At 51.1% G+C, this 69,094-nt stretch overlaps 2 protein-coding genes across 5 annotated transcripts in view; both read right to left on the bottom strand.

The window, feature by feature from the left end:
* Positions 1–9,309: 9,309 nt before the first annotated feature.
* Positions 9,310–40,345, bottom strand: ETV5 (ETS variant 5). 4 transcript variants are annotated; one of them, XM_019533117.1, is made up of 13 exons: positions 40,282–40,345; positions 38,517–38,660; positions 38,277–38,364; positions 38,090–38,137; positions 37,946–37,996; positions 27,676–27,805; positions 26,514–26,810; positions 21,134–21,393; positions 19,039–19,101; positions 17,297–17,365; positions 16,958–17,127; positions 12,860–12,961; positions 9,310–11,535 (listed from the first exon to the last, which is right to left on the bottom strand). In XM_019533117.1, exons 2-13 carry the CDS (start codon positions 38,559–38,561, stop codon positions 11,314–11,316), a joined length of 1,545 nt encoding a protein of 514 aa, XP_019388662.1. In that variant the 5' UTR covers positions 38,562–38,660; positions 40,282–40,345; the 3' UTR covers positions 9,310–11,313. The 4 variants fall into 4 exon arrangements, with proteins under 4 accessions (XP_019388662.1, XP_019388665.1, XP_019388663.1 ...); XM_019533120.1 differs by having other exon boundaries at positions 40,286–40,307; XM_019533118.1 differs by having other exon boundaries at positions 40,203–40,290.
* A 16,055-nt stretch (positions 40,346–56,400) lies between these two features.
* LOC109308679 (diacylglycerol kinase beta-like) overlaps positions 56,401–69,094 on the bottom strand; it is a 125,676-nt gene continuing 112,982 nt past the window's right edge. The window contains exons 23-25 of the mRNA XM_019533116.1: positions 62,337–62,457; positions 60,462–60,522; positions 56,401–58,664 (exon numbers count right to left, since the gene is read on the bottom strand). Of these exons, the coding sequence (XP_019388661.1) occupies positions 58,566–58,664; positions 60,462–60,522; positions 62,337–62,457 (281 nt within the window). The 3' untranslated portion in view covers positions 56,401–58,565. The remainder of the gene's footprint in view (positions 58,665–60,461; positions 60,523–62,336; positions 62,458–69,094) is intronic.

Below are 69,094 nucleotides of genomic sequence, written 5' to 3'. Positions count from 1 at the left end.
TTTCTAGCCTATCTACATGCCCCATTGGCCATACAGTACAGTGTCACAGGCCGCAAGTTCGACATACTCAGCCTTGGTCATTCATAGTCCTGAGTCTTTTCTAGCCCTAAGAAGGTGCTTCTGGCTCATTACTGCTCCCCCTACATTGCAGTCCTTCTCAGTCAAGCTCTGACTCTAGTCCCATCATAGTGCAGCTGCTTCCAGCTTTGTAGCCCCTAGGTCTTTTCTTTTACACCCGGTCATCTTTTCCCAGACCCAGAGAGCTACATCAGCTCCATACTGCAGTCTCTTATTCCAGAGTCTCTATCATCTCTCCCTTAGCTCCTTTCCCCGAGAGCTCTTAACTTGTGCAACAAGCTCAGTATCTGCATCAGCTGGCCCACTCCTCCCAGCAAGCCTGTAGTTAGCTTTCTACTAGCTCCTGGCCATAGCTCCTGTAAGCCTGCAGACAGCTACAGCCTGGTGCAAGCCTCTACCAAACAGCCTGCTACACTTCCCCCCCCAGCATGCTGTACACCCCATCCTCAGCAAACATGAGCTGCAGCACAACAGAAGTAATAAGCAAATTGCTTCCACAAAGTATTTCCCCACTATCAAGCAATACCCTATCATAAGCCATAATTCCCAGGGCTAGGCTTATTCTTACCTTTGTGTATTCTTGGACACAGCTTCTCACAGTCAGCTTCCCTAGAGGAAGCTCCTCTCTTTGCAACCTACCTGCAAGGTCTGACTGCTTGTTCTAGGTCAGGGCCTGGGCTTATATGCCTCAAAGCCCCACCTCTCTCTGTCATGTGACTCCCTCCAGCCACACACAGGGGTTTTTACCCTCTTAATTAAGGGCCAGCCTGCACTCCTGGCCTCATACAGTAGGCTTAGTATGCTGCCTTCTCAAAGTAGCAGGAGCTCCCTGGTACACTCCCCTCTCCTCCCCTTCCATTATGCCAGAGTAACAGGGTTTGGGTTCCCTGTTACAGGCATCTTAAAATCATAGCATCATAGAAAATGAAGGCTGGAAGGGACCTCAGGAGGTCACATCTAGTCCTACCCTGTTCAAAGCAGGACCAGCCCCAACTGGATCATCCCATCGTAATGCATGAATGCGCCCATTGTTTCTTCTTCTGTATTTGCTGTTGCTGTTCGCTGTTCATACCCAAATGATCAGCCCCTGTTGTAAGATCATGTTAGAACATGGCATTTCCCTGCCTGCCGCTAGCAAGACCTTGCAGGTGGAGCCAAGGCAAAGCTGTGTTCTCAGCGAGCTGCCTTCACCATCAAGATGTGGTAGGAATCTTGGCTGACTAAAGAAGAAAGGAGAAAGCTTGCTGCCTGTTTCTCTAGCACTAGCCCAGCGCTGCTGTTCAATGGCACAGCCTTGCAATGAGTGTCTGATATACAAGGGGTCACCACCACGAACCCATAGTGCAGCCCCTTTCCTGATAGGCCCATAGCCCATCTATTTAAGAACCAGGCAAGGCTCATGCTTTTCTTTTAAACCCACCTGGAATGACATAGTAGTGTGTCCCCCTCCCCTTTTCAAGAAAGCACTCTCTTAGAAGTGGGAGACTTGCTGCCAGCTCCTTTCTCAGTCTGAGGGGTTTCAAACCCACACTTTTTCATCAGCTTCTAAGGGTGCGTGTATGGGAGGACATCCCTCACTTCTCCTAGTACAGAGGTACCAGCATGTAGGCAAGAATGCCAGATTCGTGGGGATTCAATGAATCTCTAGAGGGCAGCCAGTGAGGGCAAGTGAATGGAACATGACCGGATGAATCCAGAGATAAATGGCTCCGCTGCCAATTGGGAAGTGAACAAAATGCAGGAGCAAAACTTGTTCCATCCATGCCACTGCCACATCCCTGGTGAAGGGAACTGGGACTGGTGGACCAAACCAGTAGCAACCTCTCAAATGTTTTCCTGTCTCCCATGCTTTAGGCAGTTGGGAGTTCTCTTTTGTACCTTTCCATCCCAGGCATTTATTGATCTTTCCCCATATTAGTGCTTCCACACTGTGCTCCATCAGTTTTCCCCAAATATTATAGATTATATATCTTAGCATCAGCTACTAATTAACACTGATGCCTGCTAGTTCCTGTAAAGATGTTGTAATTAAAATTCTCTGGGTCTTAGCCCTTTTACTCCCTTAATGATTGGTGTTGATTATCTTTACCATTTTTATCCATGGAGTTGCATGGTACCTTATCAATACACCTACTCTGTACATGCTTGAGGTTTATTATGCCGCTTTAACTACTTGTTTACCACTGTACAGCAGGCCTAGGGAAGGAAGCTTAATAAGTGGTCATTTGCATTTGCCGACTAGGCCTGGATTTAGGTCTCAATCCTAAGGCCTATTAATGTCAAGCCTTTAATACCCAAGCCTTATGCCTTACTCTGTCCCTACATGCAGTATGTCTAACCCGTACAGCAAGAGGTAGCCAGGGAATTTGAGAATCCCCAGGCAAGGTACTGTGGAGTTTAATGCCAAAGCTATGCAGCAGCTGAGGAGGAGGTTTGTGGATCTCACGTATGGATATAGGCAAGTAAATTTTGTCCAGCTCCATGTTAGACAACGGAGTCCTTTTTACCAACTACACCTGTAATCCCATCAAAGCATGAGATCAGGTGAGTTTGACAAGACCTAGTTACTATATAACCATACTGATTGGCATTCATTATCTTCACATTGTTTACCCATGGCATTGCATACCACCTTTTGCATTACCTTGCCCAGAATCAGCATTGGACCAACAGGGCTGTGGTTAGCGGTCCTGTTTGCCTTTCCTAACTGTTGCACAACGTCACGGCTTTCGGCATTCTGGAATTTCCCTGCGATTCTGAACTGAATAAAAAATTGACGTCATTAATGTAAGAGATCTCCTCAGCCAACTCAGTAAGACTCTTGAATGCAAATTAGCTAAGCCTGCCAATTTAAAAATGTTTATCCTTGGAGTATGTTGTTTTGCATCCTCTTATGACAGGAGTAGGGCAGCCTGCTTCTTTTTAAATGAAGAACAGAAATATTTATTGAGCACTTCTGCCTTTCTGCAACATTAACTCCTTTACCATTTCTAGCAAATGGGCTTATGCTAGTTAGTACTTCTTTTGTTCCTCATAAACCTAAGCTTTTCCTTTTGCCCCGCCAGCCCCTGATGTCTTTAGCTTTCCTTATAATTTTTTCTCTCTCTCATAACTTCTCCCGTATATCACTTTCTATCAAATGGTCCTTTTTTTCCGCATTTGTGCCTTTAGTATTTTTTCCACATCATCTCAGCAATGGGCAGAACCATTTCCCATGTGCTAGGCTTCTTCGAGACATAAACTGAGGTGTAAAGATAGGAATTTTTTTTATTCGTAATAGTAATTACACATAAAGGAATAGTGGTAGGAATTCAGAGATACTGTGGCTCTTGGAAAGTATCCGAGTTTCCCCTATACATTAATTTGCTTTTGGAACACCACAAAGCAGCATGAAGCTCAGTTCTAACTTGGGAAGGTTTTCTAGGCCTGAGATAAGGGCTTTCTCTGGCTGTGGACCTCATAAAGTGTTAAGTATGAAGCTCTTTGGGGTTTGGAAGGATGTGGCTCAGACCAGGCTCAGACCAAATAAAAAAAAGCAAGGGCAGATTTTTGGTTCCCAGGAGATCCATATCTTCAAGCAAAGCCACAGGAGTGAGTCTAGGGATAGTCCATAGCAGTGGGCTTGCAGAAACGTGGCCTTGACTGTTAGCTTTCTCATCTGATCCCTCCACACCCTGGCTTCCCCGTCCCAGCTAAACCTTCTCTCAGGATCCTCCACAACGAGGGGCCTTTTGTATAACTAGTGTCGAGTTCTGGTGCTGGCAATAGAGCGCAACAGATTTAATTATTTGAGCCCTTCCCCTAATTTGCTGCTTTTACATTTGGGTGGATGGCAGAGGCACGTGAGGAATCCACAATTATAGAAAAACAATTACTTTTGCCCCTGACTTCCAGGGGCAAGGCGTAGCACCCAAACAAAGTCATTTGCAAGCCCATGGCATTCAATAGCTACATTTTAGGACTGTTTTACAGCTCCTTGGTTCCCAAATCCAGCAGTTTTGGAGCATGCTAGCAGAGTTGCTGTCTCATTGCAATTGTGGGGATGTTCTCAGCTTTCAATAAAACCTTCTCCTCTCAAAAGGAAAAGAAATGAGAAATGAGGCACACCCAAGATATACCTGCAGGCCCTCAGGTGACAAAGCAATTAGGTGCCAGTCCTAAATCTGCTGCCAACTCACTCTGTGCATTTAAGGAAGCTACCAGTCAGCACCACGCTCCCCACAATCAAAGAGGCTCCGAGGTGAGAAGTATCAACCAGTATTAATATTTCATAAGGCAACCAAGTCCTCTAAAGCTCACCCTGCTCTCAGGAGAGGCCTGTTCAAAGGAGACTGTGTCTGCACCGTCAGGGAATATATCCTGGTAGCTTTATCCTGTTGTACCTTTGATCTGCTGCTGTTGAAGCAGATTAAGACACACCATGGCTCCGTAACTAGCAAGTAAGCCTTGGGCTTCAAGAAACTTAGCAGAAACTGGGTAAGAAAACAGGAAAGCAATTAAATCTAACCTTTTGCATTTGTTCCCTAGCCTACAGGGTCAGATGACAAGAAGCCTTGCGATTGCTCCCCCATTCCTTGGCACTGGTCCTGCTTAATGTTTTCTGAAAGCCAAGCATTGCAGGCACATTTGAAAGAAGAAGGCTGCTATAAGGCCTGAAAGATCCAGAATTAACCGGGTGCTAAGAAGCTCTTGGTAGACTGGCCCAGCTGAAAGATCTGCCTGAGGCAGCGCAGACCCTACTGCAGGGATGGGAGTGGGAGAAGAATGAAAGGCCATGCCCCTGGCTACCGAGTCAGCCCCTGGGGCCACAGTCATTCATGGCAGTGAGTGCCCTGGTGGCTTCTAGGATGCTGTGAAGGGGAGCATCTCACCTTCCCCATCTTGGGTCTCACACCAAGGTCACTTGAGGCTGATCACAGAATCCAGTCCTAAATCCACCTCTCATAGTGAAGTCCCTTGTTATACCCTACCAGCCCTCCAGCCTCGCCACCCAGAGTTGGCCTCCTCATCTCTTTCAGCCCACTGCTTTGAGAGGTGCTTCGCTCGAGATAGCTTGGAAGGGAGCTCCGTTGGCACTAAGCTGGTGCTCTGAGCTTACCAGCTACTCAGGGGTGGGCGAGTCCAGCTTCATCCATTCACTCCCACCCACCTGCTGTATCAAATGGATAATAAAACACCCAACTGAGACCAGGATAGAAGAGGCAGCAGCTACTGCAGTAATTACGAAACACCTTCAAAGGAGAAATTCTTCCTCAGCAGCAAGTAAGTGGAGCCCGTTGCAACAACGGCAGTCCCATATTTCAGACTGCCGAAGAGAAGTGCCCTGTCCGGACAGCCGAATCATGGACTGCATGGGCATTCGGGGGCCTCTGACAATTGCCCTCGCCGTTCTGAAAAAACCAATCTGCTGCCTGCTGCCCAGGGTAAGATAGGAGCTGAACTTGAACAAACGGCAGCATCCATTGCCATGGAAACCAAGCTCAACAATAGCAGGAGATGCGTTTCACTTAAAACAGCAGCAACACCCCTGTGGAAGCCTTGGATCCCAGAGAGATTTCTTTTTATTTCTGCAGATGCGAAGGCCATGAAGCAAAGCAAAACAGAACGGCTGAAGAGGAGAGGCAGGAAGCATGGTCACCGGGGCACCACAGCATCTCCAGCACCAGAGTCTGCCCAGTTTGAACCACCATGTTCCTTTTCCCACCAGACCTGCAGCACTCATGGGAGGGAGGTGCTCAGCAAGGGCATCTCGCCTGGCTGAGATCTGTAGCATTATCCTCTACAGCAGCATGTTACACAGAACACCCTGCAAACCAGCCATGGGTGTGAGATGAGATGGGTTCTTCCCACCCAGGCTCAGCTCATGCTCCTCCTTGCCGCACTGCATTCATTTTGGCTTTGTTGACATGTCTGGTCCATGTTTGGATCCACACAGAGGTAGCTCCAACCCCAGCAAGCCTGAGAGGGGATTTAATAGCAGCCTTCATTCAACTCACTGAAGGGTGGTTCCAAAGAGCATGGAGCTGGACCTCTCTCAGTGGTGGCAGAAGACAGAACAAGGAGCAATGGGCTCAAGGTGCAGCAAGGGAAGTTGAGGTTAGATATTAGGAAGAACTCTCTCAATAACGCTGGAACAGGTTACCCATGAAAGTTGTGGAGTCTCCATCCTTAGAGGTTTTTAAGACCTGGGTAGACCGTGCCTTGGCTTGAACAAGCTAGTTGGGGCTTGTCCTCCTCCGAGCAGGGGGTTGGACTAGATGACCTCCAGAGGTCCCTTCCAACCCTCACTTTTTAAGCTTCTCTGATTTGTGCTATATTTCCATGCTAAAGGCTGCCTAGAGATGACCACAAGAAGAGAACTAGTGATGTGCAACTGTCAGTGCAGGCCCAAGCTGCTGGGAGATGCCCGCACATGTTGCTACAGTCTGTAGCCTTCCAGAAAGCTTTCAGCTAGACACACAGGCATTCACGCTCCCAGCCACAGGGAGTTCCTCTCGTCAAATGTAGCTAGCCCAGATCCTTGCTCTGGGGGGAGTTGTGACACTGCATGGAGGGCAGGGAGGTGCCAAAGAGAACTTGGAGATGCCAAACTAGGTATCCTGCTCTGGGGCTAAGGAAAGATGAACAAAGGTGAGAAGCAAGTTCTTTTGTTAGCTCTGGCAAACTCAAGCACATCAATACAAACCTTGGACCCAGTTGGATGTTATTAGACACCTTGAGGGACTGAAGGGCTAACTCATAACGTGCTGCACACAGGATTTCAATCCATTCTGACACGTTGAGGAACTTGCCTTTGCCCTTGAGCCCTAGCTCTCAAGTCCATGGGCTGCGTAAGGCAGAGCTGCTAGTAAAGGGAATGACTAATGGCCTACGAGGCATCCAAAAATGGTAACCTCCTCTCCTTTGCCTGTGGCCTGGGCTTTGACGACAGACAAAAAACACCAGGTCTCATGTAGACTCAAAGTCAGTGATCACTTAAGAGAAGAGGTTGGGATGAGGGCCTAGTGCTCATCTGCATAGGGAAGGTCAGCCGAGTGCTTGCTCATCCTCAGCAAAAGCAGATGAGAACTTTAGCGGATGTTTGTACGGATACCACTACTTTATGTAAAGCTTGTTTAAGCCCCCATAGCTCCTACACAGCGCATACATGGACCATCAAGTGCTGCCCTCCAGAGCAGTCTGCCTTCAAGGCATTCAAATCACATCTAGTCCAGCCTCTTGAAAAATGTATGCATCAACTCTGACACACAACCACAAGCGTCACACCCTAACCTGCCACAGGTAAAGCAAGGGGACAGTAGCAGTTAGTGTCCCGTTGCTTCATGGATTGTTAAAATATACTTGGGAGGTTCAAGGATTTCCATGTTTGGAGGAAAAAAAAGGGGTGAGGGGAATGACAGGGAAGGTGAAGGTGGCTCTTATCAGGCCCTGGAGCACTGGATACTACTGGGAAGGTGGATTTAGCAGTCCTGCTGAGCCTTGAAACTTTGATTTTCAAAATCATCTTGGGCTTGCTGGTAAGGGGGGAAAAAACAACAAAACAAACCCAAAACAGTGCAGTGAAGTACCACCTCCCTCTGAACTTAATCTGAAGGCCCTTGGCATTTACCCTGTGGGCTAAAAGGCTGATGAGTGGGGGGGATCCTCACCTCTGCACAGGTCACTTGGCTACACTCTCCATCAGCCACAATTCAGGATTTCTGCCTCTCTGCAAGAGCTTTTGGAAAATGAAGACCACCATGAGCACAGTGAGCTATGACATGCTCTATGGCTACAAATGAACTGTGGCCAACATCTCTCAGAACAGAGGGCCTTTAAATCACAGAATGCCAGCATCTGTAATAACCTGTTCCCACCTGAGCCGGTTTGCACAGGGCTAATTCCTGCCTCAGGTAGGGGGTTGGATTAGATGACCTCTGGAAGTCCCTTCCAGCCTGACCTCTCTATGACTAACCCACAACTTCGAAGCACTTCCCACACATACTCCCAATATAACCCACTGGCCTCATACCCTGACTCATCTCACCTGTTGTTGCTACTTGGGGCAGTAAGTTGTAATTTCCCACTGTCGGAGGTTTAGCTCTTCCCCTGGGGTTGCAGCATGAGATGCAACCTGCAGATTTCACCTGAAACAAGTGTAAAAGTATGTTGCAACAGGGTTGTAGCCAGGTCAGGAACCTTTTCAAAGACAGCAAAATAGCCTGGCTGCTTTTGAGCTGCGACCAGGAGTGGGGCCTGCTCTGCAGTGAAGCCAAGGAACTAAAAATCAAGAACAGTTACAGGACAGGAGTGTGGCTTCATACCCACTTCTGCACACTTGTCAGCTCTTCTCCTTTCAACCCAACAGGAACTGATGTACGAGGGCTGTGTGTGCAATTGGGAGGGATGGCAAAGGGCTTGTGTGTGTTTGGTGCAGGTGGTTTGTAAGGTGTCAGTTCATTCTCTCTCTCCAATCAAGATGCAGAGATCACCTTGCATTTTTCCCCAAAAGAAGGAAGCTAATTGCTAATCCTGAAGGAGGCGCTCGAGGATATGTGGTACCTGGATCAAGGTCAGACCTTTCTGCACCTGTTGATCAATAAGCTTTCAGTAGTAGGATGGCATGAATGGAACCCCAACGGCTGTCCTAATTCAGAGACAACCCTCCTCACTTCCAGCTGGTGGCATCTCTCCCAGGCATCTCAGTGCATTACAATATCCAAAGGAGAAAGAACTTGCCACAAAGCTATGCTAGCTAATGCAGCAAAGCACCCATAATGCACTCCAGCAAAAAGGATTTTAACCCTTTCTTGATTTAAAAGTATGCAACAAAGCAAAGCAGTTCAGTCCCTTCAGGTGTACATTCACACCTGGCCATTTGCTTTCAGGGCAGATCTGCCTCCATTGCCACAAGACCACATCATGCAAACACAGAAATGGAAAAGCACTGTGGGAATTAGCAGGTAAACCACCCCGGGTACTTGGGAGTTTCCACATGAGGTAGTTCTGCTTTCCTTGCTTCTGACCACCACGTATGTGGTTGCACCCTCCTTAACTGAAGGCTTTTCATAGGCTTTATCCACAAGCGCTGCTAAAATACTTTCCCCCATGATAGAGGCATGTTTGGACAGATGATGTCAAGCTCAAACAGGGCAAGGAAGAGGGTAGAAAGAGACCCTGCCCCCACCAGATTCTTTTTTGCCTGAAGCCACGGTATACCTGTCTGAAACAAGAGGCATCTTGAGGCGCAAGCAAACGGAAAGCAAAAACCCTTTATTGTACACAGTACAGAATGTAACGCAGCATTGCAGGAGACACACAGCCCTGCTCAAATAAAGGTTACTTCCAACCAATCCTCAGATTAACCCTTTCTGCACTGTAGACTTTCCACACCAAAAAAAAAAAAAAGGAAATAAAAAGAAAGCTAAAATCCATCTGCTAGATGCAGGAGTCCGGTGGGAAGTGCAACAGTGACACTGCCACCATCTTTCATGACTGTACAAGCCCATTTTATACATCATGGGGAGAGTAACTTAGTCTACAAAGAGTTAATCTTCATATGCTCAAAAAAATAAAAATAAAAAGAATAAATCAGCCAAAACCCAAACAAGGTTAACTAAGAAGTGGAGGGGAGGGATCCTATACAGCATTTACAACAAAAACTTGTAGCCAGTTGGGAAAAAAATGCATATATGTTTAGTATATATGAGTGGTACAGGCATGTGGGGAAGCTGGAATTGAAAGGGCATAATTTTTTGTTTTTATGTGGATGAAAGCAAGGTTAGTTTATGGCGAGACACTCCTCAACTCCCTCCCCCTGGCATCTTTACAGCTTAACTCTGTAAAAAAAAAACTCAACCTCCCCACCCCCTCCCCAAACAAACAAAAAAAACCCAACAACCCTCAAGACACTGGATCAGACTGAACATATGAAAAGTGGCACTGAAATTAAAAAGTCTGTTTCGGGATGCCCATGGCTCAAGCGGTCTCCAATCCTTTCAATCCTATGCAAGGTTAAAACATGAACAGAGGGACAGGTTGTTCAGTAGTAAGAGGACAGTCATGCCCAGGGTTATCCACTGCCGTGGCTAGGGGAGTTGGCCAAGAGGATTATCCATGTGTTATATACATATAATTCCCAAAGCGCATCTGTGAATGCAGGGAACTGTACATGCAGAACCCCGGCCGGGGTCCCTGCTGCCACCATGGGATAAGCACACTCCAACTGGACAACATGTGGGTGTAACTTCCACTTGGGAGCCAGGAACAGAAAAGCACAGAGCATTTACCTGCAGATGTACCTGGCTAGGAAGTCCCTCCATGACCCAGTGGTGGCATCTCAAAACATCAAGTGCTACCCCAGGCCAAGAAAGCAGCAGGTCTGCAAAAAAAGTTAGCTTTACCTTCAGATACAAAAAAACCTACAAAAAATTGGTTAGAAACTTTTCCCTAAAACGTGATCTCCATGATCCCCTTCCTGCGAAATTAAAGCAACAGCCTTGAACAGGGAAGAGGAGCAACCAAAACACCTGGGAGGACAGCAAGGGGGAGCAGGAAGCCGTTATTTCAGAGAACCAGAGCAGGAGCTAGAAGAGCTGTCCACAGTGGAGGGAGGGGGGCTGTCTGGGCTTAGAGGAAACAAAAGGCTTCCTCTGGTCACTGGTGTGTCCCGCATTCCAAATCCAAAGTGCTGACCCTACCCAGGTATACCAAGCACCACACTTCAAGGCTAAATCACTCAGACTAGCTTTGTCATCCCCCACCCCCCACTCCTATCACCCCCCTCCCCTCCCCTTCAAAAAAAATCCATTGTCTGTGCAAATCAAAGCCCTTTCCAACATACAAGGCAGCTACAAGTATTGTGATTGATGCAAAGCAGATTGTCATGACAATTCGCTACACAGTCACACTGTCTATCCAAGTTCCACGGGCACCATCATGAACAATGGCCACACAGTCACGTGTCTGTCCGTAAGCAACGTGGCCTGGACCAGAGACTCCATTTTAGCTCCCTCCCCCAAAATCTCTTGGTGGCTGCAGTGAGTGGAGCCTTCAGACACTGGCAGTCCTAATACACCAGTCCTCGGACTACAAGGTTCGTCTTCGGCGGCGACACTCATCGCACGTTTTAGGCTCCTTGGATGATGCTCACAAACACCAGTTTTACGAACAGTGAAAAATTCTTTACAAAACCATTGCCCTTATCTGCCTGACTTTGAATCTCTAGTATTAGCATTCAGCTGCCCGGCCAGCCAGTCAGTAAGCAAACCCCTCTGCGTAGGGGAGGTTGGTGCAATGATCCATCTCCAGGAGGTAAGCAGGGCTATCCTCAAAATGTGTCAGAGGCAAAGTGTCATCCTCGTTGACATGGACATCGGGCTCAGCCTTCAAGAAGGGGCGTTGATTGTCCGGGTAGGCCATAGAAAAGAGGGCATCTGGGTCACAGACAAATTTATACACATACCGCTCTCCAGCCACCTGGAAATGGAGACAAAGGTTTGCATGAGGGGGCAGCTATAGAGGGAGAAATAGCATATGCACCACGTAGCATGAACAGGACCAAGTCTCCTTTGGTAAGAGATACTCCTGGTGCTATGGAAGGAAGGATGCAGAGAACACGATCCAAAGGGATGGAAGGGTCCCCTCACCAGACTGCCCATTGGACAGGCATGAAAGAGGCAGACGGGAAAGATTTGGCAGGGATTTTTTCCAAGAGGAACCTAGGGAATTTGCACGTTTATCTTCCATTTAAATCTGAAGGGGAGGTGGGCCTAAGCCCCTTCATATGCTTTCAAAATCTCAGCTGCCACACATGACTCAGGGAGCGTAGGCGTATGCTACAATGAAGCGTCTCAGTGCTTCCCCTCCAAATCATCACCTCAAACCATCGCTGCCTTAAGAACAAGGCACTTTAACGAGCGCCCACTCCATACCAAATTGAGCACAACGATGGGTTTGTTCACTCGGTCCCCGAATACACAGCTACACTCATGTTTGCAGAGCTCCTTGGTTTAAAGGAAAATGCTTCTCTCCCCATGGAGAAAAGCAGTGCAGTGTTTCCAAGGGCTTTTTGTTGATGCTATTGTTAAAAAAAAAGTGGTCTCTTGAGGATTAATCATCTGGATAAACACACTCTTAAGTTCAGAAGTGTTTCATTGTACAATTTACTAGAGCAGTCTCCATGGATACTTGCAGCTGAGACAAGCAGGAATAAAAAGTTAGGGTTGATCTCCACAATATCATGCCCCTTTCAGATGTCTGCTAGACTAGCAAATAGAAACTACGCAACACCAAGAGGACCGTGCTTATACCAGAGCAGCTTCAGGCCCCACCTTCAGGGTCAAAGCAACCACACTGAATCCTGTACAAAAAGTTGTGCTCCTAACCACACTGAGCTCTGCATCAAACTTGTATGGGCAGTGGGTCTTGATCACCTAGGATCTCCATCTCAACACTGCTGCGCCTACGGCCTGTGTGAGAAGGTAAAATGGAAGCCATGCCTCCTTCTGGCAACAACCCCTCTGGGGATTCAATGCTCCTAAGGCAGCAGCAACTTCCTACTGCCTCCTGGCTGAATCACTCCCCTCTTCCAGGTTTCTCTTCTCATTACCTAGGAGCCAACACTTGCTCCTGCACAGTTTTACTGCCAGTTGCAAGTAAAGAGGCCTTCCCTGAATTTGAACCAAAACATGGTCTGCGAGTGCTGGGAGCACCCCATCTCCCCACCCACAAGAAGGCTCCACTTCAACCCCAAGCATCAGGCCTTCTCTGGATAGGAAGCAACGAGCCACTTGCCACTTGCCTTCTGCATGATCCCCTTTTCGTAGTAGTAGCGCAGGGAACGGCTGAGCTTGTCATAGTTCATGGCAGGTCGGTTCTTCTGGATTCCCCAGCGGCGAGCGACCTGGAAGGAGAGGAGATGGCAGTGAAGACCCAGCAGTAGCTCCAAAGGCTGTGCAGAAGTCAGACAGTACTGAGAGGGTGACGTCCCAAAGACCTGGGAGGTCAGCGCCCCTCGACAGGCACCAACCCAGGCACCAGAAACAGGCTGCTAGCCCACCTAAATGCTGCCTGCTCTCACCTCTCCGGTGCTCTCCAAGGGCCATGGCTATGGGAAGCGAGACTAGGCCCACAAACAAACTGCCCTTACATTACAGCACGAGGAAACCACAGCGACCTTGTGACCAAGAGGCAAAAGGCTCAGGATGCTGTTAACCAGCCCCCTCTCGCCCCTGCCCGAGAAGTAGTTTTTATACTACCTACAAGTGGCTGACCATCAACAGCCATTAGCCCTGCAGTTTCTGCTGCGGTCAATTAAGAATCATCAGAGTGGTCAGCTCTGCAACCTTAGATGAGCGCCCCCTCCAACCCCCACCACTTGCAAGTTGCTCTTGAGCTGCAAGCACACCAGCTTATTTCTAACAGCTTCCCGCAGCAGCCGGAAAAGCTTGACTCAATTTCAGTTCCCGTCGGGAGCAAGAATCCAAAGACATAAGCCTGCTGCCAGCCAATCCACCGCTTCCCAGGGGACCTTTGGCACCAGCAATAAGCCATGCAGCGCCATTACCCACTCAGAGGGAGATTGATGGGATTGCTTAGCACTAAGTGCTCGAAGCCAAGCTCTGTCCACCAGAGGCATTATGACGGTGGAGAGATGTCAGAGGCCCAGGGCAGCCATCAGAGCCACACATGCAGTTTTAGAGCTGTCCAGGGAACACAGCAGACAGCGGGGCGGCTCAGTTCTCCCGGGGTGCTCCAGGTAGAAAGCCTGCTTTTACTTGCCAGTGTCAGCCACAGAATAAACCAGTGAGAAGTGTGCATCTAGCATGGTCCCTTCTGCCATATCCAAACCCCACCATGGGCACCCTGTAACCACGCAGAGGTTTAACAGGAAGATGGGTCCAGCCTTCTACCGGCTCCTCCCATCCTCACCTGCACAAGATGGGGAAACCATCTCTCGCTGCCCATGCGCCAGGCTAATCTAATGGACTACAGTAGCCTGTGGCAGGTCATGAATGGCGCGTGCCCCTGGCAGCCGGGGCTGCACTGGCGGTGGCGGGAGCGCAGCAGCGGTAAGCACGGAGCTCCCGCAGATGCCACTGGCACTGTCGGTAGCTGAAGGGGGGCGACATGAGCACCAACCAGGGGTCAGCGACCACCCACAAGTGCCGACAGCAGTAGGGTGGCGAGTGGCGACCACCTGCAGGCGCTGCTGACAGTGTCAGCATTGCCTTTTACTAGGGGGTACACCGCCACACTCGGGGCGTTCACATGCACCTGCGTGTACCCCTTATGCATCACCCCTGTGGCAGACTGACTTCTTCCATGACATCTTGACAGCAAAGATGCAGGCGCAAGTGACAGAAGAGGAAACTACAGCCACTGTCCCCTGCTTGCCCCGTCTAGCTACAGCCATGACAACACATGCTGCCCCAAGGAGCACGAAACCCCTCAGCCTGGTTCTGCAAGCGGGTCTGCAACAGGAGCGTGTTCTAGGGCACGCCACAATGCTCAGTCGCACGCTCTCCATTACCACTTATCCGTGCAAGGATGAGCCGGTGCATTACACATGGCAGCCCTGTAGCTATGGTTACACAATCAGTTCTGGGCACAGGGGCTTCACTGACACACAGGGGGCCACAGAAGAGCTACTTTGCCTCTGCTGTGTGATAGTACATACTGATGGGCCCTGGGCACATGCTTGCTGCTGGCCAGGTGCTCACTTTGGGGGACCAGCAGGGCTCAAGGGCCTGCTCCAAGCACCTAGAGAGCAGAGAGGCTTGCCTTCCCTATCACACCTCCGCATGCCCTGGGGAGGTGTCAGGAATCCAGGGTGAGGAGGCAGTCATCTCTCCTCCTCCCTCAGCAACTACATCCCAAGGACCAGCCCTCCTCCTTCAGCCCAGCTCGGCCACATGCATTCCTCCCCCCTCTCCGAATCCATTCCTCCCAAAAGGCAACAAATGCAGATTCACAGCGAAAGCATTTCCAGATGAAAGTGCAGCCTGTCATAATTCAGAGACTGCTAAACTGGAGGACTATCAAAAGACATTTGATTAGGGAGCTGGCCAAAAAAGCCGTTTGAAAAACCACAATTTCCATGCACGGCGTAATAGATATTATGGATAATTACCCACCATGCACCACTCCGCTCTGCAGCTGGTTTCAATTACTCCTCAAACGGCTTCTTCCTCTGCGTCACCCTACAAGCTCGCTGTGACACTCCTTACGAGTACTGCAGAGGGTCAGTTATGAAACCCAGTACCTCCATGGCAATCCTGGGACACAGCCCAAGCCACAGTGGAAACTAACAGAGGAGGCTCCTCATGGATGTGGGCTGACAGTGATGCATCTGACCAGCTTCTGCCTGTTAACAGAAGGCAGCTACGAGCCGCAGAGAAAGTCTGCATGCTAGAGACACGGAACCATGCTCCAAGTTATGCAGGGAAATTTCTGTGCTGCTTGGGAGATAGCAGCAAGGCCCAAAGGGCTCCCCAAGGACAGGCTGGGACTCTAAGCAGACGGCCGAGAGGCTGGTATTTGCGCTTCGTGCATGGCCCTGCTGAGAAGGATTGATGGGAGAAGGTTTGATGCACAGCTGTCACACAGGGCCCACAGCCGGGCTTCCCTGCAGTCACTGGGCCAGTGCTACAGCCCCAAGGCAGCTGTGGCAAAGCAACGAAGAGCCCTGGCTGCAAACCAGGATGAATACAACCAGGCTGCAGAGGAGCGGCTTCCACAAGAGACTGCTCTCTTACAAAGGCAAAGAGCATCTCCCAGCCTGGGGCACAGAGCTTGCATTGCAAGTGGGAAAACTGTAATTTGACACTGCCCAGGGGCTTTGTGGGGGGAAGGAGGAGCGGGCATCCTCCACACCACGCTGCCGAGAAGAGTAGAACCAGTGCGTGTGTGCGTCACTCAGGAAGGCAGAACGCAACTGCTCCAGCGAAGGCCGAGCACTGGCTTTTCACCTTTAAAACCACCTCATCTGGCAGACAGACTCTATTGACTTCAGGGCACAAAGGCTGGCAGGACACACCAGCGCCACCCTCTCACTGCCTCTGGCAGCTGTGGTGGTGCAACCTGTCCTGGCAACTGCTGAGATCCCTTCAGAAAACTACTGTAGCCCTGGCTTTTGGAGCGAGGCCTTCATGCCGCTCCTGTTATATACCACCACGTGGCAGCAGCACCGGCCCACGTCGGCTGGCACTCTTGGGCCCGCTCTTCACCTCTCACTCAACTCAGGGGTGACTCAAACCCACTAGGGACTGCTGAAAGGTCACCACGAACCATTTCACTGCTGGACGATGCTGCCCAAGGCCCAAACCCAACTCAATCTCACCCCACAGGCCTGCCAGGCTGCCTCAATGGCAGAAATGCAGCTTCCCATCCCCCCCCAGTCTGCCAGTGTGAAGCAGGCCTTGCTGCCAGCCTCACCCAATTCAACAGAGCCTCACAACTTCTCCAGCTGTGGTGATGTACGACACTACCTGGGCTGCTGCTGGGCCCTGGGCACTGCCATGCGACTGACTACACAGACATATAGTGAGGCAGCCACATACCGCTTCTGCACCTCACAGTGGTCCCACGCCCCTTGCCCTCCACAACCAGCCCAGCCAAACCCAGCATCTTCCACCGGGGAGATTTACTTCTGCTCAGTTACAGGTGAGCAGCCAGTCATACAGAAGAAGGCAAGATCCAGAGGGTTATTTCCAGTCAAGGGTTTACCCACCCAGACTCAACCCCAGACAAGGCCTTTGGCTGCTCCCCGCCTGTGGCACCCTGACCACTGAAGGGAGGCGAGGCTGCCTGGAAACCAAGGCCTTCATGATACAGCAAGAAACTAAGCAGCGCTTGCAAAAGCAGGCGGTGCTGGGGAGTCCTGCCATTAGGTCTGTACCTCTTCAGGCTCAATCAGCTTGAACTCCATGCCCCTGCCCGTCCAGGCGATGAAGTGGGCATTGGCTGGGTCATCTAGGAGTGTGACCAGGAACTGCCAGAGCTGCAGAGACCCTCGTCTCTGGTACGGAGGCCCCTCCCGATAGATGGTGGGCTCCTGCTTCACTTTCCCTGCACAGGTCAAGACAGTTTGTTAGGTCAAACGCCTCCGGTGCTGTACTCAGCCAGGCCCCCCTGGCTGTAGCCCTGGAGGAGCCATGCCAGGGTCTTCATCAACTCAACTGTGCAGGGCAGTTCCCTGACCCACCCCACTACATTCCCACCATTGCATTGCGCTTACCTTCCAGCCTGTCTGGCACCACACACGTGTCATCAAAGTACAGCCGGGCATCTTTGTCATAGGAAAACCCTAGAGGGAAAAGCAGGCCAGTTAGCTAAGTGCAGCATCCTATATGGTCCTCCCCAGGAGAGCCGCCCATGGGACATGGGAAAACTCAAGGAACATGGGCTGGACCCCATCTATGCTCAGGGGAAGCCCCATTTTATTCATCCTCTGAAGTTTAAGACCAAATGTGACCCCCATGCCAGTCTGGCCCAAGCCCCAAAACAGAAACTCCTAGGGGCCAACCCTTGTTCTGAAGGAAAAAATCCTTAAAGGAACTTCCCATCAAACCCAAGCCTTCTTGGGTGGCTTCAGAGAGCAAGCCTGGTCTTTTTAGACGAGAGGTTCATGTCAGCAAGCAAGCTGTAGCCCTCACTGCTGCTGGAGCCCAGTTCAGGTCTGTTCTCCCCTTCCCTTCCCTCCCCTCCAGCAGTTGCAGTAACCAAAGCCACTGCTGTGTTTGCATGGGGGCAAGTTACCGCACTTCAGACCATACAGCACATAGCTCCCTCCCTAAATCAGAGTGCCAAACAGGCAGCCCTCGGGGAGCGTGGTTGAGAGAAGCCGTGCGGTTTCTCTCCCCCCAGCTGGGATGGTCTGTTAGCTCCGGTGAGGCGGCAGTTGGATGGAGATATGCTATTAGCAGCTGCAGAGGCAGCATCACTGCCTAGCACCCCCAGCTCGGGGGCAGGAAGGAAGGTGTCCTGTGGGCTGAACTGCGTGTGCAGGAGGAGATGGGAGTCCTCGGTGAGAGGCAGATTGGATCTCTAATCAAAGCTGGCTCGCTTCTCCATCTGCATTCATGGGCATTCAGGGGACCGCACCCGGTGTGGCAAAGGACTGATAGCAGGCCTCAGCCAGGTGGCAGGGGGCTGCTAGGCTGGCACCGAGCACTCGTTACTCTGAGGTGCTGAGAGCCGCTTCAGCAGAGAGAACAGCACAGGGCAAAGAAGCTGCAACCTCCATGTAGGTTCAAACACTTCCTCCGAGCACCTGCCCTGGCCTTGCTGCTGCAGGGAGATGAACCTTGCTGCCGGGTGCTGGTTGGGTTTGGTAGCAGTGAAGTAGCACCTGCTTACACAGCAGCCCAGCCCCAGAAGGCTCCTCTTCCCTGGGATGCATTTCAGTGGCGCCTGAGGGAGTCAGGGGGTGCCCCTCCACTCATCAGCTGCCATGGCCAGCACGGCCACCAGCGCCATGTAGATGCCTTGCCTAGGGACTAGGGTCAGTGATGCTCAGCAGGACTCAGGCTGCCTCAGGCCTCCCGCCCACAAGCACCACTGCTGTCAAGAGCTGGCATGAAGCATGTCAGAAGCAAGCTGGCAGCCAGTGCAAAACCTCTCTGCTTTGAAGTGGCCATTCTGGGGATTCCTTGGGTAACCACCTGCCTGGGAAGGCAGGGAACTGGAGTCAGTGATCCCAGGTACCCTTCTGATTTCTCCTGTTAGTGATAGGGAGGAGAAACTCTGTACTGATCCTGCCAGGATCTTGGCAGCTGGAGTGGGCAAGAAGTGCCAGGCCACAGTCACCCTGACATTCACCCAGCCTGCCCCCCGACCCTCTCCCTTTTGAGAGTGCCAGCATCCTACTATCCCTTGATTGCATCTGGTCAACAGTTCCCATTTTTCTGTCCAAGCCAAGAGTGCACAGCCAGCCCTTGCCCCCTCCCTGATGCACATCATCCTGTGAGCACAACTCACCATCATGGCTGCCGGGGAAGTAGCCCCCTCCTCTCATATACGAGGACTGGCAGGTAGGCACTTCTGAAATGGAGATAGAGGCTGCGTTAGTGTCCTGCTGAATGCAACAGGCTTCGCACGGTTAGGCTAGAAAAGCAGAAGCAGCCTGGTGGGGAAGTGCAGGACTGCATGCTCGCATCCAGACCCACACAGACCTGCTTCGAGCAGGTCCCAAGCATCTGGATAGATGAGTTTCATCCCCTTCCCAGACTAAGGCCACCCCCTGTTCCCCAGCCTACATTGGTCTGCTGCCTGCTTCGCCAACAGGAAGCCAGGCAAGCCCCTGAACACAACAGCCCTGACATGGAGGAGTTAACGCAAAAGGCAGCTGTTGTTCCACGAACCACTTGCTGGCAGGATTGATCTTTAACTTGCATTTGCTTTTACTTGCCACTTCCCTGAAAGGGTTTCCTCTCTTGCCTTGAAAACTAACAGCTTAAAAAAACCCCCACCAGCACAGCAGGTTTTATCTCTGAACTTTTCCTTCCCTGCCCCCACATCAGAACTATTTACCACTTGGTTTTAGATGGGCAAGACCAGCTGAACCACAGAGAGGACTCCAGAGAGTGGTCCTGCATTTGTGGATGTTGATATGCTACTAAGGAAAGCACCGTATATTGTTCCTAGAAGTCTTTATAAGCCACCTCCTCTGCTCTCATCTGCCTGCTCCAGCTGCCTCTCTCCACCCCTCCCTCCCCCTTCATTCCCTTTGCAAGAACATCCCTTTGGTGACCACAGAGAGAAGCCGCAGCTACAATACAACAGGGCAGGCATTTTCCTAGTTTGGAAGAGACCCACAGTAAAGTGGCAGCCTGCAAAGGTCGATGGATATTCTCAACAGGGGAAAGGTCATTTGCAACAGCCTTCATTAAAAAAAAAAAAAAAAAAAAAAAATTAAGCCCCTTTTAAATCCACCCCCTAAATGGCTCAGGCCATATAAGGAGGGAGAGGAATGGAGATAACAAGGGTCCTTAAAAAAAATAAACCCTTACAGCTCCTCTTCCACCCCCCACCTGCTCCAACTGGTAGCTGATGACCATGTTCCATCCCGAGGTCACAGTATTTTTAGGCTTAATGCGATTAGAGGATTTGCCATCGTGCAACGGGTGGGGCCCTGCACCAACAACAGAAATCACACAACTGGGCAGCATGGTTGGCATTGGGGAGGCTCTCTCCCCTCCCCGAGGGAAGTGATGGGCTTGAACCCATCTAAGTCAGTGGCATGCCCCAATAACCGCCCTGCACGGCGCCTTGGACTAGGGAACTCGTGTCGCATTGCAGACAGCAGCTCCCAGCTATGTGGAGCCCTGAAGCTTAGCCGCAGCAACATCTGTCAAAGGCCAGGGGCTTATTTATTTATTAAGTGAAAACAAAGATAAATCTGTCCTTCTAGCTAGGTGAAAAGGTTGGTGGCAGCAAGTGGGAAGTAGCTCCCACTGTCCCCACAGGAAAGTGCCAAAGCTGCCCGGGCCATTGCTTTAACACGACACTGTCGAGAACGGCGGAGAGGAAGTTGCCAGGTAAACCTCAGGAGTGGCGGGTGGGCTAGCCGCAGTTATTTTTAACTTGCTGAGAGCGGCAGGGTCTATGCACCGACATCCCCCCCTTGGCAGCCCCCCAGGCTCAGTGGGTAGATGGAAGAGATAAAAGGCTGGCTCTGCTCTCATTCCGAGGCGTGCAGATCAGACAGGACTTGCAGAGCTGGGATGTGGCCCTCGCTCCCCTCCAGGTGTGCAGTACGGCATGCACACTACTCTCAGCTGCTGGTCTACTTGGCGTTGTGGCTATGCCAAAGGGCTAAGGCAGAGCTCTGCTCCAGCAGGGCTGTGGGCCCTGGCACGAGGGATTTGCTTCCCTCCTCACCTCCCTTTGGGGTCTGGCAGTTGAACTAGTACCACACAGGGACATGTAGCAGCATATGATGGGAGTCTTGCTTGAAGCAAGGTTACAGTCTGGGATGTGCTCCCACAGTGTGTGTGCAAATGCACTCTTAGGGCCTGTCCCAGACAGTCCCTCACATCAACCTCCCTACTGAGGGCCCAGCTCTCATACTGACCTGAGTCAATGCAGTAATCCCTGGGCTCCTGCTTAATGCCCATTGGAGACTGGAACCCATGCCTGGCGGGCCCAGGGATGCCCGGGACCCCGTGATCATAGAGGGGATCGTGGTACTCCTGTTTGAATCCCTGAGGAGGGTGTGGGGCAACAGGGACGATCGGCTCTGACATCTGCCTGTGGTAGACGGGGCGATTGTCTCCAGGAACCCCTGGCTGAGGGGGGAAAGGATGGCAGGGTTCAGACATCTGTCGCTGGAACCTAGGAAGGAAGGAAACACAAAGCCAGGGAAAAAAAGAGGTTACCCTGGTGGGCAAAAAACATAAGTCCCCAGCAGAGGCAGGCAGGCTAGGCTTCACCGGGGTCATGGAGCTTGTTACTTCCAATTAGAAGTTAACAACCCAGGCCTATTTTTTTCACTGGGAGATGCTATCCAAGGCATTCCTATGCAAGAGACTGCAAGCACCAACAGTGCCAGCTGCCACACACAATAACCAGAAACAGGGGACACGGCAATAAGTGTAGAGGGGAACTGAGGGCCATGCTCCCCTCCTAGCACCAGAGACAGAATCCTGTCAACAGCTTTAGGCAAGCCATGGCACCTCTGTAAAATGCAACAAGAAGTGGAGTAGACTGTCCAGGGATGTCTTGCTCCCAAAGCTAGGGAGCAGGACCTCAATGTGATGGGTCTGGGGCTGTGAAAAGGACAGTGAGCAGCTAAGTGTCCAGCACCACGTGCTGGGGATGAATCTCTGAGAAAGCCCTCATATCATCTCTTCCTTGTGAAAAACGGTGGAAGGTCCATCAGTTCTAAGGCTAGAAACTCACTCATCCCCAGCAGATGTGACCGTAGCTCTCCAAGCGGCCTCCCAAGGAAGAAACAAGTTGTTGACGAGAACTACGACTGCCACAAAGGACTTTTTTCTCTGATGGGATGAGAACGTGTGGGGGAAAGAACAATTAAGATGACAAGCTCTGTTTGAACTTGATAACAGACTGCAAGGACCCCACTGTCACCAGCTAATAAAGCAGTGACCAGCTGCCCAGTAGATCTGAAGGGACTGAAGTTAAATTCCCAAGTCAAATTGTTCTTATGTAGACCAAAAAGAGACCTCGTGACTGCCTACCTATACCCCCCACTTCCCTTAGGTCCAGCCAGTTCTGTTCCTCCGCTGCTAAGGGAGCCACCCCCAGGCTGCGTCCAGTAAGGGACACCCCGGGACCACTCCCCTACCCTTGTTTCCTGAAGCACTTACTATCGTTACTGGAGGGAGTGGGCAGGGGGAGAAAGGCTTTGGGCACAATGATCCGTTTCCCACTCTTCGCTCCTTCGTGGCGACTTGCATAACGTGAATTCAAGCACCAGAGAGGATCAACCAAGCCCTGTCCACAGTGAGGGAATCAGACTGGCACATACAGCTGTCTCTCCTTCCTCAAGTTCCAGGCCTCGCACAAAAATCACCTCTTGGTACCTCACCTGGTGCTCAAGCAGATGAGAGACAAGTCCTCATCTCCAGGAAAGTCAGGAAGCCCTTCCCATATTTCTGGCAGAGGGAAAAGTTCAAAACGAAGACACAGAGAAGAGAGGGGCCCTGCGGCAAGTTTGCTCCCACTAAGGACTGGGCACATGCATAAATGCTCAATCCACTTAGCAATCAACGGAAGACAAATGGCTGCTAATCTGCCTCTGAGGCTGGGATTGAGCCTTTAACATGCTAAGGTGGGAACAGGGCAAATTTTCCCAAAGGCCACATACCTTGGAGCTCACGCAGATGCTTAAGATGACAAGCACCAGACATGGCCCACTCAGGGCGACCCTCAGACAACTCAGTACTGAAGAACCAGCTCCCCTACCTCTTGAACTTCCCCCTTCTGGCCTCTCAATTCAAGAAAGTTGTTAAACCACGTACCTATGTGCAGCGCAAGTCCCATTTCTCACACTAGGGAATCACTCATGGGTGACTGGTGCCACCTTAGTCGGGGGGGGGGCATGTGCCTCCCCTGTGACTAGTCCCACTGACTGATGGGGGGGTCCCCCCGTGGTGGATCTCACTGCCTGGGGGGACCCCTGTAATCGAACCCATGACAGCTGATTGCTACAGCCACTTCCAGCAGTGGCTGCAGCTGAGGCCACTTCTGGGAGCGGCTGCAACAACTGGCCAGCGCTTGCAGGGGGGGCACCAGTGCTCCTGCCTGCCCTACTGCCCATTGCCTAAGCGGCAAGTGCAGCCAGTCAGGGGGTGCACCGCTCTCAGGGGGTGCACATGCACCCCCATGTGCCCCCTATGTGTCACCACTGGAATCACTGCCATCCACAGGGGAGGAGAGCGCAGCTTCCATGGCCCCATTTTTGACCTTACAGGGTCTAAGTGCTGTCAAGCTGGAGAGAAGTGGATGGGAGCCCTGCCTGGCGTTTCACCACGCACGCGCAGAGACCCCAGCGCTCTAGCAGATTAACACCTTGAAAGGCGATCTGTACAAATCCATTCCCTTTGCAAGTACCCCAAGGCCTGCACGGCATTGGCCTTGTAACTGGATCCTCTGCAGCTGACAGGCCTGGATTACTGCACTTCCGATGGATGTCCCTCTAACCTTCCAGACTGAAACTCTAGCCCCGCACTGGCACGGCCTCTGCAGGAAGTGGCACTTCCAGATGGGGCCGAGTCAATACCCCAAACATAGCTGTAAGGTCATTTGCAGCTCAGAGCCCCATGGTCTGCAAAGCAACTTCAGATGTCATTTGCTCAGGGGGTTTTTTTTGGAAAGAGCTGTGGCGGGGAGGAAGATGAGAGCAGAAATATGCAGGGAGGTAAGCTCGTCTTTTGAAGCCCAATGTTGATTTATGTTCCTATGGCTTCCACTGGTGCAGCTTAGCCAAACATTTCCCATCTCATCCTGCTTGATAAAATTTGTCCAACTTTTTTGTGCCCTGACCTTCATGTGACACAGAGCCCGCCCTCCTTCAGGCCCCTCTCTGAGGGACAGATCTGCATTCTGCAGGCAGGACCTTTAAAAAGAAGCCCCTTGTTTATAGAGACCAAACAAGTTAAACCCTACAGATACAGGCACAGCTCTGTTTCTAGAAAGCCTTTTTCTTTCCACTTCCCCACTCTTCCAGCAGAACCTGCCTCTACAGGGTTCTCAGCCTCAGACATCCACAGCAGCTCTTCCAAGACAATGAACTAACTCAAAGGAGAGCACAGACTTCCTGGTCCCTAACCTAGGCAAAGTAAGGCCCACAGCTTGCTCTAAAAGGCCCAGCTAAATATTGGATATGGACACAAGAACAGAGGGAAAGAAAGAGTTACTGAAACTATGCTGAGCTAAGATGCTGCTTCTGCATATTTTAGTCATACTGCTGGTCTGAACGGGCAGCCACATTCCACACAGCTCTCCCAGGGAAACTGGAGACAGGCAAATTTGATGCAATAAGATGGATCTGCAACTTGGCAAGAGTCAGATAGAATAAATTGCTAATTCTTCGGCAACAAACTGGAAATGCCAACTCAAGTGGGAAGCCACCATGACCTCAGGCAGCAGCGAGCTCGCCAAATGCCAATCATTTTCACCAACACACACTGAAGGGAAGGACAACAAGCACTTGTGAGGATGCTATGAGGAGGGATAGAGCACAATCTAGGCAAGCTGAAGTGGCATAGAAATGCATACAAACATGGACAATTAAGTAAGGACAAGTGTCCAGCAACTCCCACACGAAACAACAGCAAAACTCATGTATGTGCAAGCGGGAGCTAGGCAAGGGTATCACAGAAACAACCTTGGCTCTGTGTTGATAAGAGACTGAGGTGGGATGTGGAGGGGGCAGGAAATGAAAGGAATGTTCCTTTTTCTTTTTTCCCCCCGCAGGATGTACAAATAAGAAATAGTACTAAATCCTCTTAGCCAGTTCCCTCCACAGTGTGGAGGAGGTGGTTAGAACAGGGTGAGGATACCTACTTAGGTCTCAATGAGCTTCCAAGTGAGTTATTAGGCGAGCTGGGAAGAGAACCTGCACCTTCCACCTCCTGTTCCGGGGACAGATGCACTGGTGGGTACTCATGGTGGGACGTTTTCCTCACCAATGGCTTGTAGCCTGCAGTTAGAGTTTTAAGAATGTATCCTCACCCAGACAAGCGAACAAGACTCTTAGTGTTTTCAGACTCTCTACAGGACACATCCCACAAGATGCATTTCCCAAATTGGAGCTATGTTTAGATGGAGCAAGGCTGGGAGTGCACCTCAGCAATCTTGAGCAGAGTGCATTACAGGGGTATCTCTAAAACAGGCACTGCTAAGCCTACACTCCTGAGTTATCCAACTCTGTTGATAAATGGAAATAGAGCAGGCATACAACCAACTCCAACTGAGCCCTGCAGTGACACCATGCAGGGGTAGCAAAGACTCCCAGTACTTCTACAACACTTCACTTGGCCATAACTGGCAGCAAAGATGGAGGAAATAGGGGTGGCCAAGCTCCTGTTCTCCAATAGTTTTTCAAAGGTTGGGCACTGCCATAAGACCCTGACCAGCCTCCAAGGGCACGATAACTCCCTACAACTGTTTCACAAAGCGCTGGCCTGTAAAACAGATAAGAGGGAATCCATCTACTCGACTTCTGGGATGGAAGGCACATACACCACTGGTATGGCAGAATAGTAAAAAAGTTAGCAGTGGTTAAGGAAACTAACTGGGGAAGGGCAGGAAACCTGCTTTACACCATGCAGCATAGGACAGGTAGCAGCAAAGTTACACTGTGACAAGCAGAAAGGCACAATCCCTCCTGGAAAAGCAGAGGGAGTTGGGAAGGAACATGGACTGAGTCAGTGCTTAAACTCCCATAGTCTGCCATAAATCAGCACCAGTCTCTTTGAGCCCAGCTGAAAAAGCTGGACTCTCTTGGGGAGAGGCAGCAAGGCACAGGCAGCATGAGGTTTGTGTCAACCCCCTGCTGCTGTTTTGGGTTGGAAGCAATGGTAAGTTAGGGTGAATGTGGTAGCAGAGCACTGACTGGTTTGGAGAGATGCCTCCTAAGGAAACAGAAAGCAATAAAGATCTTTGCAAAAGGTGACAAATGTTGCAGCAAGCCCTTTTAAAAAAAATCCCAAGATCTGCAGTTTTCATCCATCTTCAGATTTCTAAAAGGAAGAGAAACAAACAAAAGCAGAAGTGATCTGCTTGTTTATAAGGATGGGGCATCACATGGCCCTGATCAGGCATGCTGACCCTCTGTTCGTCTGTCCCATACTCGCCAAAATGACACTCAGCTGTTAAATTCTGAGAAAAGGGATCAACCTGCTGGGTTTGGAGAAACTTCTGCTGGGTCTTAAGAGAAGAGAAAAGCACACGTTTGGTCTAGACAGAAGGCAAATGGTGCTTGTTACCTGTGCTCTGTTGGATACTGGTTTTCAGGCATCATCTTTGGCATTTGCATGGGCGGATGAGGTGGCCGGGGCACTGCAAACGTTTGCTGCCTTGGTTCCTGAAGAGAATGAAGGGCAGGTGCAGTTGATGCTGGGGGAGCCCCCCGCAGCGGGCCTGTTGGTGCGACATGGGCCGTGGTCTGCACAGACGGAGGTGGTGGAGGGGGCGGAAGCGACGAGTTCTGATGAGCGGGTGACACGGGTGTAGCAGGTGGGGTTACTGGCTTGAACCCGGCTTGGGGCTTTCTGTCATAGGCACTGCAAATGGAAGACAGAAAGGACCATGATGTAGCAAGGACCACAGGAGCAGTTTCCTGACACTGCTCACAGCGACCCAAGCCTGCTAGTATTTCCTGGCTGTCAGGAGGCAGCTGCACTAACACTGATGGGTTGTGAGCAGTCCCCAGGGAAATCTCTGTACCTCAGGTCCCCACGATGCAGCTCAGATTTCCCACTATCTTTCCCCTTCCAGTCACGTGTGAAAAAACCAAAAATCCCAGCTCGTCGTATTTAAACCTTCCCCTACATTGTGAACTCTTTGTTTGGGATTTTACAGCAAACAAGTTTTAGCGAGGATCTGTGTGATGGATTACACTCTGCAACATCACTACCAGCAGTTATCGTGCAACTGTGCAACCTCTAATCAGCTGCCAAGGACTGCATAGAAAGTGGGCCTTGGCACTCTGGAACCAAGCAGATTTCATGTCCAGGGCAGGCCATCCGAATGAGAAGGCGCACAGAGTGGCGCCTGGGATTGCTGCAGGTCTCTCACGAGCACATGAGAACCCTGTGTATGCAGCAGTAAATCCCAAGCATTTGGGTATTTAGGGCTCTAGTTCCCCCTTAAATCTGTCACTGGGTCTATAAATGGTCATGAAAACACAGATCAGGTTTAATGCTCTATGCAGCCTAGAGTTGTTTAAACTCCTGAGCTGCTGGAAATGGAATCAGCCAAAAAAACCCCTGACGCTTTAAATGGGTGCGCTGTTGTAATTCCCCTAACCAACTCAATTCAGGAGGGCTTTTCATTTGCACTCTGGTCTTCAGTGTACTGCAGCCCCATCCCCACACTGCTCCTGCTCTCAGGCTTCTGTGACTGCTGGGGTCCCCTGGTACCACCTACCAATAGTTGTAGAGGCACTTGTCTCCATAGTTTGCACAGAGGGCCTGCTCATGGCTGCAGGAGGACAACTCCGAGGACGGGCTGTGGAGTTCCCGCTTGATCTTTGCTGGAGGAGGGGCATGAAGTACCACTGAAATCAAAAGAGGAGGAGAAGAAAACAATTAAACAGGTACCACCATGTCTTGCTTTCCCTGTTTCATCTGCCATTACAGCTCCCGTGCACGGGCTTCGAGCTAATACGGAGCTATATGAGAAGGCAACAGACCAAGGCTTACAGCACTTTGTGGTACACAAGCTAGCATGCACAGCAGGGCAGACAGCAGGCTCACAGCCAGTTTTCGCTCCCTTTCAAGGCAAGTTTCGGCTGAAAAAAATCTAATGTTTTGGCCAGCAGCAGGCAGCAAATTGTATAGGATTGCCCCGTGTACCCTTCAGGAGGGTGGTTGACCGGCTATCACTAACTGCAGAGGACCCAGCTCTTGCTAGCTGCCAGTTTGGCACTGCTGAAACCCAACTGTCCCCAGGCGTCAGAGGGGCCAATCGGAGCCAGTTCAGGAAGAACTCTGGGAAAAGCAAAGCTATAGAAAGCAAGAGCTCTGCTCTGTCTGGGGAGGCCAGGTGACAAGATAAGACCCGATGGGCACAACTGTGGAGACGGGCACGTTTTGGATCTTGGATGTACACTGCAAGAGGCAGATCTTGGGAGGGTGAATGTAGATGGCAGGGCACTAATAAACACAGCCTGCCTCAAAGCTATTAAACTGTGATGGCACCAGCCAGTGAAGGACCATCCCCCCAGCAATGAACACGCACACACTTTGCCGCCTCCCACCCTCCAGTGGTTTTGGGCCCAGCTTTGCCAAGGATCCCCACACAAGCCAGTCTGCGGAGAGCTTTTCAGCCTAGACCTCTTCAGCCTTCAGGCAGCAAAGTCAACTGAATGCATCAAGTCTGAAGAGCACTTTCATATGGCCCCTAGCTGGTGTTAAATTGTGGAGAACATGCACTGTTCTCTGCAATCTCTCTTTGCTACCTAACAGGCAATACAGGACAATAGGCAAGTCATCCAAGAAACACCAAGAGCCCTCCACTTAATGTAAAAGGTAAAACTGAAGTCACTGGGAGGGGCGAAAGCAGCTGTCTGACAGAAGCCTGCACAAAGGTCTCTGGCAAGCATCTGTCAGGAAAGACAGGACTGTTTTTAAGCATCTGAAAGGCTGCTACAGAGAAGATGCAAGAACACTGATCTCTCTTGCTGCAGAAGACAGGACATGTAGCAATGGGCTTCAAATGAAGCAAGGCAGATTCAGTTCAAGTCTCTGAAACAAACAACCAACAAAGCCCTTTAACTGTAAAAACACAGAACAAGCTGCCCAGGGAAGCTGTGGAGTCTCCCTCACCAGAGGTGTTCATAAAGAGGTTGGATAGGCCTCTGCCCAGAGAGAAATGGTGCGTCCTGCATCTGAACGTGGGCTGGACTAGATCAGTGTTTCTCAACTTGCGGGTTGCAACCCAAAAGTGGGTTGCAAAAAATATCTGAAAGGGCTGCAAACAAACTTTAAAAATGGATTCTCCTTTCCAGGAGAAAAACATGGGAAACTGTGGCTTTCTCCTTGCAGGCTGGTGTATTTCCAGCCTGCTTGGGGACCCCCCTACCCCACACACCGAGGGGCTGGAGGCAGCGAGCCGGGGGCATGGGGCACTGGGTCGGGACTGGCCAATGATGTTTACAAATGGGTCCGGGTACAAAAAAGGTTGAGAACCGCTGCATTAAGTGACCCTCAAGGTCCCTCCCAACCCTGTGACCCTGTGTGAGATAGCAGGCCCATGAGCCCAGCTCTGGGAGCCACGGTTTGCTGTTCCTCCTCAAACACCAGGCAGGGGACTACAGTCCCCGGTGTCCCTTTTTCATAGGCTTATACGGCATTTTCCTCGGTCTGTACTCAGCCTGGAGGAAGTTTCTCTTCACTTTTTACTCTGCAGTCCACACAGGGCTGGGGCAACGTGCTCCCATGTACCTGTGCACACACACATGTCCGCTGAGAGAGTGGTGCGCTGGTGCCTCTCTCTCCTGGTACAGGCACCCAGTGCCTTGTATCTGAGCACGCTTACACGGCCGTTCCTGTGGGAACCTGTTAAACATGGCCCATGTCCTGGTCTCTGTTCCCTGGTGTAGCCAGAGCCCCTCATGGCAAACACTCCTCCTCTTCCTCCAGCCAGAGGCCAGCGACCCTTTGAACACCAGACTATGTAATTCTGGCTACAGCCCGACGGCGTCAAAGTCTGCTAACTATATATAATTTTTTAAACCAACTAATATACACTCAACCTAATTAATTTCTAAAAACAGACACTCTGGAAAGGGAAGGTACGTCAGCGCTCTCTACCTAAATAGTGGCTGCGTCGAGCAGCCAGGCTTAATCAGAGGTGGAGTATTATCTCCACGCGGAGTCTAAACACATCCCAGAAACACGGAGGAGAGAACAGTTCTGCGCTCAGCGTTCCCAGCTTGGCTGCTAATTAGCTGCTCAAGTTTGTCAGCAGCTAAAGCCTTGAGAGACGTGGCAATGTCTAACCCCTCGCACAGCTGGTCCCAAGGGCACTAGAAAACCCCAGGAGGCTTCAAAGCAAAATCACAACCCTTTCCCTCTCTCCCACCCTGCAAGCAAGGGGAGGCAGCTCTGCTCTGGGGATCGATTTTTTTTTTTTAAATAATACATTTCATGTTCCAGGTCAAATTAGCCAAATCGGCTCCAAATCATATTGAAGGAGCAGAACTTAATTGTTTCAGGAACCGTACCGATTCTAAACACTGTGCACGGCGCTACAACTAGCGAGCATCCTCTGTCCCAGCCTCTCACCCTGGGACTTCAGATACTCCCAAATCAGTTGGCAGACATCCTAAAGCAGGCCCAAACCCAGAGGTCTTGGGATTCGGATGCTCCCAGAAGCTACAGGCAAGCCCAGTTAAACACCTGCATGAGATGGGAGGATGCCCCAGCCCCTTTCAGGGACACACCAGTGGCCTTCTACTGCCCCCCTCCTCCCTCAGGTGACACAGACAGGCCTATTCGGACCCCAGCTGCATCCTCCGATGCTGGAAGAAACGAGTCCTATAGCAATGCAGAGGCATTTGGCAATCTCTTGCCCTCGGCAGCATCTGTGCTTCCAGGTCCACGCCTCGCTACCCTCCAGCATTTCTAGTGTTAACCCTGCCCCTCAGAGAGGCCATTCCCCAGACTGAGCGCAGCCAGCAGCAGGAAAGCAAAAGGAAACTTATTTTGGAGGGGCTCCAGCTGCCAATCACCGGCATGTTTCTCTCTAACAGTCTCCGTGTTGTTTGAGCCGGGCTGTTTTTCCGCCAGCAGCACAATGGGGCCTGGTTATTCATTGAAAAAGTCTGCGCGCGGCACCGCCCTCCATTCACAACCAATTTGGAATGCTCCATTCATTCAGAGGGGAAAAAAAATTAAATCCCTCCAGCTCAGCACTACCATTCAAGAAAAGGGAAACGACACTTCAGAGCATAACAGAGACCAGCTGCCCGCACCGCGCGGCCAGGGCCGTGCGTGGCGTCTGAATGCCTTGCATAAACAGTGCAGGAATGGCAGGCGCAGCTCGCGGGGACTTGGCCTTTGCACCAAGTTCATGCAAAACCCAAATGATTGCACAACGCTGCTTGCGGCCAGGACCGGAAACGCCCTTTGGCAAAAGGAGGAGTAGCAATGAAAAAAAAAAAAAAAAAAAAAAAAAATTAAACTTGCACTCCTTTGTTCAAAACAGGGCTGCTGGCTGCCAGGGGACAGGAGAGGCTCACAGCTAGGCCCAAGTCCTTGCTCTGCGGCCCAGGGAGAACCCACTGTCCTACGTGCTCCTTCTGCAGGGGGAGGGAGCCACACCTTGCTAGCTCCGCTTTACTCCTGGGCCAGATGGCAGCGCCCACAGAATCACAGACAATGAGGGTTAAAAGGGACCTCAGGGGGCCACATCTAGTCCAACCTCCTGCTCCAAGCAGGACCAGCTCCAACGAGATCATCCCAGCCAAGGCTTTGTAGCCTGGTTTTAAAAATCTCCAAGGATGCAAAGTCCACAACCTCTCTGGGTAACCTGTTCCAGTGCTTTACTACCCTGCTCGTGAGAAAGTTTTAGCTTATATCTAACTTCAGCTCGGCTTGCTGTAACTTGAGCCCATTGCTCCTTCTGTCATCTGGCACCACTGAGGACAGTCCAGCTCCATCCTTTTTGGAACCGCCCTGCAGGGCATGGAAGGCTGCTATTGAACCCCCTCTCAGTCTTCTTAGTCTTCCTCAGTGGTTCACCCCGAACCATTTTCATTGCCCCGAGCTGGGCTAGAAGGGGGAGGGAAGGGACCTGCTTAGCCAAGATTCATGTACCAGACTACTGAGAGCCCCTAACCTTCCCCAATGTGCTCATGGTCAGCTAAAAGGAGATCACAGAGCTGGGGGGCAGGAGAAGCAGTTAGTCCAACCACCTCTCATGAGAGAGGGCCACCAAGCAGGAGCCAAGCCCACATCTCTCCTGGAGCTTGCCAGGCCACGGCACTGCTTGTGCCAAGAGGCACGTGGAGCCAATGCTGCTCTGCTCCGTGCAGTCTGATAAGGGAACTGTCAGCGAGCTAGCAAATAAACAACCCCCCTTTACTGGCAAGGGTGCCCCCAGTCTGCTCCCGCGTGCAAGTAGTGAACAGGACAGGAACGCTGCCCCGGCGGGAGCTGCCTGGGAAAAGCACACCGTGCCGGGGCCCAGATGGAGCACTGCATGCCTCAAAGGCACGCTGCGTGTGCGAGCCCATGTCCGGCCTCCCGCTCTCGTGTTCTCGGCTATAATTAGAAGCCGGGGCGGGGGGAAGTAAGTAAGCAAGTCGCTTAACTACAGGCGAGGCTGGAGACTCTGCCTCAATGTACCATTACAGAGATTAGCTCAGGAATGCGGCACTGGGAGGCTGGGGCTGGCAGAAGCATTTCTCTGTCTGAACTGGCCAGGTAGGGGGGTGGGGGGATCTTTCACTTCCCAGCACTGCTGCTGTTGCTCCTGCCTTTCCCTGCAGCCCTTCAGGGCATTTCGCACCTCCAGCCAGACAAAGCGCTTTTCATGAGCTAGAACAGAGAGCAGCAAGCAGGAGAAGCCTACGGGCTGGCCAAGGTCTTGGTCTGTGTACACACTATGCATTTCGGCAGAGGCAGGCACCAGTTTATCCCAGTTAGAGTGCTGAGTCACCAGTCTGCTGAGAAAAGCCTGAACTTTACCACTTTTCAAAGAAAAGCTTAGGCTTCTTTGCTTTCCCTCCTTCCTCTCTGCACCCTCTTTTTCAAATGGGATTGTCTCGTTCTCCCTCCTCCAAAACCCTTATTATTGCCACCTCACAGCACCTAGTCCTTCTCAAGTGAGCCTGTGAAGATCTGATTTGCTGCTGCAAAAGGACAGCAAGAGCAAGGATGCGCAAAAGTAAAGTCCTCGGAGGGACTGGCAGAAACCCCTAAGCAGGAATAACAGCCTGCACCACGCCACTCTGGAGATCGCACCTCTCCAGGAAGTGGCTCCGTTAGCGAGTTTGGGGGCCCACTTCTGCTCACCCGAGAAACGGAGGGTGGGGGCATTCTCCACTGAAGCAATTCACAACCCTGGCTGAGAACCGGGGGGTTAGATCAGTGGTTCTCAAAGACTACTTTGGCTCACATATTCCTCTTTAAAAGTTTGTTACATTGCTGTTTTCCCCTAAGTCCCCAAGTCAGGTCCCTAAAATGGCACTGTGACCTCTCCAGCCACCCTAGAGATACTGTAGAGCTGTTTCATTTTGAATTTTCCTTCCTTCTCTTCCATTTATATTGCCTCTCCCAATCCTCCTCCAGAAGTTTGCCACATATGCAACTGGAGAGCCCTCGGGCTGGATGATGGAAGGGTCCCTCACCCTTCGAAACCCAGCAAGACAGTACTGCACACAACCCGCTACAGCCACTTCCCTCTCCTCTCTGTAAAAAGTTCAAAAGAAAGTAGCATGGGAGAAAGCAACAGTTTTCAAGCTCTTCTGATCAAGCTTCAAACAAACATCGCAGCCCCCATGTCAGCCCAGGGCTTTTGATTTCTCCGCTTTTAGAAACCTGATCTCTAAATGGTTCATATACGCGGACTCTCCAGACGGGGCGAGCAAGGAAGGACAGGTGTTCTAAGGTTTAAACAACAAAATAAATAAATCGGGAGCCATTCACAAATTATTATTTCAAATACTCCTAATGTTTCAAATCCTTAAGCTCCCTGCCCTGGTAGCTAGAATACACCCTTCACCCCTTTCATCCACTGTACTAATTTTAAGATGATACCATTGTCTCGAATTCAAATTTCAGGGAAACAAGTTGCAAGAAAACCCAAAGCCCAGAAGCAGCAGAACATGCCTTTGCCCTGTTCGGAAATACACCGGAGCACTGGGAATCCCACAGCAAATGGGCTGTGTTTCAACCACGTCAGCCACATCTGGCAAGACAAAGGCAAGAAACCTGGTGCGTAACAGCTAATCATTCCTACAGTGCCCAGCAAAGTACAGCCACGCCAGGCAAGTTAATGAGCTACTTAACTTGTCCACAAAAGGGCAAAGCAGGGACCTGAAGGGACACACCATAATGCTTGGCTTCTTTCCTCTTAAGCATGAAACTCTTCTCAAGTCATGTAAACAATGTTTCTTTGGTTTTGCAATTTAAGGTGTTATTCTGGCCTGAGGGAAAGAGCATCAACATGGGCCCAGCAGCCAACTGAGAACTACTCCACAGTTTGCCCTCAGTCCTTTCCCGTGTAGGAGACAACTCTCCGGACGGCCCAAGACTGTAGAACAAATGCCCCCCAGGAACAAAGGCCACTCCCAAACCTCCCCACCTTCCACTCCAAGCACAAGGTCGTTTTCTTTCTGACATGACAGGAGGCAAAATTTATGTTAGAAAAAAACCCTACCAAGGCCCAACACTCTGGTGAACACACTTCTTCCCCTGGGAGGAGGACGGCAGAAGACATAGCATGGGATGCACGCAGGGTCACACCAACTGAGGTGTTACCATTGATGCATTACCAAAGTGGCTTCAGAGGCTACGGTGAGACACAAAATCCTGCTGGTTTTGCAGGGGCAGACCCCAACCAACACAGCAAGGCTCCCTGTAGACACAGAGATCTGCCATCATATTGCTTGCTCACTAGAGGCAGCAGTGGGGGGAGCAAGTGTAACCATCCGTAAAATGGGTATGAGTTATTGCCCAAAGTGTATGGAGCAGCTTATATACAAAACCAAGATTTCCACTTCTCTCAACCCTCTCTTCCAACCACCTGTGCTGGGACTTCAGCTGGAGGAGGTATCCACCTACAGGCATTTGTGCAAGATGAAGGCTGACTTTAGAAGTGGGAAAAGGTCTCACGAGAAGCTTCAAGGCTAAGAATTCAGCTTTTCCCCCGCGTGTGTCCTAGAGGAACTTTGGAACATCACCACCTTTATCCTGGGGCACTCTACATTTCGCCTCCCACAAGTATCATTTCTCCCACACACAACAACATACAATGCCATGACTCAGTCACCCACCAGGGTTGTAAGACACACAGCCTGCTGTGAAACACAGTGGTCAAGGAGTGCATTACACAAGAGGATCTCCAAAACAGAAAGTTGCTGGTGGCTTGTCTTCAAGAAACTTCCAGATACGGCACAGATTTTTGGCAAGGCAAGCACAATACTTTACTGAGCCTGAAGTTTATTAGGCAGTGGGAAAGCCAAACAGGGAAAGTAGCATAGGAAGGATCAAATGAGTGAAACCAAGAAAAGGCTGGTTGCCCCATAGGGCAATGCCGTATTAGTGCAATAGTGCACAGCCCGACACTAGAGCGGAGGGTGACTGGGCAATGCTGGTGCTGGGGGTGATACGGGGGGAGAGACAACAGAATGGATTCGCTCAGGATAAAAATAAAACCTGCCCAAATAAGGAATCCTGGCATGTCATCGCTAAGGACTAGAGCAACGCCAAGACACCCAGGTCCCCAGCAGTGGCTGCCTTGTGAGCTCAAGCTACTGCCATTCCTGAGGGCAGGCTGTGCTATTGCATAATGGTAGGAAGAAGTGAAAGCAACTGTACACAAAGCACCATCAACTCCACCGAGTGCAATTAAAAAATACCTGTAAAACCTACAACTCCACCCAATCTCAACAGCGGAAGCAAGGCCACTTGCAGACACACAGGTAAATTGGAGCTGACAGTGTCCCCTGGAAGTAACATAGCAGTCCCGTCCAATGCCAGGCAAGGCAGGAACACAGACTAGAGCAAGGCCATGCATCCCTCCAGAGCCACAGGAAGGAATGAACACGGAGGCTGCTGTTCCTCTTAGCACTTTTTAGCTGTCCCAGAGGAAAAGGCAAGGCCAGCCTCCCTGCCCCCAGAGGTCAGTTCAGGCTGGCACAGCAGCTCCAGCACTGCCCAGGGTGTTCACTGAACACAGCCATGTTCCTCTTTATAGACTAGCAGAGGTTTAAAAGATTAGCGGAGGAGATCACAGCCCCACAGTAACCCTCTGAAGTGTGGGTTAGTGCAGCTAAGCCCCAGAAGGCAAGGAGACACTTCCCTTAAAACGAAAAATACTGTCCTAATCCTCCTCTGCCCCAGCCAACTAAGTTATGAAACAGTTGGGCTCTTTCCCTCCCTCCCTAGTTCTCTGCCAGGTGAGGGAGGAGAGGGAGCAGGAAGCTATCAGGCTGTGCTGACTGCTACCAGATCTGCCAGCAGCATGGCACCTCTTCAAGATTTCTTCTGTCATGAAACCAAGACCTACATTGGAGTTCTGCAGGCAGGCTCACTTCAGCCCAAAACACGTGTCATTGCAACAAGGCTCTTTGGGTTATTTCCTGCAGAAGCAGAACACATTTGAAACACACGTGCACTACAAACTGGCACTGAGAGCCACAGTTTATTTCTACCAAGCCCGACCAAGTCACCCTCAAGCCACTGCAAACCCAGTGACCAGGAGCAGCCATTTCATGTCTTTCAAAAACTTTTCAGGTTACAAAGACACAAGAGGCTGCCAAAGAGGCATCCGAGAGCAACTCTGCCAAAAGAGCCACCCTCCCACGCGTGCAGCAGTTTATATGGCTCCGAGCAAGAACGGGAAGGGCTGGGCTAGAATGTCAACACACAGCTCCACTCCTGACTCTAGGCCTGCCTTTCATCTCCGGGGAGAAAGGAGGAGGGGAAAGGGGGAGGATTATCCAGCAGAAACATTGGTTGTCTGGAGCAGTTTAATGGCAAGCGTCCCACTCAAAGAATTACAAGAAGTAATCAAAGAGCAATAATTAACATGCGCTTGCTATAAGAGACTCTGCTGCATGCTGCGACAGAGCTTAGGTGAAGAATCTGTTCCACTGCAGGCTATGTTTGATTTCCTTTCAGATCAGTCACCGTTTGGCTTCAGAGAAAGGCCCATTAATGAATACCAAACTAGTACATGTGGGTTTCTGGGGTTTTTTTTTTTTTGCAGGTAACAATTCAAAACATCCTGCTTTCATTCAGCTTGCAATGCCACCACAAACAGAGTCCGATGTCTGCACAGGAACAAAAGCATCCCACACGCAAGGACTAGAAGCCCTGACTGGCACAGGTGTTTGTTATCATGCACCACGAGCACGGAATAACTCTCCCTCTATCATGCAATTCAAAAGAGACTGCATTTTCACCGGTCTTCCCTTAAAACGCTTGTACTTGCCAGTGATTACGGCTCCCTGATGCTGCTCTAGTTGTGCTGCTCAGCTTTGCCCTTGACAATCTTAACTAGGCATTGACCATAAAAGATCCAGAACTGGTTGAGGACTTTGTAGAGAGATGCTACTAACCAATTAGTGCTGTATCAGTCTCATAAGTGGTGCAGCTCCCTAACAAACTGGTTTCAAAAGCAAAGAATCTATTGAATTGCAGACAATCAGCAAGTGCTTAACCAATTCCAGACATCTACTTAGAAGGTATTTTACAAGTGTGGCTATTCTACAGCTGTTTAATAAAGGAAGAACATTCACAAATATGGCCAAGCCTCAACCTGAAAGATCTAAGTCACCCAAGCCAGTGCTATCCTCTCCCTGACCTTGCTCTGTTTTGTGAATCAGTGCAGAAAACCATCACGTTTGCCTCGTTTTAATGAAGGAGGGACAAAACCACATACAAAACTTTTTTTTTTGTGCATGGCATTGATCAGAACATTTTTCACAGCCAAATGGGAAGGAAATGGTAAAGAAGTTACTCACAGTTGTCAGACTGAAAATCTGGGACGAACTGCTCATCATCAGGAACTTGAGCTGGAAAAAAAAGTGGTTTGAGGTCTTTTAGTTTCTCCAACTATATCCGACTAGAAGGTTTTGTACGGAAAAAGGGCAGAGATGAAGACTTGCCTTCAGCTAACCAAGTCTCCTGCAGCTGGCTGAGGTCCTGGAACAGTTCTGGAACAGGAAAAGAGTGAAGCAGATGACAGTTACAAAAAACCAAAGTCAATCTATATGAACAGAAGCAGCTACAGGCACTACTTACAGTAGTGACCACTTAAACTTGAGTGGGGGGAGGAAAAAGAAGATTTGCTACCTTCCGAATCATGCGCCAGATCAGTGTCCAAAAACTTCCGTTTTCTATCAGTCACTGGGCGGCCTCGACAATCTTCTGTGCAAGGCTTCTGAAAGAAAGGACAGCATCTTTCCGTGAGCACCGCTGCTCAGCTACAGGCGAGAGGCAGCTGGACAAAGAGAAAAGCCCCGTGCTAAGAAGCAGAGAGGGCACAAAACACCGGGGGGGGGGGGGGGGCAGGCAAAGGCCCGCCAGACTTACCCCCGGGACCATGAAAGGGACCTGCTGATCATAAAAACCATCCATTGTGCTTCCAAAACCTTTAATAGCCCCTTAGGTGTTTCCAGCATTGAAGCCAGCTCCAGCAAAAGAGGTGTCCAAGTTCCAACTACAGCTGATTTAAGACTGAGGAACAGCAGCAGCACCGAGAGACAGAAAGAGAGAGAGAGACGCGAATCAAAATATGCTTCTGCTTTCAGGCATGCAGCGGAGACTCCCCCTTCTCCAACGGCCCCAGGAGAACACTGCCAGCAACCTAGAAAGATCAGCTCCCGCCGCAGCCCCGTGACATGCACCCGGCGCACTCTGCTTCACCATTAATCCCTTGACACTGACAGTTCCCCACTTGTTCAATTACTTGGTCCCACGGCTCATCTTCATTCACAAGTTTCTCCCCCCCACTCCCCTAGCCCAGCCTCTCCCTCCAACACCGAGGTCATAACCTTTCCTTGGTGATGTCACAGAGTCACTATGGCAACGGGTGTGGCGTCACTAAGGATGGATTACCCCCGCTTATAAGCAAGCCTAGAGAAGAAGCAGAGGGGACGAGGGCGAGCTGGCGCTGCTGGGTGCACAAAATGTTTTCTCCTTACATGGCAAAAAGAGGGATATAAATAGCAACAAGTTCATGGAAAGCAAGTTCCAGTTTATTTAATGCGGGGAAGAGCAGCGATCCGAAGGCGGCAGCTGAACCCACATCTCCACCGCACCCAAAACCCCAGGTTGTTGGCAGCAAGAGCAAGGTGCTCAGCGGGAGTTGGCTTTAGGGGGATAAAACCCTCATCTGCAGGAAGCCAGTGGCGCTGCCGTGCTCCCCATGGGTCAGCATGAAGGTGGAAAGGCACCAACTGCCCCACGTGCACGGCTCCTCGACACACCGTGGGCAAGTCCCTCCAAGGGGCGGGACGGTGGCTGCACCCACTGCCGGGCTTTCTTCTAATGAAAAGTAGTAGTGGAGGGGCCAGATATGGAGCGAGGCAGCAGCTCTGAGTGGGGAGCAGAGGCACGGGGGTTAGACAGGCACCAAGACTCCTGTCCTCACCCCCCTGCACACGTGTGCGCACACACACACTGCACAAGCAGCACTCATGCAAACAAACACACACACACCATGCAAGACAGGCACGCGGCAAATGCAGAACACATGCACACGCCATATAGATGCACACATGTAACTCACATACAAGTCATGCATACAACTGCGCAGCACAGATGCACACACCACATGCACTTGCACAATATGCACAAGCAACGTGTGCAGATGCACACACGCACACACACAACACACACATGCCCAGACACCCATGCACATACCACACAATATGTACACACTGAACACAACGCAGGGGTGTGCACGTGCGCACACAACACACACATGCAACACACGTGGACGGACACACAAGCGCCACACAGGGCAGCGGCGCGCACACAGCCCGCACACGCGGCACTTCGCGTGCACATCTCCCCCGCGCGGGGGCACGAGCCGAGTTTCGTAACAAGCGGCACTGCCCCGCCCCGCAGCGAGCGGCGCCCCAGGTTTTTATGAATGGCGGCGCGGGGGCCGCGGCCGGCGCGTGTAACCGGATCCTGCGCGGGGCCCCATTCACAAAAACAGGGCCCGGGCGCACGCGCGCGCACACACACACACACACACGGACACACGCGCACCCGCACAGATGCAAACCCACGCGCGTGCACACACGTCGTGTCCACGTCCCCGCCGTGGAGTCCCGGCCGCCGCACGCACCTACCCGCCCTGTGCAGCCGCCGGGCGCCCCGAGCCTCTGCGTTCGCTCGCCATTGGTCCGCCGCGGAGCCGCCGGCTGTCCATCACGGCTTGTTTACCCTGCCGTCCGCCCAATGGCAGGCGGTCGCTGCGGCGCCGCCCCCGCATGATTGGTCCCCGGCGGCCCGGCGGCGCGTTCTGAGCCCGCCCCCTCCCCGCCCCCCACGACCCGGCACCGAATGGGCTCTCCGCGGCACGGCAGCCAATGGCCGCGGCCTCATTTGCATGAGCTCTGGGGGACGGCATTCATTCATAAAAAAAAAAAAAAAAAAAAAAAAAAAGCCGGCCGCGGAGGGCGCGGCTGGGGCGGGAGTTAAAGGGACGGCGGCCCGCGCTCCTCCGGGGTGGGGCCCTGGGATGAGGCCCACGCTGAGCTCTGGCCTCAGGGCGCCCCACGGGGTGTGGAAGTGTGGTGGCAGCATGCATGGCTGCCCGCCACGACTGAGCCGGGCACCCTGTTCTGGACGCGCCGTTGGATGGGTTCACCGGTGCAGGCCCCATCTGCAGACTCGTCCCGGCCCGGGCTGGAGCTGTGACCCCTGCAGAGGCCCGGCCCGCAGCCCCGCTGCCCTGACGGGCCCCGTGGCCCGTGCCATCCCCCCGACTCCCGTAGCTTCAGCACACATTTCCCGGGCCTACACCCACGTGGATGCTCTGGCTACAAAGACTTTGCACAGGACGCCGGACCACGGTGCTCACCGCTTGGACAGCACAGGAAACACAGAGATCTGGACTGGGAAAACAAACACACCTTACTGCAATGCCTTGTTTCTGTCTCCTTCCCACTCAGGAGGGGCTTTTGGCCCTGGGACAAATTCTCTAAGTCCTGGACCCCTCTCTCCTGCCCACAGATAACTGTCCAGCTTCTGCAGCATCTGTATCCAGCACCGTTTCCTTTTGGGCCCAGGGCTTAATAGGGCACTCTGTCCTCAGTCCCAAAATACACCTCTGGTACTCTCATTATATAAAGCAGAATCCATAGTTCCCTAAATCATCATAGCTGGAGACAGTAATATTGTTAGTGAGATAACAGGGCAGAGGTAGAAGTGGGCAATACATATTTCTGTTCTCTCTCTGAAAGCAGCTTGGCAGGTTGCTGGGATTGAATGAAGGTGATTGAATACTTTTCAAACCATTAGCAACTGATCAGGACAACAACAGCTAGGCAGGGAGAAACATTTCTAGATCAGCAAGCAGTCAAGAGTTGTAAAAGCTGGCCAGGGAGAATTCTGATGTGCTGATTTTTAACAAATCTTGGAATTGCAAGGATATTCCTGAAGACAGAGGGAGGGCAAATATTGTGTCAGTATTCAAACAGGACAGGTGGGAGCCTGCCTATGTAGCAATGTCAGCCTGCCACCAGTCCCAGATAAAGTAATGGAAAAGCTGGTGGAGGATACAGCTGCTAAAGAATAAAAGGCCAGGAATGCAATTAGGAGCACATAATACAGGAAGGGAAGGGCCATCATGGGTCACTAAGTCCAGCCACTGCTTTCACAGGCACTGCATCCTAGAATGTCCTTCATAAACAGATCAGGTTCTGTCAAATTGGGTTTTCTGACCCCATTAGGCTGTTGAGAAGCTCTTCCAGACTTCACTCCCCCAGTGGTTAGAAACCATTTTCTCATTTCCAACCTTCATTTATTCATGGCCAGTCTATATCCATTTGTTCTCGTGCCAACATAGTCTTTCAGCTTAAAGAGCTCTTCTTTCTCTCTGCTGAGAACAGTCCTATTCCCTCTCATTTTGCTAGGCTAAGCCACCTAAGCTCTTTCGGTTTCCTTGTCTAAGACAGACTCTCCATTCCTTTGACCATCCTAGTAGCCCTTCTCTGCACATGTTATAGTTTGAATTCATCCTCTTTGAACTTGGGTAGCATACTTTGCCAGATGAGGTCTCAATAACACTTTGTACAAGGGTATTAGATTAGTATTTTCCTATCTCAATTTGAAGTACCTTGTCAGATGCAGCCTGGGACTACATGTTGTCATGGTCACATCACATCCACGGCTGTTTGTCACCCCATGATTGGTTAATACACTCAGGACTTTGCAGCTTGTAACAGAAATTATTGTTCTTAGTCCCTAAAAGCATCACCTTGCATGTCATCCTATTATATTTCCTCACCTTTCTGTCATCCCAGTCCTCAAGGTCGTATTTGATAGTCTGATCGTCCTCTGCATCAGTGATGCCTCCCAGTTTGTGTCATCCACAGTTCATTCATACACTCATAATTTTGGTGCCCAGGTCACTAAGGAGCAAGAGTGTTTCTAAGACCAATCCTTGGAGATCTTCCCTCATCACCCACCCGCAGCTGATGGTTCCCCTTTTAGTACAACCTGTTCTTGCCTCCCCACTTGAGCTAATTCTTACGGTATTTCTTGTAGCCTATTGTAGTAATCTCCACCTTCTTCATCTTACTTAATAATTGCCCAGAGGTCACCATATCAAGTGCTTCACTCAAGTCCAAACAAATCGGAGCTACTGAATTTCCTCTCTAAAAAAATCTATGATCTTACCAAAGGAAGATATTGAATTAGTTTCTTTAACTTTCTTAAATACTGCTGCTGCGTTTGCTATTCCCCAGCTCTGCGGTAACCCTGATTCGATAAATGCGCTGAAAATCCTTGTTACTGGATTTGACGTTTTGCATAGCAGTTCTTTCAGTATTTTGCATGAAGATCATAGAATCCTAGAGACATGGGGCTGGGAGGGACCTGGATCAGCCCTATCCAAACCATAGCATACAAACCATCATCTAAACTCTATATGAGACTACCACCGACCCTGACACAGCACAGACCTAACAACCTAACCTGCCACAGGTAGAGTAGGGGAGCCACAGCAGCCAGTGTCCTGCCTCTATGAAATGTGCTCTAGAGGGCCACACTTCCTGCTACAGAGGAAGGTGAAACCCCCCCAGTCTTCACCAATCTGACAATGGGGGGAAATTCCTTCCTGACCCCCCAAATGGTATTGGTTGGACCCTGAGAAGAGGGGCAAGACCCTCTAGCCAGCAACCTCCAGCTTTGCTTCCAGCAGGAGCACTGGCACAGTCCAGTCAGTCCCCAGTCTTGGCTGCAGCAAACACCCACCGCCTCTATGGAAGACTAAACCCCCACCCTGACACATGTAGCAGAAAGGGGTGGCAGAGGCAACCAGTACAGCCCAGAAGCCTGAGAAATCCCTGTAGTGGAATATAGATATCGTTATGCCTAGATCATCCCCGACCAGTGGCTGTCCAACCTCTCCTTGAACACCACCAGTGATGGAGAGTCGGCAACACCCCTGGCATCTATTCCACTCCCTCACTATTCTGAGAGTGAAGTTTTCCCTGATTTCCAATCTAAACTTACTTCACAGCAACTTCAAGCTATTGTTCTGCATCCTCCTCTTCGCAGGAAGAGAAAAAAGGTGTTTTCCCTCTTCTTTATGGCAACCCTTCTAGTATTTGAAGACTGCTGCTATGTCCCCACTTAAGTGCCTTTTTTGCAAGCTGAACATGCCCAGTCTCTTCAGCCTCTCTTCATATGACTTGCCTTCCAAGCTCTTAATCATCTTTGTTGCCTGCCTCTGAACCCTCTCTAACTTCTCCACGTCCTTTTAAAATGTTTTGCCCAGAACTGCAAACAGTATCCAGATGAGGCCTGACCAGCGCTGAGCAGAGAGATGCTATCACTTCCCTTGTCTTGGGCCGCATCAATAGCCCATGCAACCGGAGCACGTTAAGCAATTTTGAGTTTAGCTTCCACCTCCAAAAGTGGTAACTTGCATGGTCATGCTCTCCTTTTCAGTAGCCCTCCTGCCCTTGTCCCTATGTTCTCACTGAAAAATGAGACAGACTTTCCTGTTGGTATTTGCCAGTTCTGATCAATGCAGGTTTTATGGAACGAAGGTCATGTCAAGGAGCCTGATTTCTTTCTGTGATGAGATCATGGGTTTGACTCATAAAAGGCAATTCTGTAGAGGTACCAGATATTTGTATGCCATTTGCCTCAGTACCATATGACGCTCTGCTTAGAAATTAATCTCACGGCTGCTAAGATTTGTGGATGCTGCACATATTGGCAGCGTAGGAAATCAGAATAAGAGCACTGATTTGGATCTGTAGGTAAACCAGGCCCAGTCAAACAAATTTTCCCTTAATAGGGCCAAATGCAAAGTCCTACATGGAGACAAGGGGGGTGGGGTTGGGGTGCAAGCTGTACCTGCAGGGTAAGAGCAGTGACTCTGGAAAGGATTCAGGGCTCACAGTAGACAAGTAACTCGGGCAATGTGCTGCTTCCCAAATCCCTCGTTTCAGACTGGGAGCTACATGCTCCATTCCCAGCTCCCGTCCACGTATGCACTGTGCATGGGCCATCTGTGGGCCTGCAGGCGAGGGGAACGGTGGGGGCCCTGGCTGCAGACTAGCACAAGGAGCCCTCCCTGTGGGGTGGGGGTGGTCTGTGATGGGTATGAGGCAGCTCCATCCCTTTGATGCCCCTCATGGGGTGGGGGGGGGCAGTCCCAAGAGGCATGGGCCTCCTACTGCAAGTGGGATTTGTCTTTTGCCCTTTCCCATCCTGGAGCTTTCGTCAGCTGTACTCTCCAGGGTTTTCTTTTAATCAGCCTGGGCCTATCCCAAGAAGCTCAGAACGGTTGTGCTAACTGATGGTAGAGCCAGTAGCTGTGGTGAGAGCCTCTCCCAGTTGTAGGACGCTCATGGTCCTCACTCCACACCTGGACGTCCTCCCCGCTCTCAGTGCCCCGGCACTCTGGGTTGTGCAACACCTCCATGCTGGCCCAGCTGCATGCCTCACCTGGCTGGCTTCAAAGCTTGTTGGCAAGCTTCACTGCCCCTGTTATGCACAGGAGGCAACCTCCAGCAGGGACCTTTTTCTGATTCTTGGACTTCCCAACAGGAAAGCTCTTTACTGTTTCTGAGATGATAGGTCACTGCTTGTCTCTGCTGGGTCTGTGTCCCTTCAGCTGTTATGGGCCTCCCAAAATTCCTGGGAGCAAACACCTCTGCCCTGGAAGATGGTCCACTTCCCCAAGCTGTAGATCGTGGCATGGCTGCCCAGCCAAACCAGTGGTCAGGCCTGCTGGGTAGTACAGAAAGGCTATGTGCCTCTTCACTGAAAACCAGGTTGTTCCTGCCTACAGTTAACCTTCAGAAAGGGGACCTATGAGCCAACAATGTGCCCTTGTTGCTAAAATGGTTAACGGCATACTGGGCTGCATTAGTAGGAGCACTGCCAGCAGATCAAGGGGAGTGACTATTCCCCTCTATTCCACATTGGTGAGACCACATCTGCAGTCCTGTTCCCAGTTTTGGGCTTCCTACTACAGAAAGGATGTAGACAAGTTGGAAAGAGTCCTGGGGAGGGCAAAGAAAACTGTGAGGGGGCTGGGGCACATGACTTGTGAGGAGAGGCTGAGGGAACTGGGCTCATTTAGTCTGGAGAAGAGAAGACAGAGAGGGTATGTAATAGCAGCCTTCAGCTGCCTGAAGGGTGGTACCAAAGCGGATGGAGCTGGACTGTTCTCAGTGGTGGCAGATGACAGAACAAGGAGCAATGGGCTCAAGTTGCAGCAAGGGAAGTTGAGGTTAGATATTAGGAAGAACTTTCTCATGAGGAGGGTAGTAAAGCACTGGAAGAGGTTACCCAGAGAAGTGGTGGAGTCTCAATCCTTAGAGGTTTTGAAGACATGGCTAGAAAAAGCCTTGGCTGGATGTAGTTAGGGCTGGTCCTGCTTTGAGCAGGGGGTTGGACTACATGTGATCTCCTGAGGTCCCTTCCAGCCCTCTTTTTCTATGACTCTATGACTTAGGGCAGGAAATCAGTATGCAGTCTCCCACCAGAACACCTGCATCAAGCCTGGGTTCAGTCTAACCGCAAGGCTATTCAAACAGTAGCCTGCAGCAGAAATCTGCTTGGGCTAGGCTGGGCTGGGCAGATTCTCCATCCGTGTAGCTCCTGGGGTTCCCAGGCCTTTGCCCGGGCTCAGATTTTACGGAGAAGGGTTCCTGGGGTGGGTCAGGTCAGTGCCCCCCTCTGGCCCATGCAGATCCTGAAAGCACCGAGCGTTCCCTGGGGTCTGAGAAGCAGTGAGGATACTGCAGAGTAAACCGAAGAGAGAGAGAGCAACCTTCGCAAGTCAGTCTCAAGAGGACGAGCTCGGCCCACATGACCTGTGCAGGAAGATTGCAAGTTGTTGCTTGGAACAAGCCGTCACAGTGCCTCTGCGGGAGCTGAACTCTCTGGAAATTCAGTCTTTTGAGGGAGGGGAGCGCGGGTCTCACTAAATTTAGAACAAACTCAAAAAAAAAAATCATAGGGTCTAAATTTAGCACAATATGCTTCATGTTGAGATCTCAGCTTGGTTTTGGCAACACATGAGATCCAGGCGGCTGTGGCTGCTCCTATTAACAAGGCATTGATTAATTTCAACTCTGATTGTATCAGCGTAGGCTTCAGGCAGTTAATGCCAAACTTTTCAAGAGGAAACATCTCTGGGAGATTCACGGGTGAGGCGCCCTGCCTTGTGAGTCTCCACTAACTTTCCACCGTATCAGTTTGTCTCCCTGCTGCCTGCCAGGTCCTCTTCTAGAGGTTTGTGATTCCCGTTTCCCCTAGCCTGACATACCTGCAGCGTAAGCACTTTAGCTTCTTTTGGAGACAGGGATGCATGGAGAGGCCGCTTCAGGGTCAGGGTTTCATACAGCCCTGGATGATAAATCCAGACAGGACCACAGACCACTCTGACCTCATTCCTGGATGTGCACCTCGTTTCTGGACGTGCATCCAGGCTGGAGATTTCCCCAGAGGGCAACTCCACCACAACCCAGGGTAAGTTGTTCCCTTTAAAACATGCACCCTTCATCTGCATTTGCCAGGCTTTAGCTCCCAGCCCTCAGATCTTGCTGTATCTTTGTCTGCACGCTGAGGAGCCCTCCTCCATCCAATCCCTACTGCCCTTGTTGGTGCAGAGCGAATCACAGACTCATAGAAAAGCAGAACTAGAAGGGACCTCAGGAGATCATTTAGTCCAACCCCTTGTTCAAGGCAGCATCACTCCTCCTGTCTAAACCATCCTCGACAAGTGTTTGTCTCACCTGTACTTAAATACATTGCAAACAACCCCCATGTACAATGGCCAGGCACAACAGCTGAAACATCAGAAACACCCTCTCACTTATCCTGAGTATAGCAGGGGGACGACAGCATTGTGATCGAGTCAGTCATTAACCCTCTCTTTATTACACTAACCCAGCTGAGGAGACTCTGGGCCTGTTTTCCAGTCCATTAGTCATTCTCACAGCTCTTTTCTAAACCCTCTCTGGTTTCTCAACACCCATCTGGAAGTGGGGGCACCAGAGCTAACCACACTGTTCCAGTAGCAAGGACAGCAGTGCCAAAGACAGAGGAACAGGACCTGTTTTTCAGCTGCCACGGGTCTATGTTGCAAGATTTCCCGGAGACGCAAGCCGGTGTCTTTGTCACCGCTGGGCGAGGTGTGTGTTGCAACCTTCAACAGAGCTTTATTGGGGCTGACAAATGGGTGCTTTATTTGCTAGTGGAGCTGGTGCTGCCTTGGAAAGGGTGAGAGCGAAACATCTGGCTGCTCTTTGTGAGTCACACGCTGACATTTCAGCCTCCGATGTCGCACACAGAAAAACTCCTGAGGCAATAACAAGAAACAGAACCTGACACATTCCAGGCCCGGCCAACTGCTGCATTATTGCCTTTATTTGATGTAAAACCACATAAGTCAGGATTTACATATAAACATGTGCTACGTTACAGATCCTCGCCGTTCCATGCAGGGAGCCACAACAGCGTATGCAGAGGGGGAGAGGCCTGGGAGAGGCAGGGTAGGCCAAGCTCAATAGGATACTGGCAATGGTGGGGAACTGGCTTACTCAGCTGTCTGGGAGCCACGCAATGCTATTAGAGGGATGTGCTGCCAGTGTAGGGGTGCCCCGTGCCTGTTTATACACCTGAGCCTCTGTCACCAGCACTGGCCCGGCTCTAGTTAAGATGGACAGCTCGGCTGGTGTCTTGCTCTCCCATCAAGGGGTTTCTGTTGCCCCAGCGCTGGCTGGGACAGAGGCGCCTGCAGGCGAGGGGAACGTTGGGGGCCCTGGCTGCAGACTAGCACAAGGAGCCCTCCCTGTGGGGTGAGGGTGATCTGTGATGGGCATGAGGCAGCTCCATCCCTTTGATGCCCCTCATGGCAGGAGGTGGGGGGCAGTCTCAAGAGGCAGGGCTCCCTCTAAGCCATGTGGCCTCCTTAAAAGGCAGGCATGTCTGTCAAAAGCGTGGGAAACAGCCATAACTTTAAATTATGACAGGCTTCTTGGCATGCTGGGGATTAGTAGTGCCACTCTCCAGCTCTGTGGGAGCACAGGGGCCTGGCCAGGGCCACATCAGGCTCCATAATACATCGACAGCCTGGGCAGAGGGCACTGGAGGGAGACGGCTGGGCAAGGAGTAGTCAAAAGGAGTCTGTTGTGTGCCACGTGCAGAGGCAGAAAGCACGGCCATCTGAGGACTGGGGTTGCTAGACTCCCTCCCATTCCCATGGGGAAGCCCTACAGCCTAAGCACTGAGCTTTGCTGCACCCTGGCCTCGTGCTGGCACACGGGAGAGAGGAGGAGGGGACGTGACAGGGAGCAGAGACAGGAGATGCAGGGCGGGAAGGAGAAAAGCATGGAGTGTGTCATAAAGGAAAGGAACAGGAGCAGGAGAGAAGAGGGGGCCCAGGGGCCGTGTCCTGCCACCAGCTCCATCCCTGAAGTGCTGTCAGCGAGGGTGATGGCCTTCACTTGCTCACAGCCCTGGGGAGCTATGCTGAGCGAGCCTGACCCCCAAAGACCAGCACAGCACAGCTCCACAGTATGAATCCCCTTCAGAAATACACAGGGCCTGTTCCTGCTGGGCTGCTGCCAAGCCCACCCCGCATTTGCACCCAAAGGCACCCATCAAATGCGGGAGCGTGCAGACAAAGTTACTCTGGGGCCACCCCTAGCACCCGCTTTCAGGCCTGCTTCAGGAGCGAGTGCAGAGGGACGAGCCGGGCGCAGCCTCCCCTGTTTGGGGCATTGGGTTGGAAAGGGCACAGCCTCAAGGGGAACTCGGGACTAGGGTTCAGCCCAGAGCCATTCCCCAGACCAGGCGCCCTCCCGCTCACGGCTCACGCCCATTTAACACTAAGAGTTGACACTAGCTCTACTCACTTTCTACCGCCCCGTAATTTCCTTTCCAGGTCTTGGCTGGAAGAAGCAGGTGAACTTCCGTTTACTGCACAGACGCTAGCCCCAGCTGCAGCCACAGAGGACGTGCTCCCCTTCAGTGGCTCCAAAGAAGGGGGGTCTATTGAATGAGCTGAACACCCCGCGACCTGAGGAACAGGCACTTCTTTCCCCTCTCTGAATGACTTTGTGGGGCTCCGCGTCTGTTGTGCCCCCACGACATCCCCAGCACATGTGCTCCATTGACAAATAAAAGGCCGGTTTGTCTCCCTGCCAGCTCCCGGGCTCAGCCAGGGCGCAGAGATCAAGCTGAGCTCTGCCTGGCTCCCAAAACACCCCCAGCCAGAGAGATTCTGCAGCTGGGACTCGGCTAACAATCCTGTTGACAACGCCTGAGCCAAAATAGACTTCAGCTCACCCTCTCCAAATGGCGTTGGGCTCTGCTGGGATAATTGAAGGAAAAAGTAGCAAACACTTATTTTTTGCTTGGGGTTATGAGCACATCAACTCTGAGCACACACAAGGGGCAGGGCTGTAGAATAAAAAGTTGCTATTTTTACACAGGCACTTTTCAGACCATAGTCACACTTTAAAATGATAATTTACAGCCCATGCCAACTGGGGAAGAGTGCCAAATCTGCTTATATAAGCCCCAGTGATCTCATGTGTTTTCATCATACGCATTAAACGGAGAAGGTCTTTTACCCTGCCAGGAGCACTTACAGGCAAAAAAGGCTAGAGTTTGCTTTTTCTTTAACACTTCCAGAGGAGCAAGTATTACAGCTGCGGCCATTCATAACATCCGGGAGGGGATTTGGAGAGAAAAGTATTGTTAATATTTCATGGTAATTAACATGTTTATTTCGGCACTGGTACTATATGCGCTTGTCTGCTACTAATTTACAAATATCAGTGTCTGGATAAAAGTAAAACATATTTACACACTGCCAACATGCTACCGAGCCACTGATCAGTGTTCTCATCTGGTCACAGAGCCTGCACGACTGGAAAATCAGATGCTATTTTCCACTTGCTCAGTTGCTTAGCAAAATCCCCGGGCTATTTGCATTAGCTATTTACATTGTTCTTCCCTATGAATCTGTGCATGCAATTACATTGTAACGAATGCTTCAAATCATTATTTAAAACAGTCTTACAGTAATCGGGGGTGCGTGCTGGTAGCAGGGGATGCTACGGGCCAGATCCCTTCAGCCAGCCAAGCTGTGCTTAGTGTCAGGCAAGTGACACAGCTGGTTTTAAGTCTTGGAAAACCCTTGCATGGCTGGGGCTCTGGAGGACTGGCTGGCATTAAAGGAGGCTGATGGGAATGATGTTGACCGGGACCTGGGAGCCATACCCCACAGGGCTCCTTTGGCAATCCCAGCCTATACTTCCACCTTCTGATATCAGATATGCAATTCAGTTTGTCTGGTCCCAGTGGTGATAATTCCCCCACCCCCATAGCAAGCCAAGTGACTGCAAAGCTTGGTGTTAGCCATCATCATGATATACACGATCCACTACCTGTGTCTGCACATAAGCTGTCAAGCCTCTCGTCTTTCACCTCTCTAAAAGAAACCAGGCCCAGTGCTGCTGGAACCAGGTCAGAAATAGGAGACCCTGTCTGGGGCGGGGGTTGAGGCTCTTTTGCTCGGGCACTGAACAAGTGTGGAGTCCAAGAATGAAGCCTCTTAAACTTCCATGGGTTTGGGTCAAACAAGTGCTCCTGGATCCTGACTTGGCAAAGAGTTCAAGTATTTAATTCCCACTGAGTGCAACATGTGTTTAAATGTTTTACTGCTTCAGCAGCGATCATGCCAGCCATCCAAGATGTGACTGGCCTCAGTTCTCTCACAAGAGCTCTCTGCGCTCTCTCTGGCCTTTGGAGTGTCTAGGTCATTCCTAATACATACTTCCAGGTTGTGACAGTCTCTGGCTCTCTCTGCAGGCAGCCTGCAGACCAAACACGCCATATTCTGGACAAGCTGGTATAGCCCCCAGCTCTGCTCTGGGGAGAACCCGCTGGAAGCTGTTGATGACAAAGTGCTGCGGCAGGAGCTGCACCTCTCTTGCACAAGCCATCAGGCAGGCAAGGGAAAGGAGCAATTGCCTCTGAATTATGAAGCTGTTCCCATTCCACAGGAAAAAAACTAGAGAAGGAAAAGATGAGCCTCAACACCCCTTCTGCATCCTTGGGGTTCACCCACCACGGCAATGAGTGTCACATGCCTCCCTTGTTCCCTGGTGCCTATGGAACAGATTCTGTCCTTCCTTCCTCCCGATTTATGCCATGTCCTATAGTTACACCCTTCCCGGCTTTCTCTCCATTGCCCTACACCTGTACAGCACCGTTTTCATAAAAGCCCCTTCAATGTCACACAGAAAAGGATTGTTCCCTCCTTGATCTGGGGCATGATGTGCAGAAAGCTAGAAAATGCTTGTTGCTCTCATGCAGAGTGGGCCAGTCTCATCCACGATGCAACTCTAAGCAGGCCCTCGCAACTGTAGCACAGGAGGAAACTGGCTCTTGCTTTTTTCAGAAACATTTCCACATCAATTGCTAGCTCCTTTATAATTTGGAGACCCCACATTACACATCACATCTGCAGTCAGCCTCTTTGGACACAATTGTTTCCCATGTGCATTCGAGCAACAATTCTTCCTCCCGCATATCAGAGTATGTTCTTGCCAGATGAATGCATTTCATCCTCTGCTTACATTTCCCTTTGGATTGCTTCTCTGGCCCTCTTGGTCTTTGCAACCCTCTCCATTCTGGTCAGTCTGGACATTTGACTCACAGAACATCTCCCCCCAGACTCTATACATTGCCATTATGCATTAGCTGTTATTGAGTGTCCCCCAGGCAGCTCCCAGCCCATGGGACAGTTCCTAAATCTGAATGAACTGGAATGAACTTTTTCAAATAAGACTTCAGGGAACACTGACTAAGATGCTTTACAAAAGTCCAGACACCCGGTGCATTCTCTTAGTCACTCATTTTCTGCTTTTCCATTCCAAAGCAGTCGAGTCTGCCTGGCACAGCTGGTGCTCTGTTCATGGTGCTTGGGGCTCAGGATTTTGAGATGGGTTGAGTTCTTACAGATTTCTTCTTTTGAACCCTCTCTGGCCTGAATGGTATTTGAGAGCCCATGAAAGGGCCTGTAGATTGGCTTGTGGTTGCTGAGATGTTGTTTCTGTGCTATAGCAGGGAAGGGAAAGAAATGGACCTTTTATTCACAAGTGGTGCCACTTCTGAGAAGGGTGGAATGCATGGTTAATCTTTGCTCTGCTGTTTGACCACAGCTTGAAGTGAGATGCAGTGCTAGATGGTTAGATGCAATGCCAGAAGGTAGCTGCCATGGTTGCTCCTCTTGGTTTTTGGAGGGTTCATATCTCAGCTGTTTCCTCCAAATTCTGCTTTACCTCCTGGTTCTCCAGGACAGGTGAGGAGTAGCTGCCAGGGCTTGGTAGGACATTAGAGGATTCCCTCGTCATCTCCCCGCCACACTGATCTGTAGAGTTTCCATTTCCTGCAGGGGGGTCTCTTGCTTCCCTGTGGTCAGCAGCTTGAGATTGGCATCACACGCAGTGTCTTTGCCTCTCTCCATGGCACTTTCAGAGCCATAGGGGTCACCAGCAGCAGTGTTAAATTTTCCTGTGGTTTTCTCTTGTCTGTAGCATCCTGCTTCTCCCCTCATTCTCACCACCTCATACCTTGCTGGCAGGGCAAATACATGGAAATATAGAGCCACCTTGCCACTACTGTCCTCTGGAACAATCTCTTCCATTAGTGCAGTGAGACCCTCTCTGGCAGGTCCAGCCATGCCCTTTAGGTCACTCTCCCAACATATTGGTATTTCCAGTCTACACTGCCTGTTACCTGTGCCCTTTGGATTTTGGTATATGTCCATCAGTCTATTAAGACAAGGTTAGTTAATTTAGGCTCTCAACTTCAGCTGGAGAATAGCTTTATCTTCTACTGTAGTACTCAGCCAAGGAGGCTATACCATATCAGAGGAGATGCTCACCTTTCAAAACCCACTAAACTGACTTGGCTCACTTTGCTTCCAGCTGTGTACCTGGAGCCTGGCTGCTGCCCTCAAAAGTCATTTAAGGCTGGCTCAGGTCACATCCTCCTCTCTCCCCTACCCACGTCCTGCTCAGCTGATCTCCAGGTGTGAGTCTTGTAGGGTGGCATAGGTCACCAGGTCTCCAGGGCTCATGCTAGACAGCCAACACTATTGTTTGCTCATGTAGTTTGCTTATTGTGAGGATCACAATGAAAGGACATCCCCAAGCTTCCTCTGAGTGGCTCTGGTGCAGCCCAATTGATCTCTCTTTTTCCACCCTGGTGATGCGTCTGCTCTTCATTGTTTCAGACTGCCCCCTTCCTGTCGTACAGGGTTGGCTGGGCTCAGGTTGTGCAAGCATTTCTGGGGCTGTGTTTGCTGCTGTCTGCCAGCATGCATCTCATGCATCTCCACCTGGCAACAATAGTACTTCTCTCGGTGCATCATGGACAGGCCCGTCTAGCTGTCATTGCATCAGCACACCTTGGAGAAGGACAAATTGCCCTGATCGGGTCCGTTGCATTCTGACTCTGAAACCTAATGGTGGCAATCGCCCATCTGCACTGCTAATACTTCTTCTTCTCACACTGTTATTTGCTGAGGAGCCTGGCACTGCTGTTCTCCCCAGCTGGTGTTCCCTGGTATGGCCAGGAGAAGGTAACATGGGAACAGAAATGAACCACCACCAGGTGTTCATCTGCTCCATAGCTATAGAAGGAGGGCAGGAGAAAGCCCCTTCCCCTGGAAGTGTTGCTGTCCAGCTTCTTGGAGATGCTTTGGTGTCTTCTGAGCAGTGACCAGTGGCCCTCCAGCTCCTGGCTTCCTTGCTCAGTACAGCACACTGCGGAGGGAAGCCTGATTTGGGAAGGAGTAGAGATAGTGTTGTCTGGTATCAGGAAAGCAGGCAGAAAATCAGCAACTTCCACTATGCTCCAAGCCTGGAGATGGGGAGGAGAGGATTGTAACGGGGGACAGAAGCTTACTCCACTGGTGACCAGACAGGGGGAGCTGCTGCAGAGTGGGGAGTGATTCCAGGCTCGCTCCTTCTGCTCTCCCTGGCTCTGCCTCTCCCAGGACTGTCTAGGGAATGCCCAGCTGGGCCAGCCAAGCCGCGTGTGTTAGCAGCAACTCACAGGCTGCATCAGTTTACTGCTTTCCCTGCACCCACATGCTGTTTCCATGCCTGGCACATGAGCTCTGCTCCTCATGGCCCAGGGCCCTGCATACCCAGATACCCTGCAACCGTCAAAGCGACAAAGGAGACAGCCAGGGTGCCTGGGGCAAAGTCAGCAGATGGCATCAGGCAGGTTTTTCATAGTCTTGCTCCTGCTATCACAGCCTCGCCCAGCACACCACTGGGATAGTTTGGGCACAGCTGGGTTACCCAGATGGCTCAGTGACATTCTTCCTGCTGTTTGCTGGTTACAGTGCAGAGGGAGGTCCATGAGCTCAGACTGCCGTCTCAGTGTCTGTGCAGCTCAGCGTCCTGGGAGTAGGAAAGGGGCTGTGGTCTCTGGCTACCCATATCTGTCTGCATTCCAGCTGGTGGAGCTTTATACCACAGCCCAGGATTTAGAGCGGCGCCTTTCCTGGCTGGGGTGACATCCTGCACTAACAGAGATTGCCAGCACCTCCCTTTGTCCAGCACGCAACTCGTGGCTTAAGCTCAGCAGGTTGCTACCCACCATTGGCAACAGAGTTCATTGTGTCCAGCATCTCAGCTCTTTGTGGTCCAGTCATGAAGAAGCCTGTGGAGTCTTAATTCTCACAGTATCTAGACTTCTCATCTGCCCTTGACCCTCGTCAGCCACGTTCCAGCCTGGATCAGGAATGGAGCCTGTTGGTCATCCTCTGGGAGGGAAGCGGATCAAGATATTCAGGCTGTGTTACTACCACCCATCAGCTGCATTTTGCAGAGTTCATCTACAGGTGTTTTGAGCCTGCCCCCAAGCAAGGCCCATGCTGCTGTCAGGGAGACCCTGGCCCTCCTTGCCTCAGAGACCTTTCACAGGGAGCGAGGGCAGTGGCTTCAACTTGCTGACACATTTCTTTGCTAGACAAGGCAAACAGCAAGAAGTGGCTTGTCCTGGACTGAACACCATGGAGGGTTGAGAGAGGCCCTGGGAGGATCCCATTAAGCTGGGGTGAGGTGGTGGATGAAAAGCCTGTGTGAAAAACAACCTCTGTTTGGACCCGTACCTAAACTCCCAGCAGCCTGGTGCACTTGTCCCAAGTCACTTCTCTGAAGTAGGGTCTCCAGAGACAATAAATCGGAGACATTCAGAGTTGCAGGTGCAAAAAAACAGCTTATATATGAGGAAAGGACCTTTTTACCTTAGAATGGGGAAACCTCAGGAGCTGCTCGTGCAGCGTACATCACCGCGAAAACCTAGCAGGGGTCTTCTGCTCCTGGACCATCAGGACACCTGGTTCAACATCAGGTCACCCTGTGGAGGCCATGGGGAAACCACCCAGGCAACTAGCTAGAATTCCAAGGAAAGTCCATCTTCTTTCCAAACCAGAACGGTGCCGACTGCTTCCTCCCCGGGGCCAGCACTTCGCAAGCAATGTGTCCCCTCTCCCGCCTTCGTTTACACCCATCACCACGAGGGCAGCACAACTGCTCAGGAGCAAGAGTTGGGTTATTTTTTCTTCCTTTTGCCCTCCTCTCCTCTTCCCCTCAAAAACACCAAGTCACATTCAGGAGCATTTTACCAGCCTGGAGGGAACTAGAAAGGGCCTCCACAAAGTGGTATCTATAACACTAGAAAACACCACTTCCCAGAAGAGGCAGAGAACTCCCTGGCCAGGTACTGCAGTGCATCTCTCCGTAACCATGCAGATGGATTCATGCAACGCCTGGTGGTGCCTTCCTGATTTCCTAGCTTATTTAAAGTGTTTTCCCTAGGCAGGAACTCCTCCTCTTCCCATGTACTTGGCTGGGACAGGGACACGCCTCAGGATCGATGGCTTTTGCCCTTTCCCACAATTTTAAGGAAGAGGAAGATTCCACTTAGCTACTCCATGCAGGGGCAAGTAAGGAAGACCCTCGCACACCAGTGACGTGTGGTATCCCGGCTCCCAGCAGCAAGCGGTTCTCCCTGCTCTTTCCTGGAGCTGTGGTAACACAAGCCCCTTGCTGGCACTGTCCCACAATGTAATGGCTAGAACCAGTGCCAGACACATGCTGCAGAGCCATGAGTCGCAGCATGCCAGACAGAGCCTGATGTTGTCCTATGGCCAAGAAACACTTGGAGAAGAATGGCCAGGTCCACATGCTTTCACTGGACACTACCAGTTCTCTCCTGGCTGTGCCCGAGTGTTTGCCCTTACTTGTCCGCGTGCTAGCGAGAGCAGGACAGTCAGATTTTGAGGAAGCTTCCCCCCCACAGCTCTGCCTGGCTGTACTCTGCCTACCTTCCAACCCCACCATGGAGCAGAAGGAGACTAACAGAGAAGAACTAAGACTTGGCAGCAGATCTCCAGAGCTGGGAGGTGTAGAAACAGGTAGCTCCTGCATCAGAATAGCACACACCCAACTTTGGGTTGCTTGGCTCCCTTTGGGGTGAACTCATGACATTTCTCTCCTGCAAAGTCGGGCTTTAGAAAGCAAACACAGCTCTCTGCCAGGCTAGCTCTGGGCTTGCTTTGGTTTCATCCCCAGGCCCCATGCACCTTCTAAAGCCATTCAGGCACCTGCTGCTGGTTGTGATGATCCTGCACATGGAGGTAACCACGTTCCATCCAAAATCTGGCTCGGGTTGGGTGTCAGTGAACTAAATCAAATCTTGTGAAAGGGCAGCTGGGTTTTCTCCTTACTCAGAACAAGAAGGGAGAAATTTCATTCTGGTCGAACTCTTTCTTATTAAAAAAAAAAAAAAAGCAAGAAAGGCATTTGTTAAATAAATATATAAATAAAAACACAGATTTGGGGGTCCAAAATTGGACTCAAAGATTCAGGGTCCCACGGAGGCTGGCAGCTGTGGTGGAAGGACCAGGTTTGAGTCATTACACATCCCAAGCAGAGACACTCAGTTTACCCTGAGTTTGTTTTCTGTACCCAAAGAAAGGTCTCTCTCTTTTGCAGCCACCCCCATCCCTTCTGGCTCCCTCTTTCCAAGGATCGCTTGCCTCTGAATAACAACCTTGCTTCTGTTTTTTCAAAGAAAAGCTAGTCGAGGGGGTTGAAAGCATGTTATTACAACTGTTTGAGAGACGATGGCCAGCCTCCCAGCTCCTCTCCTCAGTGTTCTCTACGCTAAGAAAATAAATAGCCTTTTGAACGTGTAGGATTCGGTGACCACAGGGACAGTGCAGCCAAACACAATGTCATCTGACAGGACTAAAAAATAAATAAGTGAAGCCTGGCTTCCATGTTCCCTCTGTGCCTTGGTAGGGGGTAAGTTATTTAAATAAAAGGACAGAAGCCAACTCTCCTTTGCAGCGTCATGCCAGATATTATACTTCACCAGTTGTAAGCTGCCTTTGTTTGTTCACTTTGGGCCCAGCTGAACAGTGACATTCACTGAGGATTGTCTCGAAAGATCCCAAGCTTCGCCATGGGCAAATCTTTTCTGTGGGTCCCAGAGATTTTATTTCCCCTCCTCAGTTCCAGAAATGTTGAGAAAAATGTCTTTTTAAACCACCCATGCTCTGCCTGCCTGCAGTGTTGCGAGTGTGTGCGTGTACGTGTGCGCAAGTGTGTAAAACTGCAGACCACGTCCCATTTCCAGTGGTCGCATCCTGCGACCGGCAATGTTGTTTCCCATCAAGTGTTCAAGATGCTGCCTCTGATCTGAGATTTCCACAGAAGAAAGAGAAGTAAGGAAATCAGGAGAGATGAAGGTTTCTAATCCACCGGGTTTTGTTGCGACAGTTGCCATCAGGATGCAGAATCACGGCTTCGAAACTGGAGTTCTCTGCTCAGGTACACATTAGTCTCGAGTTCGGTTTCTTCTCCTCAGAAAGAAGAAGCTGCTCTTCTGGGGAGGGCCCAGCAACATTGGCACTTGGCTTTTGTGGGTGATTTTTATCTAAAGAGAGAGAGAGAGAGAGAGAAAACAAATGAATAGTTAACCGGTGAAGCAGAGAATCTCTGACTGTCTACTTCCCCGCAGGTACATGGCCATTTTAGGCACAGGGTCTCTATTACCCAAGATAACACGACAACCACCACCTGGCCTGGCAGAGACTGGACTAGTGACCTGCACTGCTGGGAGCTGAGCTCCAGACCTGGGTTTGGGAGCTGAGAGCTCTACCAGTCTCATTTCTTCTGTGGAAAGAGCAGGAAGGGGAGCACACGACACACCCTGCGCACAGCGTGACTGTAACAACTGGGGCCAGGCAGCTCGAACCTTCCTCAGACTCACACTCATGTCATTGTCTTGGTGTGGGATGAAGGGAAGTCTCTGCAACTGCAGTTGCAGGCTGAGGAAGTCTCTGCACCAACTGTGAGAGCCTTTCTCAGCCTGATGAAGGGTTTTTAACCCAAAAGCTTGCTAAAAATTTTTTTCCAACTATTTAAGTTGGTCTAATAAGAGATATCAGATTCACCCGAAGAACCTTGTCTGCCTGTGTCCTTAGACCGGCACGGCTACACCCTACACCCCTGTTCCATTTACCAGAGCATGTGGCCAGGTGTAAGACAGAAATGCCCTGCCAGGCTGGTCTGTTCGCATGCCGCCAGCGGGCCCCCAGACCATGAACTATGGGGTCTCTGGGGCTGCTTTGAATCTTTCTGGGGCCTTTGCTAGGGACACTCCAACTTGCACTCAGTTTGGCTCCACTTCCCCCTGAGCCAGAGACTGAAGCAGCCAGAGCCCATTCCACAGGCGCTGCTGTGAAATCTGGTGACAGTCATCTCTGCAATCTCTAGTGCAGTTGCTGCAGTGAGTCTAACATGCGGCAGGGACAAAAATAGCAGGTTGCCAGGCTCTGGTGCCACCCACCAGGAAGCTCAGAGGCATTGCTGTGGATTCAGAGGCCTGATGGTATGGCGTGGGGAGGAGAGCCAGACACTGCTGTGCAGGCAGGATGGGCCACGGCGTTCCTGTTCGCACAAGCAGGGGCCAGTGTCTTGGGGAGAGGGGGCTGGATGGCACTGGCCGTGCATCTTGCCCCCTGCCAGGATCGAGAGGGGGAGGGGACACAGCCAGGTCTGGGCAGGCTGCTCAGGGTGAGCACTGTGTCCACACAGCCCTCCTGGGGTGGCACTCCCAGCTGGGGCTGGTCCCAGAGGAGGAAAGAGTCTGCCATGGCTCGTTCACTGAAGGACAGACAGATCTGCCTAGTCAGATTTCACTAAAAATAATATGGTCATCCAACCCAACCCAGAGACATAGACCATGACCACATGTCTGTGGTCAGCCTACATATTCCACCATCCCGAGCAGCAGGAGGAAGAGATTCCAGAAAACCCAGGTGTGCAGGGACCCAGGCCCCACTGCAGGCCCCCCACAACTGGACCCCAGGCTTCAGCCTCAGGCACCATAGAGAGCCCCGCTTCGACTGCAAGGGCCCTGGGACTGTTGGTCGGTCACACCTTGGATCTTTCTTAATTTTTTAAAATGTAATCACAGCTGATCTCTCTCTCCCTCAGCCTTGGGAAGGGCGGCAGCTTCACAGTGCTCAGGCCTGAGGGGCTTGTATCTGGGGTGGTGGTGAGGGCATGGGAGAAAGATGCAGTCACACGGTGTAACCTAGGAGGACTTTGCTGGGAACCTCCTCTACGTCACAAATTCCCTCACAGAAAAGACAACCAAAGCACTGGCAGCCACTGTCGACGTGGGACCCTGTCCCTCCACCCCTGCTGCTGTCCCTCGGATACTCACGGTGCAGGGCGGCTGCATCCAGGGCTCCCCATCCACCTGCATGGGCAGCAGCTTAGTTGTCCTGGAACCCACAAACAGACAAGACATGGGGTGAACACGACGCAGGAGCGGGTAGGGGCTGGGCACTGTACAGGGATCACACGCATCTCCTGTATGAGCCCTTCAGGAACACACAGGCTAGTCAGGCAATTGCTAGTGCCACACACTCGGCGCTCTTGGGGGTACATAACAGGGATGGCTGCTACGCCTTGGACCTGAGGCATCATGCTGGTGAAGGTAGCTGATAACCCACCACATTTTATGAAACGACTGTGTCCAATCACTTTCTCTGAACAACAGTCTCTCTCTTGCCCAGTTTTTTTCCACTCTGTCCCAGCCCCCACCTGAATGCCCTTAATCCTACCACTGGCTCTGATGCCTATGTGGGATGAGACACTACAGAGACCATAACATCCCATGGGGTGCATGGATGAGGGGCACCCGGAGCACAGGGCCTGGCTTGGTCATGAAGGGTGGGAGAACTAGGATTTAAGCCTATGGAGGGGAAGGTGTATGGGATTCAATTGAACGGGGCAGATGCTGGCATCTGGGGCTATGGGGAAGTACAGTGCGGGGTGGGGGCTGTTAAGCTGTGGGGAGCGGTCTTAGTTGTTTCAGGAGGGAGTGAAATCCAGGAGCACGAAGGAGGGCTGAGGAATCATGTGCTGCTACAGGTGGAGCAAACCACCCTCCCTTTGGAAAAGGATCAAGGCGTCTGGCTCAGAGGAGACGGGCTGAAGATCTAAGCCAGTCCTTGGAGCTCTTGCCCGAGGATGGGAAGGGGGAGACAACAGCACCAATGAATGGGAAGCCTGAGATAACAGTCTGCATTTGCACATCCCTTTTTACCAACGGAAGAAGAGGCGTGGGCAAGGCAGAGATAATGATGGCCTCACACAAAGAGCTATTTATTGATGGGAAGCAGGAAAGGGGAGACTGAACATGCACAGGCAACTCCTGGAGTCTGCCCACAGCACAGGCTCCATCCAGGCAACCAAAGGCCCACTGACTCCAACACAGGGTTTTGTTCAATGGCTGTGAAAACAGGTGCAGATTACCTTGAGTTATTGAGATAAATGAAGGTGAGGATCATAAGCACATTTGCTACCTCATGGAAGCTGCCTGGTGATGGGCTCTTACCCAGCTAAATCATAGTAACAGTCCCCCTTAGCTTTCCTGTACTGCTGGGGGAGCACGCACAGGGGCAGTTATCCACTAGCAGATGTGCTATAAAACACCTGCTCTCTTTGCCTGCCAGTATCTTTGCCCATAACCTGAGACCTTCAGGACCTGAGCTACACCACTGTGTAGGGCCAAGGGACACACCAAGTTGCACAGAAAACTAGCTAGCAGCTACCACAAAAACACCCACGAGTGCCTTCAAATAGTCACTGAGAACCAGGAAGGGAGCAGGGAATGATACGGCATGGTTTTACCAGTAAGGCGGAAGAATGGCTTCTTGTGGAACTGCTCAGTAGCTGTAACTTCAAATGCTCGCAACAAATACGAAGGGGTCTGTGATCAGCTGGGGGGCGGCAGCACGAGGAGCAAGAGACAGGGCTCACGCTAAACACTGTCATGGTTATTTATGTGGCAGAAGTGCCTGGGAACTGCAGTGATGGGCCAGAAGCCTCCTGTGCAAGGTGCTGTTCAAGTGCTCGGATAAATCATGCCGGTCGAACAGATGTGTTGGAGTCGGGGGGGAAGACTGGGGTGGGAAGCAGGGCTTAGAGCACAGACAAGTGTGGTGACACTGTCATGTTTCTATTATTATGTTTTGACAAAATCAGAGGTACAAAACACATTCAGGCAGGTGCTGGGGGCCGGGGCAGGTACCTGATGGTGACGGATGAACACTGAGCCAGTCTCTTGCCGGCACTCTTCAGTCCAGTGTAGATCTGCCCCATCTCCATTGCCCCCTCGAGACCCACCACTTCCAGGAGCTGGTCACTGAGGTCTGGGAGGAAAGAAAGGCAAAGATGGGATGCAGGGTATGACACTGCCTTCTCCAGGCCCAGCACTGGCCCCAGCTGGACACGTGCTCCAGAAGCAGCTTTCTTCTCGTCCTCTGGTCCTGTATGAAATACCATCACTCAGTACTACCCATACCCACTCACTAATGAAAACAAGGCACTTTTCAGCATGGTTAGCTGCACATTGGTTCTGTTGTTCACAGACACCTCTTGGGAGGGGGAACTCAACAGCCACTGTCACTGCAGTATAGGGACAGGTGGTGAAGAAGAAAGCTTGGCCCAGGCACAGTCAATAGCCTGTAGATAACTTACACTGGACTATAGCCTGGATGCTGAGGACAGCAGCTCTTTTCTTTTAGAAAGAGCCAGGAATCCACAACAGAGCCAGGCAAATTCTGTGAGGGAGTATGTACGGATGTTCACTTCATTTAAAGCCATGAGTGACTAGGAGTTCAGCATACAGGGAGAGAAAGAATTTGCTACAACCTGTGCCTGAACTAACCCCACCACCTTCCCATTTGCAGGGAAGGAAGAGCACTCCCTCACACCAGCCTTTGTGGTACTGGGGCCATTATAGCACTGCAATACAGGAAATTACCCCCAGAGGGAGACCCTGGGGAGTGCAGTGGTGCATTTCCACCCCCTTTCATTCCTGATCCACCCAAAGCTTAAAGCCTGCTCAGGACCCTTCTGACCCTAGAAACTATGAAACTATGAAAGCCAACTGCCTGGCAGTGGCAGCTGCATTTCTAGAAAGGCAGCACTGAGGGAGCTGCTTTACTTCATGGCTCATTGTCATCTACGTCATCCCTTCTAAACTCTTTCTTTCCCCAGGTATTAATGACCCTGTCTTCCTTTTAATAGTCTTGTACCTAGCAATCGGGTTATCCTTTTTTCTGCAGGGCTGCTGTCTGCCCCCTGCTCCTGGTACTGAAGCTCCTATTTCACAGCCTTGTAGCTTGTTCTTAGCTCATCCCAATGAAGTTCTACTTGTTTTTGCTTCAATCTTAAACTGAATAATTCAGGCCTACGCCCCATGCAATATTACTACAGCCTCTAGTTTCTTAACTGGAGAAAAATGTGTTGTGTTGTATGTGATGATGCACTTCACCATCTGCACCCCCTTTTCAAAAATATCTACCCACGATTACCCCTGAGTCAGACACAGCATGTGGCTGTCCGTAAGCACATGCTGTCTCCCTCACATGCTGGAGCAAAGCAGAGGCGTGAGGAGATGGACTGGAGATCAGCCCACTGCCATGGTAGCAAGTCCCAGCACTGAGGGAGCTCAGCATGTCCACAGGCACATACCAAACCCAGAGGTACACTGTCTGCTGTCAGGCCTGCTGGAGATGGAGGACTTGAAGAAATGACCCTGAAGCGCTGTCACTGATGTATTTCAGGGTTTGGAGTGCACCCATGGGGTGGGTGAGATATACTTGGTCCCTCTGGAGCACCGAACCACCCACTGTGATGGCGCAGACCTGCCCAGAGCAACCCCCGGCTGCAGCAATTTATGCTGGGGTGTGATTTGGTTCCAGGAGCTCCCTTGTAAGCTGCCTCTGCACCCTACCCAGCGCCAAAAAGCACAACAGACTCAAGCCCTGATGCAGGACAGCTAATGTCTACAGGCAGCCAATGCAGGTTGCAGAGCTTGGAGGTTGAGAGAGTTTTCCAAGTTGCATGTGCCCAAGTTCATGTGCAGGGCAAACAAAGACAAAGTTAACTTGGCAAGAAAAAAATAGCTGCTGGAGAAAGGAAAATAAAACACAGGACTCCTTCTCCGGTGACTCAGCCAATCGATATCAAAACCTTTATCTTGTTCTTTCTTGTCTCTTTCTCATTCCCTCCTGGTTTTCTCCCATCACTCCTTTTATCTGGGAACAGAGTATGTCAGCCACACATACAGCATGAGCGCTATCGCCTAGAAACCACAGCCTCTGAAGACTTGGGTGTCACAGTGGAAACCAGCTGAACACGAGCTCACAGCAACAAGACTTACAAGGGAGCGTCCATAAAGTGTGGCCAAGTGGCTTTGTCTCTGCCCAGGCTGCTGGTGAGACCATGGCAGGAATATGGTGTTCAGTTTGAGTGTCAGAGGGAATGCTGAAAAACTGGAAGGGGCTGAGTGAAAAGCTACAAGAGTGACTGGCCGTCTGGAAACCCACTTGTCAGGGAAAAACTAAAAAAAGCTCCAGCTCTTTCGTTTGTCAAAGATTAAGTGGAGGGATGTAGCAGGGCACTGAGGTGCCTGCTACTTGTGGAGTAGTAATGAAGAGGCACAGGTGCAGGTTGCTATGGCAACCGGTGGGAGTCAGCTGACTGGAAGGGGCAGGGCTTGGCTCCTATATAACTCCCAGGCTGAGGCCAGGCAGGGAATTCCCTGCCATCAGCCATGGGGGAAGGAGCTCTCCCAGAGCAAGCCTGGGGGAGAAGCCAGACAGCAGGTACAGCTCTGAGACTGGGGGAAGGATAGAGCACCCCTGATGCGGTGGGAATAATGTGATAGCCAAGCAGCGTGAATTTATGTTACAGCCCAGGGGCTTGTGTTTTGTTTCCTGTTGTATAAGACACCAGAGATTTGGGTGAGGCTATTAGTTGTTGGAGGAGGCCTCATGGGGGCCCTCGGCAGCGTGGGAACCCCATCCCCGGAGTGGGGGCGGACAGCAAGAAGCCCAGCACTAGCAAAGCGCAATCTTAAAAAACCGGGGAGCTCTGGTGCACCTGTGATGCAGCTTTATTTTGGTATTGGGTTTTTTTTGTGGCCTGGGAGGCTGCAAGGTCAGGGTCATCCCCTGGTTTTGGGCTTGCAGCCCTCTGGCTGTGGGATTGGCACCTGGGCCTTTGGACCAGGCTCCAGATTGGAGCAGGAAAAGGGGCCCCAGACCTTAAGACAATGGAAAAGGCTAGAGCCTTGGAGTCAAACCCTGTTTAGTTGGTTTACACAGGGAGGCCTAGCTAGAGAAAATCAGGGGTCAGTCCCACATAGAAGAAAGGCCTCAACACACCCAATACAATAGGCAGCCTCCCGCTCGCAAGAACATCATCCTAATTTCCATCAAGACATGGCAGGCAAGTATAAGGCGGGACATAGAACCCCAGCAAGGATTCAAGGGTGCCCCACGCAAGGCGCAGAGGATAAGGAAGATGGCGCTGGGAAGGGTGACCTAGTACAAGGGGCAACTTGACTGTAATCATAAGGTGCCTCTTTGGAGAGGTCTCTGACAGCAGAGGACTCTGTAACCTAGAAGGTAAAGGCAGAACAGGAGCCAGTGGCTGGAAGAAGTCACTGGGGGAGGCTTTCTGGCCTGTGTGGGCACGTCCAAGGAGATGACTTTGATGGGCTTGTGTGACTTTACTGTTGTGAAAGTATCTGATCAGGCCTTTGTGTCTTGGTCTCTACCCAGCCCCGGCATTCAGTTAGCACATGGAATTGTTTTCTGGGCCAGTGGAAGAGGCACCTTGACTGCTGCTCTTTCCTATAGAATCGCTTCTTAGAGGCACTCTGCTCCCTATGAGATACTGCAGGTCCCCACAAACAGCAAGGAAAGTACATTTCTTTGCTACATATCAACCAGAACTGGCAAAGTATGGGAGCCTCCAAGCCCTCACTGTCTGTGATGCATCAATACACCTTTCCACTAAGGTCAAAGCTCCATGGGATGCATGGGAGTGCTGACAGGCACTACCATCAACAATTATGGAGATACCTGCTGCACCTAACACCTGGCTTCTTCTGTGGCCTGGTCCACAGAGCTCCTCTCCCATGAGTGCTTGGAGGAAGTGGTCCCTCTGGTCCTGAAAGCACAGAAAAGTGGCTACTGCTGGATGCATGATGATGGGAAGCTGCCCATGATGCTCCTTACCCCCTGACACACCTGAGCAAGAGTCTCCTGGCCCTGTGAAGCCAACTACATCTGTGCAAAGGGACCATGAAACAGATACATCATTCAACCCAGTCAGAACAATTGTGCCTCGCACCACAGGGACGACACAAAGCAGGAGAGAATCAGGCCTGGGGGACTGAGACCTAGAAGTGAACTTGCTTTCATGTTTGAAGGCTCACTTTTTGGCAGTGAGTCCACCCCTTAGAATGGGTGACAGAAACACTCCCGGCAGTTCTCTACTGCATTCCCTACTTCATTCGATTCTCAGTGGCTTTGTCCAGCTCAGTTGTAAGTGATTTCAGTGACTGTGTCCTTCAGAATTGGGTATAATGGCAGTTCTGGGAACCATGCAAGAAAAGGGCTGTGCAGTACAGTGCCTTGCAGTTCTCCCATCCAGTCAGCATATCCTTGTACTGCACTTGTGAAGATCTGACTCCCTTGCTAATCAGACAGGTGAATTACAGCTGCTGTTCAGTACTCCACGTGACCCAAACCCTGCCTGGGCAAGCTGGAATGCCGTCTCTGCTCATCTCCAGCATCTGATTTATTTTCCAAGCCTGCGGCTGTTCACACTTGACAAAGACAGAGACACACTGTCTTGTCTGAACTCTCAAACCAAAGCTCCCATGGTGTGGGGGATGAAATGCTGATGTTATTCTGGAAGGATTTTTAAAGGCAGGGTTTTAAAAAAAGGCGCAGTTGGTAATAGCTGGGAGGAGGCTAACGCAACTCTGCTTGGGAAGTTACTTTGGTTTCTCTACAGTGGATGGAGGGGCTGCAAGAAAGAAGGGGATACAGAGGAAGGGAGAGGTGGAGAACTAGGAGAGATGGAAGACAAATGCTTATTGTCTGTGCATGGTGTGTTCTGCTCATTTTCTGGTCAGACCGGATCCTGCTGTAGCTGTGAAAGAGTCTGTCTTCCAAAACCAGTATGTGTGACCAGCATCACTACTGTCCTCAGTCTGCAGGGTTCAGGGGACTCTGGCCCCAAGAGCTGGATGACTGACAGTTCCCTGCAGAAAGCTGGGGGAGCAGGTTGGAGAAGAGCATTGAAACCAACTTTTCTTAAATGGGACAACTCGACCCACATGCGCAGGCTTACTCTGGCTACCCTGGGTTGTTCAGGTGGGAGGGAACAGCAAGATCTACTCTACAGGAAAACCCCTTTCAGAGGAGAGCTCTCCACTGGGACACTGAAGCCAAAGCACTCCTAGACCAACTGCCCTTCTACTCCCAGGGCAGCGGATGGGAGAGGTGGATTGAGAGTGCATGTGCACTCCACCAATTCTCACCCGGGGACTGCAGTCAGCTGGGGGCAGTGAGAGGAACCGCTTTGCTGCTCTAACATTGGCTGAAGGGCTGCAGGTAGCCTTCCACTCCCTGCAGGGTGTTTCCAAAGAGGATGGAGCTGGACTGTTCTCAGTGGTGGCAGATGACAGAACAAGGAGCAATGGCCTCAAGTTGCAGCAAGGGAAGTTGAAATTAGATATTAGGAAAAGTTTTCCCATGAGGAGGGTAGTAAAGCACTGGAACAGGTTACCCAGAGAGGTGGTGGACTTTCCATCCTTGGAGGTTTTGAAGACACGGCTAGACAAAACCTTGGCTGGGATGATCTAACTGGGGCTGGTCCTGCTTTGAGCAGGGGGCTGGACTAGATGTGACCTCCTGAGGTTCCTTCCAACCCTCACTGTCTGTGATTCTAATATGCATTAGAAGGTGCCGCCTGAGAGCTTCCTTATGCATGGCACTTCCCAATAGGCTAAAGTGATGTGCTTTCAGTGAGCTCCAGAAGTGGGCTGAGGTGTTTTGTACCAGTTCGAGCATCTCCAAGGTGTATGGCTTCATTCTTACCTGCAGCCCGGTGAGTTACATGAATGGAGCACAGAGGTCCCACATGCCTGGATTCTCTTGATGAGATGGGGCACTTGCCAACGCAGAAGGGAGCACATTTCACAGCTTTGCCTCTGCAAGTCCCCAGATGCACCACAGAGACCAGAAGGACACCCTGCTTGGGAATCAATTCATTATCAACAGGTGGGAGCCCTGTGGGTTGCTACAAGAGGAAGAATTTTGCCTTTTGGAGCACTCTCATTCACCTGGCAGCTCCTTGAGAGTGGACCTAAGAGCTGTGTGACCCCTTTGAGGATTTTAAGGCCACAAAGGACCAGGGCTCAGCTACCCTTATCTACAGGACACAGGCCAGAAAATCCCTGTCAGTGATCCCCACATCAAGTCCTTCTTATGTAGCTGAGCTACACAGTGACAAGATGCCCATTGTTGTTTTACAGGCTCCAAGGGACAGGGATCTGTGACGTTCCCTGATTATCTGTTCCAGCAATTAATTACTTTTACTGTTCAAAAATGGCATCTTATTTCCAGCTTCAGTTTCCCTGAGTTCATCTGCCTGCTGCTGGATCTCGTTATGCCTTTATCTTCCAGTTAGTGCCCTCCTATAGCAGGAGCCTTCTCCACTTGTGGATACCTACGGCCTGTGATAAAGTCACTTCTCAGCCTTTATGTTCTCTGAAACCACACGCATTGCTCCCCTTCAGTCCCTCACTGTCAGGCAAGTTTTCCAGCTGGCAAACTGTCCTGGCAACAATTCTTCCCACTTCTTCACTTGCTTCTTGGAAGGGTGGACAGCAGAAATGGATGCAGCTGTGGTCTCAGTGAGGCCATGTACAGAGCCAGTAACACCTTCCTGCTCTGCATGCTCCTGTTTACACAGCCATGC

The sequence above is a fragment of the Crocodylus porosus genome, unplaced genomic scaffold (assembly GCF_001723895.1).
Source record: "Crocodylus porosus isolate Cpor-Errol unplaced genomic scaffold, CroPor_comp1, whole genome shotgun sequence".
NCBI classification, from domain to species: Eukaryota; Metazoa; Chordata; order Crocodylia; family Crocodylidae; genus Crocodylus; species Crocodylus porosus.
Note: the sequence above shows the minus strand (reverse complement) of the source record. Positions and strands in the feature narration are given on the sequence as shown.

Bases quoted from the DNA above. Each gene is read 5' to 3' on its own strand.
- ETV5 (XM_019533117.1), bottom strand. From the start codon at position 38,561: ATGGATGGTTTTTATGATCAGCAGGTCCCTTTCATGGTCCCGGGG. The intron at 38,138-38,276 runs GTAGCAAATCTT...TTCCTGTTCCAG, and splicing joins TCTGGCGCATGATTCGGAAG to AACTGTTCCAGGACCTCAGC. The intron at 11,536-12,859 runs GCAAGTGGCAAG...CTCCATTTCCAG, and splicing joins AAAAGGGGATCATGCAGAAG to GTGGCTGGAGAGCGGTATGT.